This window comes from Juglans regia, chromosome 4 (genome assembly GCF_001411555.2).
Source record: "Juglans regia cultivar Chandler chromosome 4, Walnut 2.0, whole genome shotgun sequence".
NCBI classification, from domain to species: domain Eukaryota; kingdom Viridiplantae; phylum Streptophyta; class Magnoliopsida; order Fagales; family Juglandaceae; genus Juglans; species Juglans regia.
Window position 1 is genome coordinate 6,530,582 of NC_049904.1, and position 72,089 is coordinate 6,602,670.

At 35.2% G+C, this 72,089-nt stretch overlaps 2 protein-coding genes across 2 annotated transcripts; one reads left to right on the plus strand and one right to left on the minus strand.

Annotated features, from left to right (window-relative positions):
• Positions 1-4,854: 4,854 nt before the first annotated feature.
• Positions 4,855-6,632, plus strand: LOC118348148. Its single transcript, XM_035689139.1, has 4 exons — positions 4,855-5,110; positions 5,249-5,786; positions 6,391-6,501; positions 6,557-6,632. The coding sequence occupies exons 1-4, from the start codon at positions 4,855-4,857 to the stop codon at positions 6,630-6,632; spliced, it is 981 nt and encodes a 326-aa protein (XP_035545032.1).
• Positions 6,633-25,863: 19,231 nt separating this feature from the next.
• On the minus strand, positions 25,864-30,325 carry LOC109004303 (auxin response factor 18-like). Its single transcript, XM_018982821.2, has 4 exons — positions 29,586-30,325; positions 28,223-29,441; positions 26,216-27,132; positions 25,864-26,127 (listed from the first exon to the last, which is right to left on the minus strand). Exons 2-4 carry the CDS (start codon positions 29,345-29,347, stop codon positions 26,058-26,060), a joined length of 2,112 nt encoding a protein of 703 aa, XP_018838366.1. The 5' UTR covers positions 29,348-29,441; positions 29,586-30,325; the 3' UTR covers positions 25,864-26,057.
• Between the last annotated feature and the right edge of the window lie 41,764 nt (positions 30,326-72,089).

Below are 72,089 nucleotides of genomic sequence, written 5' to 3' on the forward strand. Positions count from 1 at the left end.
TTGACGATGTGGTGGTGGAGAATGTGTTAGTAGGGCCTTCACAGGATGCTCCGGATGTTGGAGACCCGATACAAGCAGGTGTGGTTTCTTTGAGAGTGGAAGGAAAGGATGATTGTGGGTCTGACCCAGAAAAAGAGTGTGGGAAACATCTTGGTAAAAACAAAGACTATCTTTCGGATAGCGATACCAATAATTAGGTTTGTAATTTTGAACCGGAAAACTGGTCTGGACCGGACCGGACCGGTTTTACCGGTTTTGAACCGGTCCGGTCCGGGACCGATTCTTATAATGTAAAAACTGGCCGGATTCGGTTTTGAGATTTTTTGGCCTGGACTGGACCGGTTTATTAAAAATATATAAAAAAATAATAATATTTATATTATTATATATATATAAGATTTATATATTATGTATAATTATAAATTTTTATGTGAAATTTTTATATATAATATATATAATTAATAATTATATATATGAAATAATATCATATATGAAATAATTTCTTATTATAATTTATAAATTATTACATAAAATGTTAATACTAAATCACTAAAAGTTTATAACTAATACTAATAGTCTAATATAGACTAATGGCTATAGTTATACTTATAATTAATACTACAAGTTTTTACTAAAAGTTTATAACTAATACTAATATATAACTTATAACTTATAACTATACCAATAGTCTAATATATAAGTCTATAACTAATAGTTCTAGACTATTTAACTATTTAACTAATACTAATAGACTAATAGTCTAATATAAACTATAGATTATAGTTATACTTATAATTAATACTAAAAGTTTTTACTAAAAGTTTATAACTAATACTAATATATAACTATACTAATAGACTAATATTAATATTATTATTATATAGTCTAATATATTATATAGCTATACTAATATACAAGTCTATAACTATTTAACTAATAGTCTAATACTAATAGTTTAATACAAACTATAGACTATAGTTATACTTATACTAATATAGTTATACTAAATCACTATAACTAGTACTAATATATAACTATACTAATATGCTAATATTAATATTATTATATAGTCTAATATATTAGATAGCTATACTAATATATAGATTATAGTTATAGTTATACTAATATAGTTATACTAAATGACCATAACTAGTACTAATATATAACTATACTAGTAGGCTAATATTAATACTAATAGAATAGTCTAATATATTATATAGCTATACTAATATATAAGTCTATAAATATTTAACTAATTTAATAGTTTAATATAGACTATAGTTATAGTTATACTAATATAGTTCTACTAAATCACCTTAACTAATACTAATATATAACTATGCTAGTAGGCTAATATTAATACTATTAGACTAGTCTAATATATTATATAGCTATACTAATCTATAAGTATACTAATAGGCTAATATTAATACTATTAGACTATGGCATATTAAAATGTATACCTATGGCATATTAAATGTATACCAAATATATATATATATATATAGTCTAATATATAAAATATTTGACTATAGTATATTAAATGTATTACAAATATATATAGTTAATAGTTATATTAAATCACTATAGTCTATAGTCTATTAAATGTATTACAAATATATAAAAATTTTAATTATCATTTAAAAAAAACACATTGAAAAGATTCAAAGAATTAAACTTTAATTAAATAGTAAAGGGCCAAAGGCCAAACGGCGCCGTTTTAATTTATTTGAAAACCCTAAACTCTATATCATCTCTTTCCGTCTTTCGTGAACTTAGCAGTCAACGCCTTCGTCTCTCTCGTCTCAGTCACAGAGTTCTCACTTCTCACTCACTCTACTCTCGCCTTTCGCAGCAAGCTCTCTTCGTCTCTTGTGTCGTCGTGCAGCGTGCGCACTGCGCTCGGTGGCTCTCTCTCTCCGTCTCTCACTCTCTCATCTCTCACTCTCAAGTCTCAACTCTCCCGCCTCTCACTCTCTTGTCTCTCAACTCTTTCGTCTCTCACTCTCAACTCTCTTGTCACTCTCAATCTCTCTTCTCTCAACTCTCTCGGCCCCTGTCTCAATCTCTCTACCGATCTGCCCCCACGGTAAGTTTTTTTTTTTTTTTAAATTACATACTAGCAGTAGCCTACTATGATTTTTGTGATTGGATTTTGTGATATTAAGGTTTTTGTGATTAGGTTTTGGGATTTTGGAATTTTTGTGAATCTTGATTGCTGATTGGGTTTTGTGATATTACTTATTAGGGTATTTTTTTTTAATCCGAAATTTATTAGTGTTTGTTATTGCCGATTGGTTGTTGTTGGTTGTGGCCTAGGCTTTGTCATTGAATTGGTCTAATGCCCATTCTCCTGTAATGAAATGAACCATTCTACTCAAACCTTAATTAGGTTGATCACCTAAAACGCTGACCTTGTGGCCACTTGACCCAGTCATCTCATTCCAGACAGAAATCTAAGTTCTAGATTTATCACCAAAATATGGAATACATCCCTATCCCAAACAAAATCAAAACGAAACCTACTGCTTTTTCTTACTGTCATTACTCGAGATCCAAAATGTACAACAACAACAACAACCTCATAAACTGGAAAACCGGACCGGACCGGAAACCGGTAAAACCGGAAGTACCGGTTTATGAGGATAACCAATGCGTAATCGGTTTTGAAAAATACAAATCCGGTACATACTAGTTCGATCCTAGATTTTGTCCAAAACCGGACCGAACCGGACAGGTTACACCCCTACCTATAATGGAAAAAATTTGGCTGAAAGGGGAAGATTGCTCAAAAGTTTGTATGAATTTATGAATTGCACTCCTATGTTTTGGAATATCCAGGGCCTCATATCGTCTCGAAGAAGGTTGTGTAAGTTGGTTAGGAAATTAAAGTTGAATTTTATTATGTTAGCTAAGCCATTTGTAGATGATAATAGATTGGTTAGTTTGAAACATTTGCTGCATTTTGAGCATTTTTTTTCTAATCTCTGTGTTGGTGGTAAACTTTGGTTGTTATGGAAAGAAGAGTTGCAGATATCGGTCCTAAGCTACAGGGCCAAGCATGTGACTGTTTCTTTGTGTATGGATTCTCGGCAATTTGTTGTTTCTATGGTGTATGCTAAATGTAGCCACTTAGAAAGGAGAGAACTCTAGAGATTGTTACAGCTAGACGCGGTCCAAGATGCACCTTCGTTATGCCTGGGTGATTTTAATATTATTCGTGGGGAGGAGGAACATCGTGGTGCTAGCCCAAGATTGAGGATTACCATAGATGAGTTTAATGAGTTTATTGACAATTGTGGATTCATTGCCATGAAAGTTGTTGAGAGTAAATTCTCATGGTGTACTGGTCAAAGGGGTTTATCTAGAAGTTGGTCGAAATTAGATAAATGCTTCATGAATGTCATGGCTGCAGGTTTATTGCCAGATGCCTTTTGCAAGTACATGGCCAGATCAACTTCAGATCATGACCCATTGTCTTTTGTTTTCAAGACCGTGGATACTCGTTATGGTCCTTCCTCCTTTAAATTCCAGCAAATGTGGTTGTCCCATAGTAATTTTAAGGACGTGGTAAAAGGTTCCTGGAATGAATCGATTAATACTGTGGGGCTTCTCGGACTTGCTACTAAGTTAAAAAAATTGAAAGTGGTTTTGAAAGATTGGAACCGTCGAGTTTTTGGGCACACAAAAACAAACATTCATCCAAGCTTGATGAATGTCATGGCCATAGGTTTATTGCTAGATGCCTTTTGCAAGTATATGGCCTGATTGACTTCAGATCATGCCCCATTGTCTTTTGTTTTCAAGATCGTGGATACTCGTTATGGTTCTTCCTCCTTTAAATTTCAGCAAATGGGGGCGTCCCATAGTAATTTTAAGGATGTGGTAAAAGGTTCCTGGAATGAATCGATTAATACTATGAGGCTTCTCAGCCTTGCTACTAAGTTAAAAAATTTGAAAGTGGTTTAGAAAGAATGGAACTGTCGAGTTTTTGGGCACACGGAAACAAACATCCAAGTTTTGAAAAATCAAATTGAATAGTTAGAAAGCCAACTCCAAGATGGGTTTTCAGAAGATACGGAGGGGGCTTTATTGGTGGCCAAGGAAGATCTTGCTATTTGGATGCAAAGAGAAGAAACTAGACTTTCACAACATGTGAAGCTTAGGTGGATGGAAAAAGGAAAGGCTTCCACTCAATTCTTTAAAACTTTTGTTTCTTTAACTAAGCCTATAGTGCACGAAATGAGGTGTACAGATGGTAGTTGTTTAGCTACCCTGGAAGCTATTCATTTAGATACTGTGGATTATTTCAGTTCTTTTCTTCGAGCTAGAGCTTGTCGAAAGCTCCCAGGTTTGTCGACATTGGTGCATAATTCTATTCTTGAGGAGGAAAATGCCAAACTCCTTCAACTCCCTTCGATCCAAGAGGTTAAAGAGGCTATGTTTTCTATACCGGTGGAGAGTAGCCCGAGCCCAGATGGGTTTGGTTCTGGTTTCTATACAACGCGCTGGGATATTGTTGAAGCTAATGTGGTGGCAGCTGTTCGGGAGTTTTTTCTTGGAACCCTGATGCCTAGATTTTACTCAGCTTCTTATATTGTTCTCATTCCAAAAATGCAGAAGCCTACTAGTTTTCATAAGTTTCGCCCTATAAGTTTATGCTCAGTGGTGTATAAGATTTTTTCTAAAATCTTGGTTCATAGATTATCACCCATCTTAAACAAACTTGTTTCTCCAGAATAAGGTGCTTTTCTTCCTGGGCGAAGTATTTTTGAAAATATTTATTTGGCCCAAGAAATGATACACATGCTTAATAAGAAGGTTAGGGGTGGTAACATCGTCACTAAAGTTGACATGGCTAAGGCATATGATAGCATTGACTGTGACTTCTTAATTCATGTTATGGCTTCATTTGGGTTTTCTATGATACTCTGTGATTTGATCAGAAATTGTATCTCGACTCCTTGGTTCTCTGTGGTTATGAATGGTTCGGCAAAAGGGTTTTTCTCAAGTGGACATGGCCTGCGTCAAGGTGATCATCTGTCACCATACTTGTTTATTCTCGTCAAAGAGGTGCTCTCCAGATTGTTAAAGCAGAAGTTTGCTGATGGTAATATTGTTCCTTTCTCCCATCCCTGAGGTACCCCTCTTGTTTCTCACTTATCATATGCTAATGATATTGTGTTGTTTGCTAATGGAGGAAGATCTTTGCTTCAAGAAATCTGAGATGCTTTTGCATTTTATGAAGAGTGGTCTGGTCAGGTGGTGAGCAATGGAAAATCCTATATTTTCTTTTCTAAACATGTGACTGCTGCTCGGAAAAGGAATCCTCTACTGTTGACTTCTTGCTCTGAAGGTTTTTTTCGGGTTAAATACTTGGGTGTGCCTCTTAAGGTAGGCCGGCTAAAAATTTCGCATTTTGATGATTTATTGAATTGCATTCGACGGAAATTGGACAGATGGCAGAATCGGTTTTTATCTTCTGGTACTCGCCTTCTTTTATTGAGACATGTTTTTGCTAGTATACCAATTCATTTGTTCCCTATGTTGCATGCTCCTAAGGCTGTTATGGCAGCTGTAAATTGCTCGATGAGTAATTTGTTTTTGGGATCCTGGAATAGAAAACAAAAGTGCAAGTGGGTTGCTTGGCACAAAGTTTGCGCACCGACTCAGGAAAGGGGTTTGGGTCTTCGAAAATCAGAGGAAGTTCAAGATTCTCTATTTATGAAGCTTGCTTGGAACTTACAGACAGGCGATGCTATATGGGCTAATTTCTTCAAGCATAAGTATGTAAAGATCAGCATGTGACTTTGGTAGATCAATGGAAAGGAACTTTATTTTGGAAACATATTGTGGGCATGGTTCCGAAGATCTTAGGAAATTCTAGGTGGTAAGTTCAGGATGGACATGTCTCTTTTTGGAGAGATCCTTGGCTGAAATCGGGAGTCCTCTTAAATTTGTGCGAGATATCTGATCGTCCTCTTCTTAAAGTAAAGGAGTGTAGGCTTCATAATGGTTGGGATGTGGACTTGCCACATCACTTGGTGGGGGAATCCAAAATGGAAGAAATTCTGAATTGCCTAGGTGAACAAAAAAATGGTGAAGACTTGTTGATTTGGAAGCCAAATCTGAATGGGGAATTTTCATCGAAGTCAGCTTGGGACTGTGTTCGTGTTCGCGCACCAAAATCTGAATGGGCTTCTTGGATTTGGCATTTAGCACTACCAAAAAAATATTTGGTTACCATTTGAAAGGCTTTTAATTTTAGCCTTACTGTTGATAGTCGAATCCGTTCTCTGGGCGTTCCTTTGGCTTCAAGATGTGAATATTGTACCCAGGGGTGTGTGGAAGATAAAGATTATGTCCTTGCCAACGGGATGGTTGCTGTAGATATTTGGAGGCGTGTCTCTTGACAGCTGGGGATGCCGTATCACCTGAAGAGATCATGGAGAGCGCCTATGGAATTATGGTTTCGGTGAGCTGCTTATTCGACTCAAAAAGGTACATTGCTTGCTCTTATTCCTATTATTGTGACTTGGTCTCTTTGGGTTTGGAGATGTAAAGCTTGTATGGAAGGTGAAAGAATTTCTTTGGGCTTGTTATGGGGTTCGATTAAGGCTGTTATTGCATGAGTGGGAATTCGCTTGCATGCTAGTAAAAAGATGAATGATGGAGATGAAAAAGTGTTGAAGTTTTTCTCTATTCCTATTAAACCTGTGAAGAGATAGAGATATTCTCTTGTGAAATGGATGACACCGATCCTGGGCTGGTCTAAATTAAACGTGGATGGGAGTTCTTTGGGAAATCCAGGTCGTATGGGTGCAGGGGGTTTAATTAGAGATAAGTAGGGGAATCTTATTTGGGCTTTTGCTAAAGAACTAGGGCATGGCTCTAATAATAAAGCGGAGGTCATTGCACTTTACTATGGTATTCAATATTGTAAGGACTTAGCTATTCGAAGAGCGGAGATTGAATTAGACTCTTTGCTAGTGGTTCATTGGATAGAAAAAGGGAGATGTTGGATATGGTATCTAGAAGATTATTCGGAAAAGATACAAACTACTCTTCCTACCTTGGAAGTTAAGGTACGACATACTTATAGAGAATGAAATGCAGGAGCAGATTTTTTGGCACGTTGGGCTTCAAATCAGAAAAATGGTACGTGGAATAATTACAATGAAGTGCCTCATTTGCTCAAAGGGATTCTGAAAGTTGAGAAAGTTGGTCTTCAGGATATTCGATTATAGGCGATAATAAGGTGCTTATGGATAGAATAAGAGTGTCAGATTTTTTTCAGGTTGGTTGGTTTTTCGAATTTTGCTGGTTGGTTTGCTTTAGGCCTATTAGTATTTATTTGTTGATTTTTTGGTCTTCTTGGCATGTTTTGACACTTGGTTTTGGGTTGGTTTATAGCGTTTACCTCGTAAACCCCCAAGTGTAATGTTTGTTTCCACAATATTCATCCGTCATAAGTGAGATTTTTTTTTAAATAAATTTGGAACGGGGCCGCTATATGTGTGGCTACCGGCTTCTCTTAAAAAAAAATACACTAAATGCAAATAAATTGGTTAAGACCCATTTTGGGAGGCTGATTTTGTGTTACTTACATTTTTTTATTTGATTGTAAAATAAAAATAAAAAGATATGAAATCACAGAGAATACGTGAATAATGAAATCACAGAGATTTTTTTTTAAAGGGAAATCACATAGATGTTTAATTTGAAAACTAGTGTTTCGATGGTGGAAAATTTTATACACCACACTATCATCTCACTCTTATCTTGTCATATAAGATGTGGCATATTTATCACTTTTGGATGATCCCGTAGTGATAAATGTGACAAATCTTATATGGTGGGATGAAAATAGGATGGAAGTATTGAGGATAACATTACTCTTCATACTCCTTTATCTATAAGGAAAATGATGCATCCACTGATGATGCATCCCGACAAAAGCTACCAATTCTTTCTTCTTTTTTGTACTTTTTTTTTTTTACTTAATTGTTAAGAAAATGTTTTTAAATGAATTTATGAATTTTTTATCTTTTTTTTAAATGTTTAAAAGGGTTTAAAAAATGCTTGAAAAAAAAAAACACAAAATAAAAAATTACATTTTATACTTCTCAATAGAAATTATCGGTTTCCACTCTCGGCGGCCCTAGCATCGCCCTATCTATAACTACAGGTGGTTCTCTCCTACTGCCAGTAAATTACAGTACATCTAAAATCGTCAATATCTTTGTAATTTGGTGTAAACTCATCGCTACATCCATCCATATGGTAAAATTTGGTTTGTAATTTGGTATCATTTGAAAACCTTTTTACCACACATCATCTAATATTTACAACCAATCAAACAAGGATGGTAGCAATCAATTTATTAGGCTCAAATTTTTATTTTTTATTTTAATTGCTATATCTTTGATGTAATATGTTTGTTTATCGCAATGGTTTGGTTGCAGGGATCCCTGCTCCTTTCTTTTTATGCAGATACATTTCATTAAGTGAAAGGAATACAACCATCAAGGGTGGTGTTCACTAGTCTTTTCTTCGGCACTTCATGTCTAATTTTCAGCAAGTAGAATGTTATTGTGGTGGCCTCCGGTTGTCTACTCGTTTGGTTACACAGTTTAAATGAAATGAGATGAGATATTTTTTTTTTAAATTGAATAAAATATTATTATAATAGAATTTGTTAATATTATTTTTGTTTTGATATTTAAAAAAGTTAAATTGATTATTATATTATATGACATGAGATGAGCTAGTTTGATTTTGTGTAACCAAACCAGCCCGTCTTACCATGTTCCCATTTCCCACTAATAGACTATTTGTATAGGAAAATTATACTTGGCCAATGATTTTGCCCTCCTCAAAGTTATTCCGATATTTTAATATTTTTTTAATGATTAAGAAAATGACGAGCAGTGAAGTGATTTATTTTTTAAAAAATATTTAAAGATTTTAAAAAAAAAACATTTAAAAGAAAAAAAAAGTACAGTTGCACCAGTGATAAATTTGACGGAGCAAATTCATGGGATTGAGTAGTAGTACCCTTTTGTATATTTCTTATTCTTGAACTATTTATTGGAAAAAAAATATATTATAACTGTAATTTAAGTGTTACAAAAAATGTCATGTATCTAAACATCAACAACTTGTTGCGAATTACAACTTTCCTTCCCAAACATCTTATTTCCTCCTAAATATTAGGGGATGTTTGGAAATAATTTTCATCACATCTCATTTCATTCTCAAACATCACTTAAATATAAACATTTTCAAACTAATCATTATAATTTTTTCAAACTATCAAACAAAAATTATATTAAAAATTTATATTTTAACAATATTTTAATTTTATTATATTTTTTTCTTTCTCCTTTTACAAAACTCAAAAAATACTTATTAATTCAAACTATTTTCCTATTATTTATAAATTATTTTATGATTATTCACGAAATTTATTGCTAAGCATCTCTTGACTTGAACAAGAAGTTGAACTTCGTAATGGAATCAAAGACATGTGTTTAAAAAAATAAAAAAATATTAAAAAAACAGTGTAGATGCAGGTGTTCTTTAATTTAGAGAGAAAAGACTGTTGTAATATTAATATATTTGAAAATTATATATAGAGGAGGAAAAAGCTTTTTGGAAGATCTAAATTTAGCGGCAATAATGACCATTTAATGCATTGCCTCATTTGGTATTTTAAAGAATACCAAATTACGTTGACTAACTCGATGAACTATAATTTATTAAACACTTCAATTAAGATTGCGAAAATTGATGCCAAAAGAAAATTCAGGAAAAGTTTTGGTTGTCAGAAAATAATAAGAACTTTGTTTGAGAGTAATTTTTTTTTTAATAGTTAAGAAAGTAATTTTTAATATATTGATATATTTTTTTATTTTTTTTAAATATTTAAATATGTTTAAAAAATATAAAATTTATACTAAAAGGCAAGTCCAGCTGTCAACACTAGCACCACTCTATTTAATATAATATTTTAAATAGTTTCATAAGATACTTTATCACTATTTAAATGGCAGTCACTTAAATTATATTCTTAAATTTAAATATTTTAAGAATATATATATATATATATATATAATAATAATATAATCAAAACTGTGCGACGTGTGTAGAAGATTCGAGCTTGAATTTATACTGAATAACTGAATCCCTTTAGATAAGGAGTTTATTTTCGAGTGTAAAAGTTTAAAAAATACTTCTAACGGTCTAAAAGCTTTTTTTATAAAAAAGATTATATGCATGATAAATTTATAAAAAGTGTTTTGAGCACATAAAAAAAAAAAACTAAAAATCTAATTTCTTAGAAACACCGAATTAAAATTCTTAATGAAAAGTTTATGTAAATAGCATAAATTAAACCAACAATTATAAGATCTACAATAAAAAGTTTATTACCTATTAATTATAAAGATCACTTTTTTATTTTCTTTTTCTCGTCAAATTCTCTTAGCCTACAAAAGTATCATGTTAGTGTAAAAATAATACGTGGACTCCCATATTGGATTGAAGTAATATTGGTATTGTTGGAAAACTAACTAAATTATCTACAAATTCATATTTCACAAGGATCTTCAAATTTAAACATTTACAGGATTAAAAACTGGACATAAAGTTCATTCAACAGTCTGCTAAAAATTTCTAGAATAATTTTTTCATTAGGTTTTGGACGGTTTTCTCAAATCCTAAGTATATATAATGTATGACTTCTAGAGTATGTAAAGAAGCTACAACTTCCATATTCATTATATTCCGGAAAGAAAATCCTAAAGATATCCATTATGCATTGAATATCGATTATCTCCTAATCCTAATAAACAGACTTCAATCATATTGTGCTTGTGTTCGAGTACTATTGGCTCATTGGCCAGAAAGATTTTGGAAACTGCTTGGTTGTAGAGATCGAGTTGGTGCCTCGTAGTGAAATTATAGAAAGACCGATAATCCAGAGCTACCAGGGTGTAGAGATCGAATGAGATACTCGTGATGTTGTAAGTCAGGTTTTATTACTTCAAGGGTCTTGTAAGTATTTCTAAATTAGTTTAACAAACTAAATTTCTATAATGAATTTTAGATGGTGACTAGCTTACACCTTGAGTGATTTAAGATTTTCAAGACGTTATTCAAATGAATTTTCACATCATTATCAAAATTGACGTGTAAATTTTGTCGATTGGCTGATTGATTATTAATTTAAACAACACAATAAATACAATAACTATATTTAGGATCCAAACCCAAAATTTTGATCTTGTTTAAAGGGCGCACGGATCAAAATTTTGAAAGTGGTAACAGAAGAAATGTTAAAAAAACAAAAGAAAATGGATAAAAATGGAGCAGACAATTGTAACAATTTAACCACAAGCATTCAATGGGGATGACGAACCTGTCCCGACTTGCCGTGCCTCTTTTTCCGTGACTTGGATCTCTCAAACATACAACTTTCAATATTTAACATTTTCTCTGCGTGAGCTGAGATTTTGTTGACCTAATTTTCAAGCCAAAAGTTAAACCGATGGGCAAGACACCTATAAAGTATTGTTGGATGTGCATGTTTGATTCATTAATGTTCTAGGTAGAAACCATGCCATATTTGGTGGGGATTGGGAACTGAAACCAGAGTAAATCAACATAAAACAATGCTTTGGGAATGGTTTTTGTCTCCCCCCAATTTATACGTGTGTATAGGGGTGTAAATTTAAATCGAAAAATTGAAAAATCAGACCAGACCGAACCGCTACAGACACAAAAAAATTACATAAAAATAATCTTCTAAATTAATGTGACTTCATATGATCTGTTAGATCAATTTATGGGATAACTTTTGTGTAATTTTTTTGTGACAAAAATATTTTTCTTTGAAGATTCCAAGGATTGACTATCCTTTATATTGTAAATAATAAAGTTTGAGGAGATCGGTTATTTAGACACTCATAAACTGAAAGACGTCGGTTTACTACTAAGTAGTCCATCCATTATTTGCTATTTTTCTATGTAAAACTAGAAGTTAATTTCCAAAATTTAACCTTTTATTCTTATCTTTATTTTTTTAGGAATTTTTTTCCACCATTTGTAGCAAAGGCTCCAATTACTTTAAAAAGATTTGTTTAAGTTATTACCCGAATTTAAGAGTAGTATCAATTACTTGAAAAAAAGTTCTTATCCGATGTCGAAGATCTCTGTTAGGAAAGAGATTGATACATGAACTGTAAGAATTTTAATTCTATAAGGTATCACACACACTCGATGTGACCAACCCCTCTTTTTTTTTCTTAATTGGTCACAAGGTCTATACCTTTTAAATCTTCAATCTTTGTTTTTTTTTTTAAATCTAGTGGATGATTTTTAAATTGAGCCAAGTGTTTTAAAATCTTTTAAATATTTTTACGAGTCCAAAATTATTTTAATGGGGATATTTCAATGTTATTGAATCAAACCTAATTTTAAAGCTAGCCTCTTTATTTTGGAGCCCTTGAAATGATATAACTTTAGAAAATTATTTTATTTAAATAACTTTCTTTCTTTAAGAATATTATGTAATATTCATCATTTTATTTTATGTTAAAAACTCAACATATTTAGATGATTTTATTTCTCCTGAGAAATATTTATTAAAACTCATCACTTTATTTTGTGATGAAAAATACTATTTGTGTCAAGAAAACAAAGTTGAGTTTTCTATTTAGCATATTTCCCTTCCCTTTCTATTTTCTCTATTTCTTTCTCTCTTATTTCTCCATGTTTAATATCTACCATTGGATTAAAGTTAGGCATAAATGTAGAGCTAGGATCTAATTTCCCAAAAACCCAAATTTCTATTCTCTTTCCTCTCTTCTCTTCCCCCCTGCTGCTAGGGATGTAAATTTAAACCGAAAAATCGGTCCGGTCCCGGTTCTTGAATTATGCAAACCGGTCGAAACCAGTTCGGTTCCGACTCTACGATTTTCGAAACCAGACCGGACCGGTTTGGGGAAAAAATATAAAAATTAATATTTTATATATAAGTTTCATATATAATATATAATTATATGTGAAATTTTGATATATAATATAATTATATATCATATATCATATAATATATGAAATAATTTCATATTATAATTTCTAAATTATAACATAAAATGTTAATCTTAAATATGAACATTTGTAATTTGTTTGATCATATGTTATTAATATAATTATATATAAAATAATGTTATTATAATTTATAAAATAAAAATTTAATCTCGAAGATGAAAATTTAATTGATCATAGGCTTTAAACATAAAATATATATTAAATTATATTATATATAGTCTAATATATTATATAGCTATACTAATATATAAGTTTATGACTAATACTAATATATAACTATACTAATAGTATAATATTAATACTATTATATAGTCTAATATATTATATAGCTATGCTAATATATAAGTTTATAACTAATATTAATTTTTTTATTAAAACAGATTTTTTTAGTAGTGCAGATTTGTAATAGGAACAAATTTTTAAAACAAATTTTTTGAAGCAGCTTTTTTTATTAATAGATTTTTATTTTTTAATGACAAACTTACATTTTAAAAAACCAGAAAACTGGACTGGACTGGACCGGAAACCAGTAAAACTGGAGATACCGATTTAATAAGATAACCAGTGCGTAATCAATTTTGGAAAATACAAAACCGGTACATACCGGTTTGATCCTAAATTTTGTCCAAAACTTGACCGGACCAGACCGGTTACACCCCTACCTGCCGCCCACTGAAGCCTAGCTCAGTCGCACCCTCACCACCTCTCTACCTCACTGGCTTGTTTCTGCCAGGTCACAAGAAATCGAAAACCACCACAACACTGTCGAGACCAACCCATAGAATCAATGTGAATCCCCCTCCAATCGAGCACCAAAGCATCGCCACGAGTCATTACTTCACGCCGTGACGCAAACGCTGCCCATAGCCAACACCTCCTACTATTGTACACCCCAACACTTGTCTCCCTCTTTGGTCCCCTTCCGATCTCCTTAGCCACAGCAACTTCGCCCATCCCTTACTCTCCTCCACTCCATGCACGGTCAAATCACCAAACTCACCTCCGTATGCCACTCACAACCCCTATTTTAGCAATCCGAAGACAAAGCCGTCTGTTAACTGTTGTGCACCATGCCCTTGCAACCCCCTCTACCAAGGATGAGCATCCACCGTACCTACATCATACAAGCCACAACAACTATCCTTCTAGTCCAAGGTAGCAGAGCCATCGTAAGCCACCACCACCGTGAGTCTCCTAACCATAGCAAACATTGCCTCCACCCCCACCTCACTTTGGGAACCACCCAACCCCACTGTCACAGCAGCCATGAAGCTCAGCACTTTTTACAGAACAACAAGTGACAAGCAGCGATTTCAAACCCTAAATTTTGGGTATAAACTCCTATCGCTTTATCTTGACAAATGTTATGTTTGTAAAGTGAAATGATGTTATGAAAGGTGTTCTGTTCATGATTATTGTGAATTGTGAAAAGTGCTCTGTGCTGTGCATTGTGAATTGTGAATGGTGTGGCTGTGTGTAGTGTGAAGTGATGGAATTAAATGTGAAGTTTTTGAAATGGTTGTGCTATGTGAAGTGATGAGGTGATTGTGTAGTTTGTGAAGTGATCAGATGCCATGTGAAGTGATGGGATTATTGTGTAGTTTGGAATGTGGTTGTAAACTATGTGAAGTGATGGGATACTTGTGTAGTTTGTGAAGTGTTGGGATTGTTGTTGGTGCATATAAAGCTTATAAAGCTTTTGTGATTGTGTTTGGATTGGTGTAAATGAAATCGGCAGATTTTATATGATTGCATAGTGTAGTGTTGGACTTCATGGATCAAGTAAGGCCATGGTGGAGATTGTGAAGTTAAGTGAATGTGATGTGTTAGTTGTGATAGACTAAGGAGAACTGGGGTGTGGTTTGTGATGTAATTGTGATGTGGTTGTATATTGTGTGAAACGATGAGATTATTGTACAGTTCTGATGTGGTAATATGTTGTGTGAAGCGTTAGGGTTAACTGAAGACATATTTTTATATGAAGATTACGTGAGATGTCATGGGCTTTAATGATGTATGCTGAAGTTGAGTATATCAAGATTTAGGCCCCGTTTGGGTATAAAAACGATTACATTTCATCTCATCTCATCTCATCATTACAACTTTCTCAAATTTCTACACAAAATATAATAAACAATTCAACATTTTTAAATACCAAAACAATAATAATATTAAAAATTAATATTCTAACAATATTTAATTCAACTTTCATCTAAAACTATATCATCTCATCGCACTATCCAAACAGGGCCTTAGTGAACTATATGTTAATCTTAGGTGATAAAAGGGACAGGGAATATGTGTAAGTTTTGTTGGATGCATGTATCAGACAGATTTACCATATGTAATGTATAGTTTATCTTAAGCATGAGTACACAATGTTTAAGATTCATAGTTGACTTAAAATTGTGTGTTATGCTTGGTTTGGATTAGGATAAAATGTGGGTTATTATATATGAATGGAGGAATGGATGTATGTATTGACTAAGATTGAGTTTATAACTTGATTGGTTCAAGTTAGAATGTAATAATGTGTCTTAACCATTAAAGTAAATCAAGAAGATTCACTTTAAAGGATAAGAACATGAAGTGAAATACTATGTGTTGGGAAGGCGGCCACAAGTGGGCCACAAGCTACAACTTTGAGAAATTAGAAAAATGGTGATAAAGGAATGTATGGAGGATAGATTTGGTAATTTAATGGGTCTAAGTGAAGGAAGCTTAAGTCAATGGTAGTTTTATGTATTTTCTAAGTTAAGTTGCTTATGCACTTGAGAAAATAAATGATGTAAAGTTATGTACGAATGTAGGTTGCCATCTGACACGCATATGAATGAACTGTAAGAAATGAAAATAGCATAAAGTCCAAGTAAGTATTATGTTCATACTCTTCTAGAGTTTTTTTGAATGATTTAAAATGAAAAATAAATGTTTCTCTTTATATGAATCTATGCTAGCACATTAGTGTTTAAAGTATAAAGTATATGTGTGTAATGACCTTCTTTGTCAGCTCCTTTTCACGCACCTTAAGATTAGTTGTGTGTTTGATGCTACGATGACCTTTAAATAACCCTATGAAATGATATTTAAATAAGGTTATGAAATGATGTTTAGATGAGGTTATGAAATAAGGTTTAAATGATGCTATCAAATTGTTTTTATTGATTATGTTTATACTTATGCTATGAAATGATGTTTATGAAATGAAATTCACTGATGAAGGATATAAATGAAAATGAAAGATTTGAAAAGAATGACTGGAAGGAAATGAATATTTAAATGTATAAAGTTACGTAATGGCCATGATTAAATGAATGATGGTACCAATGAACTATGTAGATTGTAATGCTGAATAAGTAATACTAGTAGTACACCTAGTGCTGCCCCTGACTGAAATGGATTCTCAACTTTTGGCCACGGGCGGAATCCGGGTCCAAAAGACCACTAACCCCAACACACGAGATGTAACTGTGATAACCCGAGCTTGCCTAAGCATGGCCCATAGAATTTATTCTTAGTAGCCAAAGCATTTTAAGAGCCCTAGTTATTTTTTTGAAGGCCTTAGAATCTTTGATTTAGTAACTTGAGCTCAAATGGGGAGTAGCCCTAGAATGTCTTGTAATTTTCAACTCTATTTAGAAACCCAGGTCCAATGGCTTTAGGTCTATGACCCAAACCCTAATTGACTAGTGCCATGTGTCATGCATGTGTTGCACTATGAATCTGGACTTGATAGTGGACTAAGGGGGAGAGAGAAGTGTAGGGAAACACCAAAAGGTGGCTTGCACACCTACCCTAGAGGACTTTCCACTTTTCAACATGCTTGAAACCTTCTAGCAGAATCAAGAGGCAAAATGAACCTGGGAAGACTAAAGGATTTTCGGCCAATCCATTGTCCACACTCCTAAACCACTGTTTTGGTCTGATTTCGAGTTCCAATGTAGATTTTCTTGGAAAGGGAGGCCTAGGGAAGATGAATGAAGTTTTCTAGAAAAGATACAAGGGAAACCGAAGGGGGCACATGGGATTTCAAATTTTGTCAAAGTTTTCCCAAGTGTCAAACATTCATTAAGCTTCTAGAAGTTTAGATGAAATGACTCTTGTATCAAAGAAAAAATATGCCCCTAGAATTTCGGCTACCACACTTCCAATGCACCTCTTCACTTGCCACTTGTCACTTAAGTTACCTTTACAGCTATGGCACATAAGGAGTCACCTAGGGAAGGAGCATTAGGAGATGAAGCATCAACTTTGAAAGTGGTAAAGAGAGTGGACGGCTAGGGCATGACACACGCCTATTCCATGTGTTACTCATGCAAAGTGAATTTTGGAAAAAAGAAGAGACATGGAGTTGTTTTACCTCTTTGTCCTAATGTACAATGCACTTAGTTGAGAATTGGAATGGGCATAGATGGAAGAGGAGGATTCCGGCTAAGGGAAGGACCCACATGCCACCCAAACCTTTTACCTTCCCAATGCAATCCAAAGGTGGGGCTCACCAAGGGTTATTTTCGGCTAAAGAGAAGAAGGAAGAAGGAAGAAGGAAAAGTCACTTGTCTTACAGGCAATGGACTTCAAACAATCAATGAGGGATTGACAAAAGTTTTATAAAAAGGAAAGAGAGACACACGCCTAAGACTTTCTTCTTGATTATTTTTCAAGTTTTGCATATGTTCTCATATTCTCCACATTCTTCTTACACCTTCACTTGAAGATTCTTACATTTTCTCACACTTTCTTTCCAACCAAAAAAGGAGGATTCCTTTTCAAGAGAGGATTTTTCCACCATCAAGAATAGACAAGGTAAGGATCGGTTTTCTCTAGTCTTACACACACAAGTCATCTTTTCAACTCAAAATGAGATCCAAATCTCATAGGAATTCAAGAATGGTGAAATACACACACTTCTACCCATTTTTCTAGAAAAAGGTTTTAGGATTTTCAAGGAGCCCTTGAAGCCAATGGTGGGGGTGTATATCCTCCATGTTTTCGATCACCACATGTGTACTTATCTTGTTTAAAGTTTTGTTTTACAAAATGAGTGAAATGAATGAGTTTTTGACCTAAAAATCCTAAAAGCCAATTGGTTCAAGATCAAGTGATGTCCTAGAAACCCTCACACACTCAAGAACACGAAATAAGGTTTTTAGACACTTTCTAACGAAGCACATTCGGATTTACAGTTTGCTAGTATTTCCTTAGGTGGATTTTTGTAAGTATACACTCAACGTACTATTGGTTAATTATAACGCTCCAATGGAAGGTCCAAACCACATGGCTTATACTCCAAAATGACTAGTCAATGATGCAATTGGAGCCCCATTGGAACATTATAAAGAGCAAAAACTTCTCCTTCTCAAGTAGTGTGGGATCCCATACACCACATACCTTATCCAAAAGGAGAAGTTCTTTCTCTTTATAAGGTTTCAATGGGGCTCCAATTGTATCATTGACTAGTCCTTTTAGAATATAGACCATGTGATTTGAGCCTACCATTGGGGCGTTACACTAATACTTGTATATATTTGTGTAAATCATTTTCATTGTTATGTTTGCTATCTCTTGTTTTTTTGTTTAAATATGCTTATGTGATCTTGGAATATGAATATTACATGAATGGTATGATTCGGTTTAGGATGAAAATGGTAAGAATGTTCTTAGCATGTTCAGTTCTAAGGAAAACATTGTGATTGAATTGTGTACCATGTCTTCGAAGTTTCGAATCTTGGCCAATTACCATGAATTTTTGTTTCATTTCTTTATGCTATGATTTCTAAGCAAATATGTTTGAAGAAGAAGCATGGTTCCATGTATGTGTTTTCATATCTCATGTGATTTATTTTACCATGCCAATTGAACATGTTGTGCTTGGTTATTTTATGCATGGCATTTCATGCGTCATATGTCAAGTGTAAGTACGTATGTATTAAGTTTCATGTCACATGCATTTGGGAAAAAATATTTCCAAAAGTGTTTTCAAAGAAAAGAGTTTATAAATTTTATCACAACCTCAAGTGTTAAGGCGGGGGAATGTCCTAGTGGAACTCATCTGTCCACATTAGAGTGCTTAAGAATAGAGTGGTAACCCCTAGATCAACAAAGTAATGTCGACGAGCCTCGAATGGATTCTTTTCAAACAATGACAGAGCGAGGAAGCATCTAACGCTAGTGGGTGCATAAGGCATATAACCCGACGAAGTAAGGTCGAGTTAATATGAATATTTGCTTATGACGTATTCATCACGGTGCACAGACCGTTGATGGTGCGGTAACTAGTAGGAACATGCGGTGCTAAGGGGAACCGTAATGTGTCCACCCTCTGAACAAGGATAAGAGCTCATAAAATAAGGATCACTTGATGAAAATCTCATGATATGATCAGGATCACTCAATGCAAATCTTGTGATATATTCTAATAAGGCAAGTTCTGATTAAGATCAACGTGAATAACAAACTTAAGAAGTTTTTCTGAAAAGCGAAAGTCTTTGTTATAAGTCTTTTTGAAAATGGTCAAGTCAAAATTCAAGTACATGTCCATGCACGAATTTCATGATATACATCTTGTATGTTTGTACTAACTATTGTATGTTGTGTGATTACCTGCTGAGATTTCTTGAAATCTCATTGTGGTAGTTTCCACTACAATTCCCCAGCCGAAATAATAGAAGTTGTTACAAGTACCCTGGACTCCCAAGAAACATGAACTTAGACGGTTCCTTGATAGAGGATGAGTATACTGTTCAGGCTCGTCATGACTATATTGCTGATGCATTAAAACACACGGCTAAGCTTATCAGGGAGATCCTAACTAGTATTAGTGAGACTGAAATCGATGCTACGATCTATCAACTATCCAAGAATTTGAAATTTTGGTGGAATATGGACCAGTTGTCTACTTGTCTGGAGCGAGCCTCGAAGACCTCAGCTGACGCAAAGGCAATGGCAAAAGACTTAGGTTTGATACCGCTAGAGCTTCAACAATCCCATGGGATCTTCTGCAGTCTATCTCCTGATGAGACAGTAGTGATGAAGAAAATGGGAATCTAAGTTGTTTTGTGGAAAAGAAAAGAAAAAGAAAAGAAAAAAAGAACCTATTGTTTATATCTCAACTTTTGAGTAATAATGTTTTGAAAAGGTCCCGTGTTTTGGGAGATTTAAACTATACTCTATGCTTTTAGGATGCTATATCTTTATGATACAGGTTTTTGGACAATGTTGAGATATTATGTTAGTACAGTGTCATGTGCTTTGCAATTGCTTATCGCATTGCTTAAATTGCCGGCTTTTACTATTTTTTCGTTGCTATGTTATTACATATTGCTAGTGTACTTATGTGCATAACATATTATTTGTCATGTACGAAGGGCATGTAGTCTTGTGTCACATGTCCCAACATTTCAGTCACCTTTCAATCCCAAGCAGGGGCTAAGGGAGCCACAGAGCATGGTATCAGAGCAATTACATCTCTGGGTAAACCAACACATTGTCGTAGAAATGCATGGTACCTTTAACTAGGTTTGAGATATGTACTTGTAGGCTTGGATCTTATAGCTGTAGGCTTGAATCTAGAGGAAAGAACAAGATACGCCCGTAAGATCACAAGTTCAAGAGAAGAAAGGTTATCCGTCTCTAAGGAAGAGAATGACCCATGCTGATTTTGTGCATTTTCAAGAGAAGGAAATCATGGTTCAAAACCGACGCGAGAACACTTCTCTCTAAGAGGTGGGGATCAGGAAATTGGGAATCCTCCACTGGAAGGGGGACATGTTATCACATAAGCCATTCACTAGATGACTGAGGTGGTACGTAATCAGATGGAGCAAGGATAGAATGCTAGACAAGTACCTCCAAAGGGGAATAAGGATGTACTTACGAGAAGTTCATGGTGTATACATATCCGAATTTCATTGGAACGGAAGGACATATAAGGGCTAACAAATGGCTTACGAATCTAGAAAGAACTTTCGATGTTAGTGGATGCTCGGAAGAGCAAAAGGTCCAGTACGCGGGTCACATGCTTCAAGGAGAAGCTGGAATCTGGTGGGACACCAAACGACAACTTTTGGCCCAAGAATTGGAAAATTTGACTGCACTCACTTGGGATCGATTTAAGACGAAGTTTGATAATCGTTTCTTTCCAGAAACGGCCAAGCAGTAAAAAGCTTTGGAGTTTGCAAGTTTGACCCAAGGGAATATGACGGTCGATCATTATGCTGCTCGTTTTATGGAGATGGGGAGGTTCGCACCTCATTTGACTAGTACTGAGAGAATGCAAGCAAGGAAGTTCCAATACAGTTTGCAACCTCATATCCGAAACCAAGTAGCATGTCTACTGATAGAAGATTTTCAAGAATTGGTCAATGTAGCTTCGATAGTAGAGGCAGAGCCACAAAAACTAATTGCACCGACTCAAGTGGATAGGAAAAGAGGATTTCCTTACACACCAGGAGGTAGTACAGGCTCCACCAGGCGTATATTGTTCAAGCTCGTTATGACTACATTGCTGACGCATTAAAACACACGGCTAAGTTTCTCAGGGGGATCCTAACTAGTATTAGTAAAACCGAGATCGATGCTTCGATCTATCAACCATCCAAGAATCTGAAATTTTGGTGGAATATGAACCAGCTGTCTACTTATCTAGAGCGAGCCTCAAAGGCCTTGGCTAACGCAAAGGCAATGGCAAAGGACTTAGGTTTGACACCGCCCAAGCCTCAGCAATCCCATAGGATCTTCTGGTGTCTGTCTCTTGATGGGACGGTAGTGATGAAGAAAACGGGAACCTAAGTTGTTTCGTGGAAAAGGAAAAAAAAAAATCCTATGGTTTAGATCTCAAATTCTAAGGAATAATGTTTTGAGGAGGTCTCGTGTTTTGGGAGATTTAAACTATACTCTATGCTTTTTGGATGCTATATCTTTGATACTTGTTTATGGTTTTTGGACAATGTTGGGATATTATGTTAGTACAGTGCCATGTGCTTTGCAATTGTTTATCGCATTGTTTAGATTACCTGACTTTTACTATTTTTTCGTTGATATGTTATTGCATATTGCTAGTGTACTTAGGTACATAGCATATTATTTGTCATGTACAAAGAGTGTGTAGCCTTGTGTTACATGTCCCGGCATTTCAGTCACCGTCCAATCTCAAGCGGGAAGCTAAGGGTACTATAGTAACAATATGTACCAGCCAAAGGAAAGTGATAAGAGTTAATTGAATGTATGAAATATTTTTTTCTCTTTATGAAGGAATGTACAAGGTGTAAGAAATATTTTATGAGAAATGAAAACTTTTTAAAGAAAAACCCCCACCTTGTAATATTTTCAAAAGAAAACAAATGTTTTATGTAAAATATGTAGATGAATGATGAATGCATGAATAAAAACTTATGTTAGTATATTTTTACATTATGAAGTAATATTTATTGAGTATTCGACTCATTTTATTTTTATGTATGCCTCTCCCTCTCCAAAGAACAAAATGAGGTCGAAGTGTCAGGACATACATGACTCCAGGGAAAGGTGACAGAAGTCTATGCATGTTTATGTAATGTATGAAAGAATATTTTGTAAAAGGACTGTATATTTTAATTAAGTGAGCTCCATTGCAAACTCTCTTTTAAATTTAAAAGACATGCCTATCAAAAAACAAAATTATAAAACATATTTTAATTGTAGAATCTTTTATATCCTGTAGAGGAAAGGAAAAAGTTCTAAAAAATTCAGTGATTCACGTCTTATTTTCTAAAACTATTTATTAAAATTCCACCACAAGGACAGATGTTACACTCCATGCTTCTAATGAGTTTATACTAGCCCAAATTAAATCACTTAGTTAATGAGTTATAATAGAACACAAATACTTCTAGATTTCATGATGATGATCATAAAATCTACACAAGTCCTAAGTGGTCAAGGATTCTCACTTACAATATAATTGTACATCTAGCCATCATGAGGTACTCGAAAATAAAGTTGTTGGGATGATTATTCTCTCGTGATCAGATCAGTTCTTCGTCAAATTACTCGAAGAGATTTACGTTTTCTATTTCATGTTATTTCATTAAATCTGATATTGTAGAGCATAGATTCTCAAATATCCTTTTAGAAATCAAATTATATATTTTTCCTAAGTTGATTCAGGTAAATTTTATATTGGGGTAACCTTACAAACAATATTTTTAATTAAAAACTTGGGATATATTAAAAAAAAGGATTTGAGTCTAATTTATAATTAAAATTGACTTCGCTGGGTCGTGCCTGCGATGAATCTAATTTAATTCAATAAAAAGTGATCCAACATGATCGATCAAGAGATGCATTGATTTTAAGAAAATGTCAGTGGAATTTCTCAAAGTTATTGCTCAAAGTTACCGTTTAATTATTTTAATTTTTTAATTTTTAATTTAATGATTAAAGAAATGATTATTAATAAAATTATATATATTTTTTAATAATTAAAGATAATAAAAAACTATTGAAAAAAAAAATAGACTTGCAGTAGGCCCGCTACCACTGTCCTTGATTTTATTTGTGATAATTATTCACCAACTTAAAAACTTGTGTTGATGAAATAAAAAAAAATTACTCATCATTTTCTTATTATTTTATGATATGATGTTACATGATAAGTTCATTAATAAAATATAATAAATAATCTATAATTATCTAATAATACATCATAAAATGATGAGCAAATTATGAAAATTAGAATGATGAGCAGTATTATTCTAAGAAATAAACAAAAGATCCTGGTGTGACCGAAGTGGAAGTGGATTGGGCGTAGGGTTATCTTAGAAGTGGTTTGAATTCAGAGATGAGTTGAGATAAGTTGAGATGGTTTGTGAATAGTAGAATAAAAATTAAACTATTTATTATATTTTGTATGGAAATTTGAAAAAGTTAAATTATTTATTATATTTTATGTGAAAATTTAAAAAAATTATAATGATAAGTTGAGGTGAATCTTAGTCTAAACTTAAAAAGCAATGAGGTTGTACAAGAAAATTAATATATTATAGTATAATCATGCTAATGATAATATATATATATAGTAATAATAAATAAATCTACAAATAATTAAAATATATATTTTAATAAGAATTGATTCGTAAGATTTAATTTTTATTAAATTAAATTCTGAAATTATATTAGTAGCTCGAAATTACTTCTTTCGAACCTACTATATTTTATATAATTCAATTTTTTTAAATTAAAAAATAATATTTTATTTAACTTATTTTATTTCATATCAAAACATATAATTAGGCTTTATTTAATTTTTAAATTCAGTTCAACTCAATTCAATTTATAATTATAACTTTTTAAAAGTTTAAAATAATAATAATATTTTATCATCTTGCAATTTAAATATAATTTATGATTTTTGGATCGTCAAAACGCTGCAATTCATGCTGAACACAGACAACTTCTCTCTCTCACAACAAGCTGACGTTGGCCACACGTGAACCTATAATTCCCCGAGTCTACATCATGGAACCCACACCAAATGTGGGGCCCAATTTTTGTTCTCACGTAGATGAAAGGGACACAAGTGTGTCTGTTCCGCTTCACTAATGCCAACTCTCTTGCTTCCTTTCGCTCTGTTTTTCTAACTTTTGACTTTTTTTTACAATCCCAACGAGTACGATGGATTATTTTATTTTATTTTATTTTATTTTGATTTATCTGTAATCCCCCCACTTCGCAGATGTGACTCTTTTTTTTAATTAAATTTTGTCATAATTTCTTATATGATTGATGTGAACAGTGATATAATTTAAATAAATTTCTATTCAAATAATTAACATGCAAATATTTTAAAAATAGACTTACATTAATTAATAGAAAATCAAATGGCTTTTTTCGTGCAATTGGGAAAAAAATCTTTTCAACTTCTTCTTGTCCAGTGTTGAAGATTTAATCCTGTCACGTGTAGCTTTCACTGATAGTAAGGTATTTTTAAATATTTTATAAATAATAATAAAAAGTAATGATATATAATAATATTAAAAAATAAAAATATTTTATAAAGATATTCTTTATTTAAAATATAATTGTGTAAAATATTATAAAAAATATTTTTTTTTCCTGAAAATATCTATTCTGAATACCGCCGCATTTAAAGGCTAGTCTGCGAGTGCGAATTTCTCTCCAACAACTGTGTGATGCTGATTCGAAATCTCTGGAGGATGGTTGCTGCGTGAATCAGCTGATAATCTTAACAACCAATGAGATTTAAGTCAACTCGACCAATGTTTTTTTGCATAGGATTAGATGTTTAACAAACCCAGTTTTTGTTTGTTTAGAGTTTGTTTATATTTGGTCACGCAACGCACAAATTATAGTAAAATGACAAATTTATAACTGTTCTCTGAAGAAAGTTGCTTCTCTCTTCCAAGGATGACATCTTTGAAAACTCTCTTTCCCTTCCCCACACTCCAAAGAAAGATCAAAATACAACACCAAATCAAAACACAGGAAGTGAACATCCATGTCTGAAGAGTGTAATAAAGACTCTTCCTGGTCCAAGTCTGTCTTGTGCCTCCAAACTTAGATACATGCGTGAAATAAAGGAGCCTTTTAGGATATGTATAATGATTACAACCCAGTATAGTCTCTCGAACACACAAAATGTCCCACAAATGAAATCACTGGCACTTATGGTAGGACTTTTCAGCAAGAACAAAGACATTCAAAAAAAAAAAAAAAAACGAAGGGAAAGGAAAGAGAGATGCAAAGCAAACAATATCAACCAAAATTCTTAATGGACTGTGGGACTGAAAAATGGAAGCAAAACATGAATCAAGAACGCTCAAAGCTTGCATGCAACCCAAAAAAACAATGGATGTCAACTTCAACAATGGTAAAAGGTCAGCACATGAACAAAGGATTCTGATCAACCAGCAGTACTGTACAATTGAAATGAAGGTTTACTGCTTTCTCTACATTACTACATTGTCGCTGCTTGAATCCATAAGAATTGTTAACCTCCTTGCGGCTTTCGTGAAGTCACTGCAGGAAGAAATAGTAATTCATCGTGTAAGAAAAGTGTTAGTTATAGAAGGAGCTAATGCAAGAAAAACAGGCAAACGACTCCCACCTGAATGGCTGATCACCTATTTGTTTGGCTACCCCTGTATTATCTCGGTAAAGCACCTGGTTCAATGTCTCGGAATTTTCTATGCCAAACATGTCGGCTAGTTTTCTGTACAATTCATCGTACGATCCAAGTAACGTAAGGTCAAGACTGCGACCCACATCCTCTGATTCCATGAAGACTTTACAGTGACCAGTCTCCAAATCGTGCTCCGCTTCTTGACGGTTATCTTTATACCATTGAAGAGCTTCGCAGGATTTGCGTTCAAGTAAGCCTTGTTGATGAAGGGCACATCCAGAACCATCAGAAAAAATTGTCACTTTATCTCCATTTCCATCTGATGAACTATATCCAGTACGAACAGGTGAGACTGTATCAGCAGAGCAGCTCAAAGAGATCTGCTGCTCTGTAAGTATTGGTTGACCAAAGAGCACAAACTGTGGTGTCTTGACATCATCAAGTTTCTTTGGAGTCTGTGTAGAATGTGACATGGTTGGCAAGCAAGAAACATTCTCACTTATGCTAGGCTTTTGAAACATCAAGTTATTTGGGGCTCTAGCGGGTGTAGCAGTATGATCAAGTGGCGGGAAACCAGCCGGAAACAGACCTGACTGCAATTTATTGAGGTGGAGATCTGATAAGGATAGACCATAATGAGCATGCCTGGCTCCCTGCATGCCAGCAGGAGTGTTTTCGGGTAGACAACTAAAGGGACCGCCGGGCCCAAGGAGGTTGCCGGAAAATGTCGGCATTGGAAGTTGCCCGTCAAAGGGGAAATCTGGGTGTTGTGGCAGTCTCAGCTTCTTCCGTGGTGGTGAGAAGGGTGATAGATGCATGGCTGGCATGTTTGAAACCAATTCCACCAGCCATGGGCTTACACGTTTCACATTTTGGAGCAAGTCTGGTTCATCCCATGTAACCTACAATTTTGATTTCGGCAAATAAGAAGATTAAAGGAAAATGAAACTGACTTGAATATTGAATTTTGGGCAGAAACCAGAGAGCAACCGGTTACAAATGAAATTTTCTTTTTGTTCAGACAAAATACATGTTCATCCGTAAATAAAGTTTCACAAATCAGCCTCATCAAATCAAGTAAATCATAACTCCAGTTTTGAAGGTCTACTATTTAACACTCTGAATATCTGATGGCCAGCTCAAATATTTATCAAACTATCATTTTGGAAGAGTTGAACAGAGAATAACTACAGGAACATATATTTGTGAACGATCAATTAAGACAGCATGAAATCTCAGATGATTATGCACCAAACCATTGGAATGTCTATCAAAATTTTATGGGGATATATCTATATGGCAGTATAAATAACAGAGAGACTAGTTCTTTTGTAAATTGGTACTGATCAGCAAATTTCTCCAAATCCAAATTCATTGATCCACAATGCACATGGGAAGAAATGCTAGCATATCTGGTCAAGGAAACCTCTGATGTTCTCCCCCAAGAGCTGCATGCATATTTGATATCTGGGAAACTTGATAATGCCACGTGATCAATGAATCAAAGATTTAGTCGTTTACAACAAGTAATAGCCGAAGAACCAACAAAAGGGAATAATACTTAAAACAGTATGAAGTTGCAAAATTTTCAAGCAGATAGGTCTTCCAGATCGATATGCTCTGACAAACTGATATAAGTTGACGGAAGAACCATTTAGCAAAGCCAACAGAAAACTGAGGAGAAGAGGAAAACTGATTCTTCAGCGAAGCTGGAGCACAAAAAAAAAAAGATAAAGATAAAAATGGAGTATAAAATAATGGCCAAGGATATTGATTTTCACTCTTCTGCAGAGACTTTATATAGGGAGACCCGATTTTGTGCTAATAACAGCACATGGAAATGGAAACAGGGGCATAGTCACGAAGTTTTTTTCCGTACACATCAACAAGAACAACAACAACATCAGACGAGAAAACCACACACCACAGTAACCATTATTACAGGGTGTGCTTTATATTGAAAGAAATGCAGATTACGAGATGTGATACTACCTGGAGAAGCCTCCAAGGTGAATCGGGCCATCGCATGGGATCAGCAACCTGAACAGAAGAAATGGTTCCCATGAACCAACTTATCCGTGAGGAATCCTCAGTTTCAAAAGGCATCTTGAACCTCATTCCCGAACACCACCGGATCTGCAATGCTGCTTTCAGCAATGAAGCTTTCACACAGAACTCCGGCGTGCTCGCTCGAGGGTAGTAAACAACCTCAAATGACTTCCCATTGGCGGCAAGGGTTGCAGCTTCAATAACTGATTCGGGCCTCACTTTTCCCCGACCAATCAGATTCCCATTCGAGCTCGAACCGTTTCCATTACCATTTCCATTTCTCATTAGTTTGTTCTCATCATCCCTCAAGAATGCCGAAAACCCTCCATACGGCACCGCGCAATTCCCACCTGCTGGGTTCCACCCAGAAGCCGTCTCTGGCCCACCGCCAATTCCCCTCTTGGCTCGTCGAATGCCAACACAAAGATCGCCATTCTCTGCCCTCAAAAACACGATCGAATCCCCCGCAACAAGCTTCTTATGGTTCACAAAAGTACTCCAACCCGTGGTCAAAAGATGCCGCCGAGGCGTTCCCCTATAGATGTGCCTGAACTTCCACGTTTCGCCATGAACATCCTTAGCTAAAATGGTCTGAACAGGGGGATCCGCTGAATAATCCAACCGCGGAAATATCGTCTCCGCGCAGTACCGCGGAACAGAGAAACCCCCGCCATTGTTCGCATCCGACTGCGTCAGTGTCTTCGCGAAAGACGCCGGTTTTTCTTGCGCTTCAGAACCATTAATCCCTTCAATTCCTTCATCTTCAAAGTCCGGCTCATTAGCATTCACCGGAACCAGCTTTATCTTCGCGAAAACCTCATCGCTCTCAGGATCAGCCATGTATTTGACTGCATAAACTCTGCAGGCTATAAACGGCGCAACCCTTGGGCAGCTCCGGAAATCGACGTTGCCGCAGGCATGCTCGGCGTGGCCCTGAGGGAAGTAGAAGACCTTGGCTTTCACTGTAGGCATTTGAACCATTCCGCCGGCGCAGGCATGCCATAGCTGAGGATCTAAGCACTTGTCCACCTCCTTTAGTTTCTCTTTCGAATCCATAAATGTTATCATTTCAGTTCAGGGATTTTAACGATAAGCAGTTACTTAACTGATTCTCAGTGCATGAAAACCCCTCTTCTTGTCGATGATGAACTCTTTGTAAATTCTGCAACCACGAATAAACCTCCATAATTTGGTCAAGTCCGTCATAAAATTTGGAAAACAACAAAGAAAATTAAAAGAATAAACGAAGAAAAACAGAATTAATGACTTTAATCATTGAAGTGCTAATTTTGGGCAATTAATTTACCTCACAGAGCTTGGAATCTGCGTGTGCCACTTGGCCACAGTAAACCAGATAAAAGCCCCAGAATCTCCTTCGTAAAACCCCTAAGATTCATACGCAGGATTCGAACGGAACCCAAAACTGAAAGACGTAATTCCACGGAATCTCAACATTGCTGAAGCTTCATTTCCCTGAATTCAGTGATGGAGTTGTAAGTAACCTCGCGCCCCCTTCCCTCGGCTATCAGCAAACTCGAGCATCGAAATCTAACTTTACAGAAATCGAAAACCCCTCCACTTCTTGTCGTAAGCTATCGTTTGGACTCGAACGCAAGATACACACTGTTTTTCACAACCTGCTTCCAATTCATCGAATCTCAGAGCAGAAAATCCCACACAATCTTTGGTTCTAGCTTCAAAAGAGCAAGATCTCCCCCCGAGCGCACACTCACACAATTGCTGTTCTCTTACACCTTCCGATCAAAAAGAAAATAATATATTTTTTTCTCTCTCTCTTAAAGAAAAGAAATCCCGAAACAGACTACAGAAAAATCTCTGCAACGAAAACTGCTCCTACCTCTCCGCAAAATCTCTCACCTACCAAACTACACCTCCAAGTAGTCGTCTTTCTTCTTTTTCTTCTTTCTCAAAGCTTCTATGGAAGAGTCGATGGCCGACACAGGCGCAGATAAACATCCATAGAAAGCAGCAGCAACTTTTGGATCATGGAAACGACGAGACGCGCACACAGAAAAACTAATAACAGAAACAAAGGTCGTTTTAAAACTTTTAACAAATTTCAAGTATTGGTCGTGGTAACTAATAGTGATACTGTTTGTTTGTCTTCTTCTCTCTCTCTCCTTTTCTTTTTTTTCTTTTTTTTAACAATAAAAAAATAAAAATAAAAACCTAATTTTTTAGATTCCTTACCTTTTTCTTCGGATCTGAATTTAATTCTTTCGTATCTTCATGTGCCAACAAAAACAACCTAACCTATCGCTTGTCAATTTTACTTCACTTAGTTCCATTTCGGATAGTTAAAAATTAAATAATATATTATTTTTATTATTATTATTTTTTTTAAATTTAAAAAATTTAAATTATTTATTATATTTTATGTGATAATTTAAAAAAATTATAATAAAAAGATGAGATGAAATCATTTCTATATCCAAACTGAACCTTAATGTTGGTAGTGGAATAGGGAGTTTGTTGTATTGTTTAATGAGTAATGTTACATATAATCGTGGAATACGTAAACGCCGTACAGTCGCTTTAAAAAAGAATGAGGTTTATTATTAAAAAATTAATTTCTTTTCATGTGAGTCTTATATTTATTTACTTTTTTCAAAATGACTATACAACGCTTGTACATTCACGACTGCAAGTATCATTTCTCTTGTTTCATAGTCTTGATGATTTAATTTTAAAAATATATATATATATTTTTGAGCCAAGAGTAAATAGTAAAGTACTTATTTGGTATAATTTGATTGAAAAAATAAATTTTAAAATTGAATCTTATAAATCAAACCTTACTATTTAAGTAATTTGATGATGTACTCTATATATCAAGAATAAAATCTCTTTAAAAAAATATACAATATATAATATAACATTAGTGTTTTCTGTGCAATGTTTTCTAATAGGTTAAAGATTTTCTTTATTTTTCTTTAGTTCAAACACCTTCGATCGCATGCCGGTTTTGCATTTAATAGAGCATCAATTCAATTCGAAAGATTTTAATTGCATTTGAATAATGTGAAATTGAAATGCTGATTTGATGACGTTGGGTTTTACTTTTGAATTTTTTTTATTACTTTTCACCTTGATGAATTATACTAATGCGATAAATTTCAAATATTTTTTTATATCAAATTATCAATCACTTAAATAGAAAATTATTAAAAATTTATTACATATATAAGTTTAAAATTTATCATTTATCATTTAAATCAAATTATACTACGTAAACCAGCTTATAAATAAAATATTTTCAATATAAATGGACATAATAAATTTAGGATCTATTTGGAGTTGCGATAGGAGTCTTAAAAATTATTTAAATAGTCTTAAAAAAATTTTAATGAAAAAATTAGATTGTTTGGATGTTACATATTAAGATATTTTTAAATCTCAAATTAACTAAAAAATACGTTTGAGGAAAAATATTATTTTGATATTTTTCCTCAAATGTGCTTTTCCAAATAATCTGGAACGTAGTTCAAGTTTTAAAAATTCTATCAATAGGCGAAAATATTTATACAACTTTTAGATAATTAGAACTTTCAAACTTCTATCTCAGAAAACACTTTTTCAATTTATTTCTAAATAAATATAACTTGTTTGAAAGTACTTTAAATATAAAATTATCAAACAATAAATAATTTTTTCATAATAAAACTTATTATTTAAACTATAAATTATAAGTCTTAAAATTAAAAATTATATTTTTCATCGCAATTCCAAACATATAGTTGAGCAAAAACTATGTCACGAAGCTTTTTGCTCTTTGAATTGAGAATTGAGTTCCAAGTGGAACCGACAATCAGAGAACATATGGATACAAAAGATCAAATATGTTTAAGGATGCTATCATCCAAACTTTGCCACTTGTTTGTTGTTTCTCTAATATTTTATTACTTCACAATGAATAATTATTTTTTATTTATTCTATTCCCATTAATCTATTAGATTTGATTAATTTTAATATTTATTTCTGAAGCTACGAGATTTTGAAGGTAATCGCGAGTGATCGAGAATGGGATGAAGCACTTCTTTGGCAATTGGACGGACGAGTGTTGCGGCTTTCTAAAGCGAGGCAGTCGTTAACCAGACAAACTAACCGTAGTTAAATATTAGGCCGTCTAAATCAACCAGAGTTAGTTCTACCCCGGGTTAGGTTTTAAGGGTAACACTGGTATTTGGTCGGGGAGAGAATGGTTCTTAGAGAGTTTACTCTCCTTTGTGGCGAGGGAAGAGCACGCATCAAATCATTTTACACTTTAACAGAGTATTATTATTCAACAGTATTGATAAAATATTTAATGAGATTTAGCCATATTTGGTTACTAAAAATGTTGAACATATGGGATAATTTTGAGAATTTATTTGAGATTAGTTTTGGGAAAAGAGAGAAGATTTCAACTGGTTTGGAGGCAAAAGATAAAATATAAAATTCTCATTTCATTTTATCTCATCATTACATATTTTTCAAATCCACATATAAAATATTATATACAATTCAATTTTTTCAAATCTCAATTCAACTTTTTTAAATTTCAAAACAATAATAATATTAAAACATAATATTTTAAATTTTTAAACAAAATACAAAATTCTCATCTAACCCTCAAACCTGCTTTAAAGTAAGTATTGTACAAGAATTTGTGAAAGTAGATAAATAAAATTGAAAAGTTGTTTGAATATGTTAAAATTATTTTTTGTTTTGAAGTTTGTAAAAATTATATTAATTTTTGTGTCGAATAATGATCAGATAATGATTTGATGAAAAATTGAAAGTTTGAAATAGATTTTCTTTTTTTTTTTAGATTTTTGATTGGAATTATTTATATAGCTTTTTATTAGGATGGATTTGGATAGACAAACATATCTCATCTCATTTCATCATTATAATTTTTTCAAATTTTCATACAAAATATAATAAACAATTCAATTTTTTCAAGCTTTAAAATAAAAATAATACTAAAAAATTATATTTAATAATATTTTATTCAATTTTCAACAAAACATTTTACCTTATTTCATCTAAATTTTCTATCTAAAATCACACTAATGATGTGATCAAATAAAAAACTTAGTTATAATAAAACGCATCTTCCCGTGTCCCATTTTATGATTAAGTTGTTGGCAAAGATGATAAAATAAGAAGTAATCATAAATGTATAATTATTTAAAGGAAAATACTGGTGGAGCCTCTAAGACTTACTGCTTAATATTACCGTTCATGTATTTTAATTTTAATTTGTTTACTTAATAGTTAATGAAGTGATTATTAATAAAATTATATATATTTTTTATTTTTTTTCTTATTCATTAAGAGTGTCAAAAAAAAATATTTAAAAGAAAATCAAAAGAATAAGAATAAAAAATTTATAATCAGTTGTATGCCTAACAGTAAACGGTGGACGGTCCGCTAGCATGATCTTTATTTAAAATATTAATTTATATATGATTGATAAGAATAAACATTTCATCATGCATACCCTCTTTTTTAAAGATTATCAGCTTCTTTTTATTGTTGCGAGGGAATGAATTATAGATATGTATGAGAGAAAAGCTTTGAACACAAAAAGATATTATAAAAGTAAGAAAAATGATATTTGTAGTTTTAGGATATACAAATTTTATGTACCTCCTTTACAAAAAGTTGGTTAATTGAGAATACATGAAAAAAATTATTTTTGTAACATTGGACTCCAATTTTTTTTAAAATATGCACGAGATTTGTATACTCTATAACTGTATTTAATATTATTAAAAAAATAAATCTATAAACTAACGTGATTTGATATAATACGTTAGATTGTAAAAATATATTTTAACGGATACTCAAGTATAATAAACTTTGGAGTGGATATAAACTATCACATGCCCACTCGGTAATAAAACCCTATTTAAGAAAGACTAATAACCAATTCGCTATTATTATTCTATATAGAAATTATTTTGAAGAGACTAATGTTATAATATAATATTATCTCACTTTTATGTAATTTTATAAATATTACGCTTTTCAATACATTTTAATCATCTCCCGTTTCTTTTTTTTTCTTTTTTTTTTTAAATACTTCAAGTTACACTATCATCCTACACTTGTCACGTAAGGATGGAATGATATTATCCATCAAGAATATTTTTTTTTTTAAATTTATTCTTAAAAAAAGTAAAGATGATCTAAAAGTGTAGTTTATAGATTATTCAATTGTCCAACACAATCAATTATGAATCACTGTTACACACACATACATACATTTATATTGAAGTCTATAATTTATTTTTGAATTTTAGATATATTGCAACAAATACAATAATTTTATATCAGTAATATTAAGTAATCAAGGAGATATTACGTTAACTACAAAGAAAATTGATAGCGATCCTTTTTACGACTCTTTATATAATTAAGTTCTAAATAAAACTTTAAATAAAATGTATTTATAAAAATAATTGTGTGAATCATTGCTCAACAAAATAAGATACGCAGAAGGGCAGTGATAGGGACATCGAGAAGTATCCTGACATTGTCCACCGATAAATACATTTTGCACTTTTTAATTTTATGTGATTTTTTTAAAATTATTTTAAAAAAAATTATAAATTTATTAAAAAATACTTCATTCATAAACGAGAGAATTCATATGTGGCTTTAGCTTTTTTCTTTGTATGAATTTGAGAGCCTAGCCAAATTTTTTGGCTAAGTAGTTTAAGGGTATGTTTGAAAATTGGGAAGAGATATAAAATTTTTATCTTATCTCATCTCATCATTACATTTTTTTCAAATCTCTATACAAAATATAATAAATAATTCAATTTTTTTAAATTCCAATTCAACTTTTTCAAATTCTAATACAATAATAATACTAAAACATAATATTTTAAATACTAAAATAAAACATAAAATTTTCATCTCACCTCCCAAACCTGCCCTTAAAGTGGTCTGTATTGAAGTAGTTAAAACTCTACTTTTAAGCTATAATAAATTTATCAATTTCTCTAAATTTGACAAACTACTATTCATCTCTAAAACCATATTTATTCTAAAATTATTCCTAATGATCGGTATTGAATAATTAGGTTGAAGAAAAAAATAGTTAAAAAATAATAATTTAAAGTAAAAAATTAAATTATTAATTAATATATAAAATATATTTACAAAATATATAAAAAATATTATTAAAATATTTAATATTATATTATTATTTTAACTTTTACATAAATAATCTAATATAAATTAGTCTCTCTTATATTAAAATCTCAACTTTTAATTAAATTTTAAACTTGATAATGACTAGATTATTACTCTAAGAAGTGAGGCGCGTGGGAATCAGAATGGGGGGATCCTGCCACATTTTGGTCGGGGTTAAGGAAAGCCGGACACCCGTGACGAGCTTTTCTGCAATTTTACGTACGTTCAGCGAGCGAGCCAGTCTTTTGATTGTCCACTCTGTCTTCAGCCACCCATTCCTTCTCAAGCAGCAGCCATCTTTACTTTTGGTACATAAGTAAACATTCCTCTACGCCGCGCTCTACTGTAACAAATTAAAGCCTCCTCCTGGCCCTCGGATAAATAATAAATGGTATGTCATAAGCACGTCATGTACTCCTTCACTTCATTTAATTTGGAAAACACTCTGTTAAACAGTTATCATGCATGCTATCAAAACAACATGTCAGACATAATATTAGCTTATTATAAGACATTGGCTTGGGTCATTATACATCCTGTTCGGTCACACAAGTACATCAAAGACCGGAGATGGATTAATCTCTTTTTGGTTTTTTCCTGCCCTCAAAACAACCAAACACATCCACTTTAATATTTATTACTTCTAGTACTGAGAGACACATCACGTACTATATATATATATAGAACAAGAGAACCCATGAAATAAGTTGACTTCACTACCCCCGTGATCCATCTTTCCCGTGCTCTTGGCCATGGCTGTCTCACTTGTGTGATGCAATATTTAAGGAGAAATTAAATTTTAAAAAGTAAAAAATAAAACTTATAAATAATATGATTTCATACATTAAAAAGTTACCGTGTATCAATTTATAATAGTTATTCTCATCAGTCACTATTTATTATTTCAGTGGCGGAAACAGAAATTTGTTATGGGGGGCCGAGTAAAACTAAAATTATAATAAAATATTTTTTATTCTATTTTTGAGTCAAAATAATTTATAAGATCAAAATAATTTTGTAGAGGAGGTTAAGATAAAGTTTTAGAGAGAAAATCAACACAATATGAGATAATATAATCCTATTAAATCATAAAAATACTAATACAAATTTTTTTTTTCAAACTTTGGGGGGGGCCATGGCCCCCCTATCCCTGTGTAGGTCCGCCACTGCATTATTCCACACCCCACATCTTAAAAAAAATAAAAATAAAACTACTTTGCCTCTCCATTTTGATCACTCCATTTGACAACTAGTAAAAAAAAAATTTTTTTACTTAATAATTAAGGAAGTGATATTAAGTATATTGGTATATTTTTTTATTTTTTAAAAATATTTAAATGTATTAAAAAAATGTGAAAAGAAAAAAAATCACTGAACGGTATGCCCAGTATTAAGAGTAGGGCGACAGAGTAGCTCTACTAAAAAAAATTATCAAGTATAAAATGAAAAATAAATAATAGTTGATATAGAGTAAAATCTGTCAATTTATTATTTATCTTTATAAAATTTGAAATAATATTTGTCGTATTTAAATCGTTGGGCCATGAGGCATCATGCATCCATCACCACCTACTTTGCTAGCCCGGAGTTGGGGTACTTGTCTGTCTAACCTGATTTACAGCCCCCCCAAAGCCATACCCAAAGAAACCAAGCTAGCTAGTAGCCTAGGACCATCCCCAAACCTACACACATTATTATGTTATGGTATTCACTTTTTTGCTTTTCATTATGACACAAGTCCCGCCCACATGAATACAACCATCCAGCGCTCTAGCTCATGCAAGCCCCACAGAAAGAGACCTCTTAACTAAGAACAATACTAGTCTTTCCGCCGCCGGCTACTGTTGAGATTTTTGTTTTTGTTATTAAAGAAATATTTTTTACTAATATTATGTATTTTTTTAATTTTTAAAAACATTTAAAAGTATTAAAAATATATATATATATAAATAAAATACATAAAATACTCTAACGAGAGCTCCCACTGAGCGCATGCTCTAGTATTACTCTTTAACTAAAGACATTAGCTGAATGCATGGGACCTAACCAATGATGGGATGTTAAGTATTCGGAGCAACATCAATTACACTTTATTAGGTTAAACACTAGTGTGATTATTGGAACATTCATTAGAAGCAATTTCCCCCTTTTTCTCGTTGACATATTACTAGTTTGATTTACTGGTTTCACTGTTTTTATGTGCTTTCAGTTTGGAAATGTCTTTTGACTGAGGTGAAAAATTTTGAATCTAAACATGGTCTTAATAGGAGGGAAATGTTGGAGCCTGGTTCAACCGAGACATATAGGTCTCGTTTAGATGTTAAGAGTATTTCAAATTATCTATAAATAATAGTAAAATAATTTATGAATAATAATAAAATAGTAGTAAATAATTTGTAAATAGTAATAAACTATTTGTGAAAAATAATCATGAAGTAGTCTAAGAACAGATGTGTTCCAAAACAAAACCTTGTTGTGTCAAGTTCCAACAAACAAACCCTTATTTTCATGAATGCACAAACCCGATAAAAGTCGAAAAGTGACAATCTTATTGGGTCGAGAAGCTAACCTTTAGGCTGCGTTTGGTTTCAAGATTCAAATGAGCTTAGTCTAATTTTACACTGAGTCTAACATTCAAATACTCAACTCTCAAATTACTCAACTCATCTCAACTCAAAAGCTTCTTACACGTGGAACCTATAATATTTTTCAACTTAACACATTTTTATACGTGGGACCTAAAACCTTTTTCAACTTCCCTTAAAAAGTACTAAATTCATCTTAACATCCAAACACGCTTTAAATTCAGTTTAGATGGGTTCCATATAACTTCATCCACTACACAACTCACTACTATTCATAAAGAACTAAGCTATTCAACTCAACATTCAAACTCAGCCTAAATCGACCCATGTTTATTAAGCATCCCGCAATATCCCATAAGATTTTCTTGTTTCTTTTATGTTATGTCAAGAAACTATACCAGTTCCTCAGTCTTTATCGACTATATATAGTTGCGCAATATTGATTCAAGAAAGGAGATCGAGTGAACACCGAATGATCAAGTTTTGTTCGTTTAATTCAATATCTATTTGAGGGGGGATAAAGCTATCCGCCTTGGGCCCAATAGGGGATAAAGGGGGCAGGGAGGCATGTAGAGAGTAAGGGCTAGGGGACAACAAGGATGTGGGGCTGTTAGGAAGTAATGGGTTGTTAGGGAGGGCAGGGGGCGCGGTCAGAAGGCGTGGCCTTACCTGTAGAGGGGGCGCACGCGGGAAAAGGCATTCAGTATAAACAAAGGCTCTCTCTCATTCGTCTGGGGGTCTTCATCTTCTTCTCCTAGCTTCTTCTTCCCCATCGACAGCTCTTTCAAACAAGGGAGTTCCAGCGAATGCCTCTGCTCCAGTAAATTTATATGTAGCATCACTATTGTACAGTGAGATATGAGAGACTGTAAACAAGAATATTATAGTGGATTTCTCCTCCCCAAACGCCCGTGGACGTAGGCATTAAGCCAAATCACGTAAATCCATGTATTCATTTTTTTATTTCTATGTTTTCCATTCACCGCCAAAGATGTACGCACAGCCACTGTACAGCCACACCGGAACACTATCGGGGGCTCCAAACAATACCGAATGAGGCTCAAATCGCCCAGTGGGCTGTGAATGACTCTTTCTCCCATTCTGGCCTGTTAAGTGATTTTTACCGCATCAACAGTGGCACTGTCTGTGGGATCTAATTTCTTCTCTTTGTCGGAGGTGGGAGAAGGACGATTTTTGACACTATATAAATCACCGAATGGACAGATGACACACCCCCCCCCAGATGAGTATTCTAAATTTCTTATAAGATTTACATTTATGAAAAATGGGCGGACAGTGAAAAGCACACCGATCAGGTTGCCCATCTTCCAACTCTGGGAGTTTAATTTATGCACAACACCCGAGACACTGTACTCAAGGTGGGGACAGCCAGAGACGAGAATAGTACACGGTGGCACTATGCACTTAAGTGCACAATGTCAAGCACGTCTACCATGCGTGCACGCATAGTAGACCCGCAAGGGGCACGTACCGGCTGGGTGCATGCCGTGCACCTAGTGATGCTGCGGCCCGCCGTAGCACTGTGGGAGGTGGTGCCGGCGGCCACTAAACATACCGTCGGAGCCGTCTTAGCCAACTGGGGTGGTCGCCGACCACCCCACACCCACGGCGTGGTTCCACATGAACCACGCCTGCCACGCCCCCGATGGTGCCACGGCCTAGCCGTTGCACAACCTAGATACAGCGTCGGCAGCCACCATGACGACCTCCGGATGGTGGCCGCTAACGTCATCTGATTCTTCTGGACTGGTCTCCAACAGCCATCTCCCCACCCAGAAGTGGTCCCGAGCGAGCAACTTTTGTCGGGCTCGTGGGCTTTTGCGCAGCCCAACCGTGTAGCCTGTGGAGGGGACACTGGCGGAGACCCCGGTGGTCCGCCGGCGTCTTCTGGTTGCACCAGCTGTGTCTCCGACACCCGCGACATGCACATAGTGGACAACAACCGTGCCCCCATGCGGGCTGTGCCGTGCGCACGACAAGGTGTTCGCGACCTCCAGCTGCGAGCACGGGGCCAGGGGCAATGCCGGCAGAGTCCATGCGAACCGCCGGCGTCGTCTGTCCCCTTAGAGATGACCCATGGCAGCCTGTTCGTGGTGGAGGCTTTTTAGAACCACTGGCAGACGCACCTCGACTCAGGCACAGCTCCTCCAACTCTATTTCGGCTCGGGCACTACCCCCACGGGGTCCTCCACAGCTCCCCCACCTCTCCTTCGGCTTGGGCACTACCCCCACTGGGTCCTCCACAACTCCTCCACCCCTCGGCTCGGCAGCTGTCCCACATGGGCCCCTCGCCAAGTCACGGTCCACGGTAGTCCTTTGGCTTGGCAGACACCCCCACAGATCCTCCGAAGCTCATGGTTCTCCACATCGGCTCGGTAGCCATCCCACACGGGTCCCTCGCCAGCTCAAGGTCCATAACAGTCTTTTGGCTTAGCAGACACCCCCACAGATCCTCCGAAGCTCATGGTTCTCCACATCGGCTCGGCAGACATCCTGCACGGGTCCCTCTCTAGTTCATGATCCACAACAGTCCCTTAGCTCGGGCAAACTCATTGCACATGGTTGGTTCCGCTTGGAACAACATCTCCTCAGCCCGGACCCAACCCTTCAGCTCGGCAGCACACCCGTTCGGGAGTCCCCACCGCAACTCGTAGTCACGTAGCTTGGGAGTCACAACCCATACTTGCCCAGCTCCTAGGCCACCTAGTCCAAACTAGACCACTCATCGTATGGAAGCCAACATGCTTAGCCCATGACCGCTAACTCAGACCAGGCATGCGTAGAGGTCAGACTAGCTTAACATTCCTGTGTGTACTGGACTCAGTACCTCCTCCGGTTTCCAAGCATTTCTTGGTTACGTGGGACTTGGCAATTCGTCACTTGAACAGCTTGGAAAACACCTAGTCTACATAGGGCTCGGCACAATTCGGTTCAGACTAGCAAAAAGATTTGGCATGCTTCCAAAAAATAAAAAAAGAAAGAGAAAAAGAAGGGCAAAGCAACAGATAGCTAGGGGTGCTACCTGCCCTTAAGGGGCGTGGCACCCCTCACCAACCCCCGCATGGGCGGGGGTGTCCAAATCTTCCCAGTACCCCGCCCCCGCCCGTGCGGGGGTGGAGTACCCCGTCTGTTCGGCGGGGTGGACCCCCATTTGTCCACCCCCTACTTTACCTTCGATCAAGCTCATTTTTTTGGACCCTAAATGGCCCAAAATTTATTTTTGGGCCACTTTGGGCCCAGAATTTAACTAAAAAAATATATATATTTAAAAATTGAAAAAATATATACATATATATATAGATAAAACTATTAACTATATAGTAAATTTCAACTATTAACTAATTAAGTAATAATCATCACTAAGGCATTAAGCTATTACAAATTACAATTTATAATTATACAAATTAAGACTCTAAGAGAACTAATAAACTTAAACTATTACAATATTACAAACTCCTATAAAAATATTAAATATTACAAATTATACTATTAACTATTGTAGCAATATTGTACTTAATTGTAAATTAACAATTATAACTCTTAACTTTTCAATTTGATTAATTTGGGATGGCGTTGTGGCGGTGAGTTCACTGAGTGGTGAATTGTGTCAATTGTTGTGAGACTGAAAATAAAGATCATAAACGTTAATAAATTATAAAACCTGAAATATTAATAAGTTAAAAATAAAACAAATTAGAATTATAAAGTTAATTTAAAAAATTAAAATACAAAATATTAAAAGTACTAACCAAGATGAGATTGGGATTGGGCAATTGGAATTGGAATGAAGATGAGGCAGATGAGCATAGATTGGTAATTAGGATTTGGCATATGTATATTGAGAATATAAAAGCTAAAAAGCATACAAGCAAAATAATTAGATACTAAAATATGATATAAAATTATAAATGTAAAAAACAAATAAAGGACAAATTGTGCAAACCTTGGTAATGGTGGGTCCAATACAAAGTCATACTACATTGGAGGTAGCTGTAGACGTCGTCTCATATATCACTATAACAATAAAATTTGAAATGAAATTAATGAATACCAATTAAATAAAAATAAATTAATTAATAAGAAATTAGAATATGAAATTAAAATAAATATTAGATCCGGGCTGATCACTACCCTCTTCCTCGACATCGGCCTCCTCATACTCAAGAATATCCGGAACATGAATTGGAGTTCCCCTGATCTAATTCTGCGTACAAATCAAAGCCTCTACAGTGGTAGAAGCTAATGAACTCCGAAATGAATCCAATACATGCCTCTGGTGCTAAAGGTTGACTCTGAGGCTACGGTGCTAACAAGGATGGCCAAAAGACTGCAGGCTATCTCTCCAAGGATGTGATACTTCACGACATTCACCTTCCATCAACTTAATATTTCGAAATATCGTGAAAATGGTATTACCTCCGTTGCTAAGTATCTATCTATCTTTGACAGATCCTCTACATAACTCCACATTAAGGAGGTCTGCTCAAACCTCTCACCCCAGTCCAATCTATGTCTTTTTCCACTATCAACTTTTTGAACCAGTGGGGGGATAGGTGTAGGTACTGCAAAATATTACCACCCTGCATGACAGTAAACTCATCAAATAATCTACTAAGGGTTTCCCGAACCATCGCTGCAATAAGCTCTGTCCATGCTTGCCCGTACGCAAGGCCCAATCCAAATAACATGCCATCCACCTGAAACTTCAGGTCAAGGATGACAGCTACATATAACAAAATATTAGCTCTAGTAAAATCTCCCCAATACTTGTCGTATTTTGACTTCATAACCAATGCCATATCCCGCAGCCTAATGTGACCACTCGTGACCATGTCATCTAATTCTTCTTTTACCCTACATATTTGCTGATAGAATTGATCGGATGTAGGGTACAAAGTTCCAGATATCGTCGTTGTGACCTTATAAAAAAGCCTAAAAATCTCTACAAAACAGATACAATCTCTCAATCATCATCAACTGGTTTCCCTAATCCCCTGTGATCATCAAAATATTTAATATATAGGATGTCTTCATCACCCAATAGTGCAAATGCCAACCTATATTCTTAGGCCGCCTCCAACATAAAAAATGTTGAGTTCCATCATATAGGTATATCAGTACAAAGGCCCTTCTTGGATGTTAGGCCTGTAGACCTTGAAGCAATTTTGAATTTCTCCAACCTCGAAGGAGAAGATCTCACCCATCTCACAGCAGTCCTGACCTGAGCAATCGAGTCATGAAGATCCCTCAAACCATCAGTAACAATAAGATTTAGAATATGTGTCGCACATCTCACATGTAGACACTCACCATCCAAGATTGTCTTATTTGTCTCCTAAGATAGGTCTTCAGATGTCCCAATGTGACATTATTAGATGAGACATTATCAATTGTGATTGTAAGAACTCGAGTCAATCCTTACTCCTTTATTACGGCCTCTACGGCTTTTCCAATTGTCTCACCTTTATGATCAGTGATTTGACAAAATTTTATGATTTTCTTATGCAATGTCCAATTACAATCAACAAAATGTACTGTTAAAGACATATAATTAAAGTTTTAGATTGATGTCCAAGTATCAGTGATAAGACAAACAAATTGACTGGCAAATTCACCCCTCAACTTCTTTTTTTCTAACCAAAAATATTTTTTTACATCTTTTACCATCGTTTGGCGAGAAGGAATATTAAATCTTGGTTCTATGTAGCGAGCAAACGTTTGGAACCCTTTCCCATCAACAACTTGAAAAGGTAACTCGTCCATATGACCATACGAGCTAGGTGTCTTCAACACTCATCGGGATCATACTTAGTATACATCCTCAAAATTGCACCCCCACTAGTCTCATCCGCCATTTTTTTAAGTCCAATTTCTAACCTAGATTGGCTCTTCACTTGTAATGATCTTAATATTGGATTTGTTTTACATTGCTCTTCTAAGTGCACATTTTATTGTGAGGTGCCATGTTTCCTATAGTGGCATCTATAGATTTTTCCACAATGGTTACACTTGGCTTGGGGGTTATTGGGGTTACCACTCTCTAGTTTGGTGAAACGAACCCAAACTATAGAAGCAGATTTCTTGTTGGGCTTGGGGGTGAGGCAAGGTGTCTTAGGGGTAGGCGTTGGGTCAGGGGTAGGGGTAGGGGTAGGGGTAGGTGTAGGGGTAGGGGTGGGGATATGGGTACCTTGGGCATGGAAAATGGAGCTCGCACTAGAATCTGTTGGTATATCCATGAATTCAAGCAAACAAGAAATCTGAAATTAAAGCAAACATAACAAGATGCCAAACAATTAATATCCAAGCATTAACATATATATTGAAAGTTGGAAGATCAAACATCAAACATCAATGATCAAACATCAAACATAAAAAAAAAAAATACTTTCCTAACGTAAGTAACATGTAATCATCTCAAATATTAACAGATCATACAAAGATGTTTTTGGCAATTAAGCTACATTTTCTATCCTCCAACTACTATTAATTATTTTTATAATTTGAATACATACGTACTAAACTATCAAAGTTATCAACTTGCATCATAAATTAATTAACAAAATTTTGTGATTTTCATCCACCTGGTTTAAATTCTAACCCTTCATGTTCATAAAACAAAAAATAGGATGCGCTAATTAACGATATTAATGATCAGATCTTATCCCACATTAATGTAAATCCTCAAAATTTAATTAATAGCTTAAAGTATAAATTGATAATTTTGGTAAAAAACTAAGAAAGTATTGATAGTAATTGGAATGTATAATATATATATATATATATATTTTAACCTAAGATCAGTTTATTACCGTCAGTTTAATAGATCAAAATTTAGTATCGATAGTAATTGGAACCCTAATCCGAAACCCTAAAATAATATCAAAACCCTAAAATAATTTAGGGGTTTCAAGGATTGAAACCCCTAAATCAATTTAGAGTTTTGGATTGGAACCCTAAATTAGGGTTCCAATTCGAAACCCTAAATTATTTTAGGGTATTTCAAAAAAAAAATGAAAAACAATAAACCAATCACGGAGAGATTCACACACGAACACACTGTACACATTGTTCATCAACCATTCAAACCAGTGAACCACATGCACAATCAAGTCTCCACAGCACACAATTCACAAAATCTCATCCTCTATCTTCGATTAAACCCCATCATTCATCCAATCTCCATTCTAGAAAATAAATATCACAAAAAAGTGTAGTAGATTTAGGGTTTCTTACCTTCGGCAACGGAGATGAAGATGGAGTCACGGAAGGCTACTGCAACGGCTACGGTGAGGGAGAGAGAGAGAGAGAGAGATTATGGGTGAGTGGGGATTGGGAGGGTGATCTCACGCGGGCGGGGGAATTCTAAACAAAAAATGAAACGACGCCAGTTTTACATTATGAAACGGCGTCGTTTCGTTATGGGTATATTTAAAAAAAAAACCCAGGCATGCCTGGTTTTTTTTTTAATTTAATTTTATTATATATATATTTATATATATGGGGCGAGGTGGGGGATTTGTGGGGCGAGGGTTGCCCCTATCCCGCCCTTGTGGGGCAGCGAGGGAGGGGCCCAGCTGCCCACCTCTACAGATAGCTGCGAACAATTTTCAGCCAAGCAAGGACTGACTACAACAATTAGAAATTTCTCAGTATTATCTCACAAAATTTGTGTGAATTTATTTTTACTAATGAGAAGACGGGTCCTTACACTCTCAAGAAGACGGGTCCCTTAACTCGATAAAAGCCGAGTCTTTACACTTGCAAGAACATGGGTCCCTTGAGTCGAGCCACAACCACCTTGCCCAGGTAACCTTTGGGAACGAGTCGACGGGTTGAGCAACCACCTAACGTGGACCCAGGGGGTCGACTGGCCCTCTGACCACTTAGCGTCGGTTAACTCACACAAACTCCAGTGCCAACAACAAGATAAAGACCTCAAACAAACATACACTATACGAATAAACGACAAACATCCGAGCTCCATGCTCATACCATACGCGGTTGAGCCCATCTCCCGCCATCATCCAAGGTCTGCGCTCATACCATACGCAGTCGAGCCCATCTCCCGCATCATCTGAGCTCCACGCTTATACCATACGCAGTCGAGCCCATCTCTCGCATTAGCCAAGCTCCGCTCTCGCACCATACGCGGTCGAGTCAATCTCCCGCCCTATGCCCGCACAAGCTCCCTACCCAAACTCTACGTAATCGAGCTCATATCTAAAACTTGAATTCGAAAGTATTTACTGTTTGTGCCAGAGGAACAAATGAATGGGGATCGACCTCCGGAATTTACTTCCCCACATATCCAGGCAGATCAAGTCGGCAACATTTTTACCTTTGAAGATTCTCAAGATCTTCTTTTGGAAACAAATTGCCCTTAAGAATCGCGGAGCACTGTGAGGGATAAAACTATCCGCCTTGGGCCTAGTAAGAGGCAAGGGGGACAAGGGGTGCAGGGAGGCATGCAGAGAGTAAGGGCTAGGGGACAACAAGGACGTGGGGCTGTCAGGAAGTAATGGGCTGTTAGGGAGGGCAGAGGGTATGGTGGGTGTAGGGGCATGTCAAGGGGGCGCGGTCAGCAGGCGTGACCTTACCTGCAGAGGGGGCGCAAGCGGGAAAAGGCATTCAGTATAAATAGAGGCTCTCTCTCCTTCGTCTGGGAGTCTTCATCTTCTTCTCCTAGCTTCTTCTTCCTCGTCGACAGCTCTTTCAAACAAGGGAGCTCCAGCGAATGCTTCTTCTCCAGTAAATTTATATGCAGCATCACTATTATATAGTAAGATATGAGAGACTGTAAATAAGAATATTATAGTGGATTTATCCTCCCCAAACGCCCGTGGACGTAGGCATTGAGCCGAACCACGTAAATCCATGTGTTCATTTCTTTTATTTCTATGTTTTCTATTCACCACCATAGATGTACGCACCACCACCGTACAGTCGCACCGAAACACTGCCAGGACCTCCAAACAATACTGAACGAGGCCCAAATCACCCAGTGGGCTGTGAATGACTCTTTCTCCCATTCTGGCCAGTTGAACGATTTTTACCGCATCATCACTATCTGTCGAATATTACATCTAAAAACTGTCAAATTACCTAATGGTGAGACCGATTTAGTCAGTCACTAATGTTCTATATTCTTATCCAAGTATTGCTTTGTTCGATCAGGACTTCATCCAAAGGAGAATGATTGGAGTGGATAAAGAAAATGAGGTACTTTATGCACGCAACATAAACCAGATATGCAGTCTCGAGTTATACCTCTTTAATTATGTTTGTTGTCTTGCAACTTTTACATACTTCTTTACTTGATATATTATGGATTTTAAACCTTTTTATTCTATTAATAATGTTTGAGTTTCCATTCCAATTGATTCACTCTACTATTTAGGGGCCTTGTTCTACCCTGCCATTGGTTCTTACACATATTTTCTATCCATCATTGATGACTATAGCACACACAGTACTTGGGTCTCTTTGCTAGCTGAAAACAAAGACTAGCTGATGCTTCATCTTTTCTTCAATCTTTTTGTTTAATGATAGACACAATTTAACACCAAAGGTCATAAGGGCCAATAATGGCCTAGAGTTTAAGCTGAGTAATTTTTATGAATTATAAACCAGCATAGTCGTGTTCAAACCAATATTTTGAATACAAAGTTTTGAATTACAAACCAATAGTCGTGTTAGGACAAGATACTCTTATGTTAATTCTTTTTTTTTTTTTTTTTTGTTGCCTTCTCTACAGCAATTTCTCTCAGGGAGTAGAGAAAAAAAATGCTAAAGAAAATGGGCAAGAAGAAAAGTTTAGCTGCAAAGTTATGGAATTCAGTTCTTGAGAAGTAGGGCTCTTGAAAAAGAAAGTTTGAAAAACTCGTGAACCAGACCGAAACGGTGTGTTAGGTTCGGTGTAAAACCGTTTGGTCTGGTACTGGTTCCAATTTTTCAAATTAGTTCAAAATCAGTCTGGTTCTGGTTTTGCTTTTTATAACACTGGACCGAACTAATTCATATATATATATAATTTTTTTTATATTTTATATTATAGAGAAAATATTTTTTATATGATATTTTATATGATATATAATCTTTTATATTATATTATATATTATATGCTAAGTTGCTAATTAATATAACATCAAATTTTAAAATCTTATTATTCATGTCTAATAATCTACTAACATAAAATTAATTTTATAAATCTTAATATAAGTTATAACATTTGATATAACATATAAATTTTAGAACATAAAATGTTAAAATTAATATAACATATTAATTTTTGAACATAAAATATTAAAATTAATATAACATAAAATTTTAATCTTAAACACGAACATTAATATTAAGTTATTAATATAAACCTACTTTATATATTAATACAAAAAGCCATACTACATTCTTTGCATAAGAGAAATGGTTACACGTTCTTATAAAAAATAATAATATAAGGAAATAAATTCTTGTAAAAAAATAAAACATCAATACAATCATATATGATGAAATCATATGCTTCGCTATATAATTACCATAAGTAGTTGACGAGATTTGCTTGGAGTTGACAATGCATTTCCTTATCTATAAAAGCGTGATGACGTTGATTGAACTCACTAAATTCAGTTGTTGGACCATGTGACACTTGTTCATGTGGGCTTTCTACCAAATGTTAATATTCGAAGTTTTTAGATCCATTGTGAGCTCGTTCATCTTCCAAGATCATATTATGTAAAATTATGTATGTCATCATAATATCGTTGAGCGGTAAAATGTGAAAAAAATCATGTAGACTCACGAGCTATGCAATCGTACTTGAAGCACACTAAAAGCACGCTCCACATCCTTCATCGTTGACTCTTGGGCTGCAACAAAGTATTTTTTTTTTTTTTTTCTTGGGATCTAAGATGGTTTTAACAAATGTTTCCTATTGCAGATATATGTCATTAGCAAGATAGTACCCCATTGCATAGTTATGACCAATACTTGTGTAATTGACAGCTGGAGTATGTCCTTGAGCAAGGTCAAAAAATGTAAACGATCTATCAAACACATTTATATCGTTATAAAACCTAGGTAATCCAAAAATTCCTGCCAAATCCATAGATCCTAAGAAGCCAATGTTTCTAAAATAATTTTTAATTCGTGCACATGACCAGAGTACATACCATGCTAGGCAATTGGGCAGCTTTTACATTTCCAGTGCATAAAATCGATGCTCCCTAACATATTTGAAAAACCACGTTTCTCACTAACTGCGAGCAATCTAGTAATATTATAATTGTTGGGTTCCCTTAAGTACTCTTAAAAAAAAATTGAAACAACTGCTTTAACAAAAAAGTTTAGAGTTTTTAATTTGGTAGTCTCCCCAATCTTCAAGAGCATCTGTAATCTTTTAAAGGCAAGAAAAATCAAGCCTTCTAGAACCATATATTCTTTGAAAAAATAAAGTTAATGGGCTTCTATCGTAGCTTATATACGAAGAAAAAAAACGACTCATTCAAAATTATTTGTGAGGATAGATTGGCACATCGACAAAATAGTTGCAAAAAAGATTTTGGTGGGCTTGCAACTGATCATGTCTGATGAATTTGCGTGATTTTTTAGAACAACCACGTGAGCTTTATTCTTTTTCTTCCATAACAAGTTGTCTTGCTATCTCAAAATTTCTGTCAGAATCTGAATCGAGATGTACTATTTTCTAAAAAAGCAAACAATCCATTGGGAGAAAATGAAAAAATGATTTTACAAAGAAACTTGTCTTGAAGTGAATAAATTTTTTGAAAAAATGTACTATTTTGTAGTGAAAGAATATAATCGTCGAAAAAATATAGTAGTTAAAAGAATATATCCGTTGGAAGAAGAAAACCATTTAAAGAGTGTGACCATTTGAAAGATATGCCTGTTAAAAAATTATGTCCATTGGAATAATATGAACTTTAGGAAATTATATTCGTAACAAAATGTCGCTTTTAATATGCGATTTTTTAATAAGGAATAAATATTCCAATTACCATGGGAATTAAAAAAGTATAAATGAAAATGAGAAATATATATTTTAATGGAATAAATATAGATTTAGAGAGTTTATTATTTGAATTCAATAAAAAGTGGCTAGCTAAAGTGAAAGAAATGGATTCTCTAACTAAATTGTAGCCACTTTACTACTAATACTCTTAGAGCATTTATAACTTGGATGGATGTAGCAGATTTCTTAGGTATGTGTGTAATATCCACTTTTTGCATATTGTAGTAAAATAACATCTAAGAGTATAGTTGCCGATTTAAACAAATGTGAGAAATTGGATGGGAAGAACTACGTTATTTGGCATCGCAAGATCCAATGTGTCTTAGATGAGCAAGAGTTCTTGGAGGCCTTATCTCACTCACTTATTGCGCTCGGGGAAGGGACCTCGGAACAACACAATATAGATCAACTAGCCTATACTCAATGGGCTAAGAAAAGTCGGTGCACGCATAATAATGGTAAGCAGCATGCACAATGATCTAATGTATGAGTTCGCGATCTCTGACACTGCCCAAAGCATGTGGGACGCTTTGAAGTTGAAGTTTGGTGGAACTTCAGCCACTAGGTTGCGTGGATTAACCATGAGGTTTGACTCCTATAAGATGTGCTTTGACCACACAATGAAGCAGCATCTTAGGGCTATGTCAACCATGATCCGTGAACTTAAGTCGGCAGGAAACAACCTGACTGATGAACAACAAGTCTAGGCAGTGATAAGATCACTACTGAATTCTTGGCAGAATATGAAACCTGACGCATAACGAGAATATCAAAAACTTAGATGATGTCTCGCTTCACTTGGAATTGGAGGCTGAGTGCCTAGAGGTTGCTAAGCCCAATCATACGGCCTATGTGGCTGATTCTGGTTCGCGCAAGACATCAATGCCTAAGTGCATGAAGTCCAAGAATGGGATAGCTGCTAGACAAATTAAGAAGGTGTTAGGAACTTCTCAGCTCAGCAAGAGCAGCAAGTGTGGGAAGAACAAGTCAAAATTAGAGTACTTCAACTGCGGAAAGAATGGCCACTTCGCTCATGACTGCACTGAGCCGAAGAAGGTACACTTTGACTTTTCTCGTATTATTTTTGTAATTAGCCATGTGATGGTTACTCATTCCTATCCTGTGTGGACTGTTGATTCAGGAGCGACCGAACACATAGCGCAAGATAGACTCGAATTTGTGGAGTATCGCTGAATTCCAGCTAGGAGCCGTGATATCAAGGTGGGGAATGGAGCTAGCGTGGAGGTACTTGGACTTGGTACCTACAAGCTGGACTTGCGGGCTGGCCGCACTCTTTTCCTCCACAATGTGCTATATGCCCCCGAGATCCGACGAAACTTACTTTCTATAGTCACTCTATTAAGACTTGGTTTTCGAATTGTATTTGAAAATAATTTGGTTTTCTTTTATTTGGGCCATGTGTTTTATGGTAATACTTTTCTTCAAGACAGTTTTATGATATTGAATTTGGATTATTCAAATATAAATGAGTCTAATGTTTTTCTCTCTGCATCTGATAATTTGGATTCATATAAATGACATGCTAGGCTCGGCCATATAGGGTAAGATAGAATGGCTCGATTAGCTAGAGAAGGCTTGATAGGCAATCTTGCTAAGGTCATCTTGCCCACATGTGAACATTGTCTAATGGAAAAAGCTAATAGAAAACTGTTTGGAAAAGCCACTAAGGCATCTTTTATACTGCAATTAGTCCATTTAGACATCTGTGGTCTAATGAGTGTGAGGGCAAGACATGGAGGTGTCTACTTCATCACATTTATAGATGATTTTTCACGTTATGGTCATGTCTACTTAATCTCCCATAAATCTGAAGCATTGGAATGCTTTAGGCGATATCTAAGAATAGTTGAGAATCAGTTAGACAAGAGTTTAAAAACTCTAAGAACTGACCGGGGACGAGAATATCCCTCTGAGCAATTAAAAGGCTCTGTGATGAAAAAGGAATCAAAAGATAGTTGACGATGCCGAGTACGCCACAGCAAAATAGCGTGGCGGAAAGGAGAAATCAAACATTGCTTGAGATGGCGAGGTCAATGATAGTGCAAGCAAACCTACCAATTTCTTTTTAGAGGGATGCACTTTTGCCTGCTGCCTACATTCTTAACCGAGTGCTCTCCAAATCAGTAACTTCCACCCCATATGAACTACGGACCGGTGAGAAACTCAATTTGAGTAACTTGCGACCATGAGGTTCAACGGGTTTTGTTCACGATCTTTCTCATAAGTATGAGAAGTTAGGCCCCTAGAGGGAAGAAGTGTATCTTTATAAGGTACTCAGAACACTCTAAAGGGTATGTGTTAATAGGTGAACAGTCTTATGGAAGTGTGACTGAGATTGAGTCACGAGATGTGAATTTCATTGAAGATGAGTTTACAAGTAGATGTGAGGTTGATAGGAGTTTAGAACTTCATGCAATTGTGGAACAAGAAGAAAGTGCTCCAAGGAATTTAGTTGAGAATGATGAAGAAATTCTTCAAGCTACTACAAATTATAAAAAGAATTTGAATCCAAGTGGGAGCATACTACTTGTCAATCAATCACAACAACCTCAGCCGAGTAAAAGCACATGTATAAGTATTCCCCATCGTCGTTTTGAGATTGAAGGGGAAGCTTTTATGGTAGCTCCGCATGATGATGACGAGCCTAGAACAATTGATAAGGCTCTCTCATCTTCTACCAAAGATGAGTCGATGAAAGCTCTTAATGATGAGATTGAGTCTATGAAGACTAACCAGGTCTGAGATTTGGTTGATCTACAGACAGGGCGTAAGACTATTGGGAACAAATGGATTCTTAAGGTCAAGCACAAGTCGGATGGATAAATAGATAAGTACAAAACTCGCTTAGTGACAAAAGATATACCCAACATGAAGGTATAGACTATAAAGAAGCATTTTCACCAGTGGTGAGGTTTGCCTCAATTTGCCTAATTTTATCTGTAGTAGCAAACATGGATTTGGAACTCTACTAGATGGACATTAAGATAGCATTTGTCAATGGAGAACTAGATGAGGAGATCTATATGGATCAACCAACGGGTTTTGTGGTCAAAGGTCAAGAGCGTAAAGTGTGCAAGCTCAAACGATCTATATATGGCCTAAAGCAACCATCTAGACAATGGTAACTCAGATTCTATCGAGCCATTCTCTCGAATGGGTTTACGATGATCACAGAGGATCATTGTGTCTATGTCAAAAGGTCTAAGAAGTGTTTCATTATGTTGTTATTGTATGTTGACGACATACTACTAGCTGGAAATGGTAAAGGGTTGATAGTCGCCACAAAAGAGTGGTTATCCTTCAATTTTGAGATGAAGGATATGGGTGAGGCATAATACATTCTAGGAGTTAAAATCAACAGAGATCGCTCAAAGAGACTTTTGTCTTTGTCCCATCAAACTTACATAAAGAAAGTCCTCGAGCGCTTCCTAATGAGTGGATGTAAACCCATTAACACCCCTATTACAAGAAGCGAGAACTTATCTAAAAAGTTGTGTCCTAAGACTCAAAGAGAAAAGGAAAAGATGGCCCGTGTCCCTTATGCTAATGCTGTGGGTAGTCTGATGTATGCAATGATGTGTACTCGGCCTAACATATGCTATGCAGTTGGCTTAGTGAGTAGATTCCAATCTAACCCCAGACTAATTCACTGGAAAGCAGTCAAGAGGATTATATGGTATCTCAAGGGAATTGCGGACTATGTGCTGTGCTATCAGGGTTCAGATTTGCAGCTGAGAGGTTACAGTGATGCTGACTGGGGCAGTGACCTAGATGAGCGCAAATCAACTACTGGGTATGTCTTTATGCTCAACAAAGGCGCCATTACATGGAGGAGCAAGAAACAACCCTGTATAGCTTTATCCACCATGGAGGCAGAATACATAGCTTGTTCTGCAGCAGTTCAAGAAGTTGTTTGGTACGGAGGTTCCTCAAGCATTTAGACATTGGCACAGATACTTCAGACCCGGTGATGATATTCTGCGATAGTATGGCAGCTCTCGTATATGCTAAGGACTCAAAGTATCATGGAAGAATTAAACACAAAGATATCAGATATCACTACATCAGAGACATGGTAGCGCAAAAGGAAGTGGTTCTGAAATACCTTTCTACTAGTCGCATGGTTGCTAATCCCTTAACGAAGCCTATTGCAAGAGATGTCTTTGAGGCTCATGTTAGGAATTTAGAACTGCGTAGACTGTAAATGTAATTTGTGTTTCAAATGACATTGAGATGTAACATTTCCTTTGGGATATTAATACAATATGGTTAAGTTCTTGTCTTTATCGTATTGTTTTTCTAAATACACACACACAAGATATGTCAACAGGCTAAGATCGGCTCACTCACACGAGTAATCGCCCCTAGCATTTGAGTAGCGAGTAGAGATGAGACATTGTGTCCCTAGGTACTTGTCCAATGGGATAAGTTGGTTGGCACAAACATATGTCGCCTTAGTGGGAGTTAAGATGAGGTCCATTGAGATGACTATGCATGGGTTACCCACCATACATGTAGCATGTAATTAGCCAGATGCGAGATCCTCTTTGACGCCTTGGAGGCATACAAATAGAAGACCTCGGGTTAGATGCTTAAATAGTGGCTAGACTAAGATCTGTATGGTGTTGATATAGACGTATGCTCTTTGAGAAAGAGAAATCCACCGTAGCATGTGTTTCATACTATATGTGCTTATACGACCATATAAGTAAGTAAGTAAAAGGTTCACCTCTTTCTCACTATGTGAGTCTCATTTTTAAAATGTCCTTTAATTTTGACTATGTCACGAGATAAAGGTTGTGATGTCTGTTACTTTGGCATGCTATCTATGACCATGATTGATACGGTCTAAAGAGGCATTGCTGAGAAAGCGGTTCGATCAAAATTGAGTGATATAAGTGTAAATAGAAGACTCTTCAATATCGTATCTTTGATAGTGTTTGCTGATGTCAAACTATGACGCTACATCTTGGTAGCGGCTAAAGGTTGTGAACACATTGAAATGATTTAGAGGTGCATTGTTTTGAATTTTTTAACTCAAGAGGGTTCGAAAATGCTTGATCTTGATGCGATCGAATGAATCTAGGACATGACCAGACACTTTAAGGGTGTTACTATGCTGGTTTTCTTTGGGAGAGATTTGGTGTATGTACTCCCACCTTTCTACATATGTGCTTGGTGGTCGCACAACCAATTTACTTGTATAACAAGATTGAGAACATTAGAGAGATGCAAACCTGGGGTCATGCTCACTGTGTGCGAGTGAGAGATGTTAGATGGAGGGGCGCCCACATGGGGCTGACCCCCTCCTTTACTACAGTGTAACGCCATGCGTTACTGCCATTTAGTTTGGCAATTGAAGGTTGGCCTTTAAGGCAGCCGTGTGTAGATGGACTATATATAGTCCTCCTCAATTAGTTTTTGGAACCATCTAAAATACACAAAAGTTCTATCTTTTTTCCTTTTCTCTTGATAAGATAATTAGGCTGTGGATTTGTTAAGTGTTACTCTAGTTTTATATTACGTAGTACACTTTGCCACTAAGAGAAAACGCTTATAATTTGTCAATCTGGAGAAATTTGTAGAGCAATTTTATAGGTTGAGCTTGAGGTATTTTTTCTCTGTGCTTTCTTACAAGAAGCAACAAACGGTTTCTCAATCTTCTTCAAATTTATAATATCGCTCCACAGTTGTTGTTGTGTATGAAGTTGTTGTCATTGACCAAAGTCTGCAAGATCGAGCCTCCTCAAGCAGTATCACTCTATTGTGATAACCAAGCCGCAATCAAAATAGCAGCAAATCCATGTATTTCATGATTTAAAAGAAAGCATATTGAACTAGAATGCTATATTGTAAAAGATAAGTTTCAAGAGGGTGTCATTTGCACCTTCCATGTCAACTTGATGATTTGTTTACTAAGGCACTTAACTCCCAAAATCTTCATACTTTGTTGTGCAAGCTGGGTTTAATAACAGTCACTCTTCATCTTGAGGGGGAGTGTGAGCAATTGAAAATCTGATTTGTTTTATTTTGTTTTTTAATCTTATTTGGCTCTTCTATTTCCTGAATTTTAATGGGTTTGTTGTGTTGAAACATTGAAATCTAGGCTGATGATCGATGAAGCAATTGATTGACGAGTTTACTGATTTGTGTCAAGTGCTTGAATTATGTGATGGAAATGTTTGTCTTAACAGTTAGATGGACAAATATTATGTTCACCTACACCATCCTGCAAAGAAAGGATAACATATTGAGATACTTCATATTTTTTTAAAAGATTATAGATATCATGATGGGCTCTTTTTTTTTTTGTAATTCTTAGAAGAGGATGGTATCCGAATTTTATTAATTGCTCTCGCTTATAGCAAATGAATACCGTGGTAACAATCATGACACTTAAGATTTACAGATATTCAAAAAAACCATCCCATGGGCTTGTTTGGCATGATGAAGTGTATTTATTAATAGTGCTCTTTGAATGATTTGCAATACTATTTTTTTTTTTTTGTTATCTCATTTGAACACTTAGATATTTCGACTTAGTTAACTTATTCTTGTATATTTGACCTAATTACGCATTTTCCGTAAAGGTGCTCACAAAAAACTTACATATCTACCTTGTTTTCCACAATTTTTTCTACTTTTATATTTTGTTTTTTTTTTAATAAAAATAGTTACAGATGAGAAAGTCACGTGGACATGTAAATATTTTGTGAGTACAATTAGCATTGTTACCTAAACCTAAACCGTTTGTTTATTTATGCTTAACGTTATGTTTAGATGCTGAACTGAATTGAGTTAAATTGAAATAATAAAATATTATTAAAATATTATTTTTTAATATTATTATTATTATTTTAAGATTTAAAAAAATTAAATTATTTATTAAATTTTATATTAAAATTTTAAAAAATTATAATAATAAATTAAGATGAATTGAAATAAATTTATGAAACAAACGAAACCTGTCAAACAATAAGTGCACAATTAATCAGCTCAGTTTCAGATCGTATATTAATCCGATATATTCCATTGTGGATTTTGACTCTTAAGGTAATTGGGAGTAAAAAGAAAGTACCTACTTTTTAAAAAAAAGTACCTATGCTGTCGCAACGGTTTTGGGCATTTCGATTGTTTTCATCTCATTTTATTATTATAATTTTTTTAAATTTTTATATAAAATAAAATAAAAATTTAAATTTTTTAAATTTTAAAATAATAATAATATTAAAAAATATATTTTAATAATATTTTAATCAATTTCTAACTTTTATTTTAATTCATTTTATTTTATCTACAAAAATAAATAAGAACTTAGAGTCTAATACCAATAATTTGCACTAACTTTCCAGTTGAACTATTAAATATGATAAAATTGTAAGATTTTTTTTAGTTATTTTTCTATTTATAAATTATAATAATAAAATAATCAAAATAATTAAAAAAAATGGCCACCCCATAGGTGGACCGACCAGCCTCACCTAAGGGTTGGACCGATTTGGAACACATTAGGTATGATGGGTAGCCAGATTTGGGCCACCCAAAGGTTCCCTCGAGACCTAGCTAGCTCTCTCTCTCTCTCTCTCTCTCTCTCCCCCCTTTTTAATTTTATGAATTATTTCTATTTATTATTTTATTTTCAAATTACTGCACCTTTTTTTAATTAGAATTTTTATTCTTTTTGTTTGCCATCTCTGCTAGATCCCAGGCTGGTCTGCACGATCACTCCTTATAATTTTTCTTACAGGAGATGTGATGTTCTATTCTGACTTGGATTATGTGACACATTTAAAATTAACTGGATAACAAAAACTGAACGAGTAATGCATGCTTATAGACTTATAGTGTTTAAGTATTATGCAAGTCTTTTAAAAAAAAAAAAAAAAAAAAATGAAAAAAAGTAGACTTCCTATAAAAAAAAAAGTCATTTTTTTTATATGGATCTCACTTTATTTTAAAGGGTTTGTATAGGACTTGCACACTCTATGACTGTACAATTTATTTTCCTTATATTATTATATTACCATTTTCTTTTGTGTATTACAACGTATTGGTTTCTTTATAAAAAAACTCCATATGTGATATATTTCTACACGAGTAATACTACAATTCATACTTCTATCACATTTTCATCTTATTATGTAAAATGTGATATTTTTATCACTTTCGGATCATCATTTTCTTTTTAAAAGAAGAAAGCCAAATGTTGATAAATAATGTCACCTCATTATAGCGGGATGAAAGTGAGATAAGAGTTTGGTTTATAGAAGTTTTTTTTTTAAATGACTTCATACAAGTCATTATGTGTCCAAGGTCATAAAGAACTAGATTAGGAGCAAATACTTCATGTCAATGTTTTAAATATTGTACCATACTGGCCGGAATTTACCGTGCCAAAACAGTAACCAGCATGGGAGAGGTCTATGTTTTGTATCGAGTCAAATACCGGCCATTTTTGTGCATTTTAGTCAATACCAACCGGTTTCCAATGTTTCGCCATGTATGTAAATTTGGGTCCGGTATGTAAAATCCAATGGCATGGCAATTTTGTAATTAAAGTTACTAACAAGTGCTTTTTCGTAAAATTGAACACAAGGACTTTTTTGGTTTTTACTTTTTCATAACCTCACATTAGACTTGATAAAAAGCTTGTGTTGAGTCTTTTCACCTGCTTAAATTTTTCTGATAACTCAGTTGTACGTGTTGCTTTACTTCTGGTTTGGAGCTTTGGTTCAAATGGATGAGGAACTTTCAGAATTATGGAGTAAGTTTTCCTTAACTGAAGAGGAAAGGTATGAAATTGTAATCACTGACCATGACATCGAGAATAATATGAGGAGAGGGAGGTTGTGTCTAGTGGGAAAAGTAATAGCTGATAAAAAGATTAATAAGGATGCGTTCAAGAACATGATGTTAAAAGTGTGGAAATCCTGTGCTGGAGTGAAAATTCATGAGGTAGGAGACACTCTTTATGTGTTTGAATTCCAAACTGAGGAAGATTTGAATAAAATCTGGGGAGATTAGCCTTGGTTATTTGATACTAATCTGGTTTATATAAAAAAATTCGATGGTGTTACTCCACCAGTTGATTTGAATTTTAATTCCACTACCTTGTGGGTTCAACTTCATAATCTACCTCTCGGATGCATGAATAAGGAAATTGGAGGTAGGATTGAATCCATTGTTGGTAAATTTATCGAGGTGGAGGCTGATTATGATGGGAATTGCTGGGAAAAATGGATTAGAGTGCAAGTTGAGGTTGACTTAATTAAACCTTTAATAAGAGGGAAAATTATGGAGCTGATGGGACAGAAAAGTTTTATTCCTTTTAGATATGAAAGGCTGCCTAGGTTTTGTTTTAAACGTGGAGCTATTATGCATGGTGTGCAAGGATGTATAGGGAAACATAAACACACGGAAGACACAATGGATTACAATTTGCAACAATATGGATCATGGTTGCGTGCTTCAAGATCTGCTGTAGTTTCCAGCTATGGCAGCACCTCAGGTCCATCATTTCCTTCTTTTTTAAAGACAGGGTCATGTAATAAAGGGGAAAAACTAGCTCAAAAAGAAATTCAGTTGGATGAGGTGGAGTCAAGTCAAGAATTGTTGAAACATCATACAATAGAAGAGGATAAAGCAGAAAGTAATGTTGGCCAGCTTCAAAGTGAGGATTTACTTGTGCTCAACAGGGAGGCAAAACCAAAAGAATTAGTACTTGATAATTCAAAGCACTTACTGGAACAGTTAGCAGTTCAACCTCTATCGACTGTAGTGATGCCTAGTCAGCCTGCTCAATTAGAACACCTGTAAGATCAACAAAAGTTGGATCCAGTTGAGCATATTCCTGGGGTATGTATTACTAGATGGAAGAGAAGGGCAAGGGGACTGCAAATTAATGAAGATATGAAACCTGCTACTCATGCTCCTAGGAAGAGAAGAAATGATGATGAATCTGATATGATGACAAAGGAAAATCAGCAAGATAGTAGGGGTAAAAAACAAGCTTTATTATCGGGTTTTGATATATCGGCGGAGGCTGTTAGTCAACCCCGCAAGGAGAAATGAGGCTTCTAAGTTGGAACTGCCGAGGGCTTGGTAACCCTTGGATAGTTAGAGATCTTAGCCTGTTGGCTAAGATCCACAAGCCTAGCATTTTGTTTCTTATGGAAACAAAATTGCAAAAGATGAACTTAGATGCTTTGAAACTGAAATTGGGATTCAAGTGTTTATTTTTTGTTGATAGTGTGGGAAGAATTGGAGGTATGGTTCTGTTCTGGGCAGAGGATGTACACATCAATATAAGCACCTACTCACAAAGACATATAAATATGTGGGTTGTTCAACCATCAGTTGAGTGGATGCTCACTTATTTTTATGGAAATCCTGAAACAGAAAAGAGATATGAAGGGTGGGGTATCTTGAGACATCTAAATCATCTTCAGCCTAAAAGATGGTTATGTCTAGGTGATTTTAATGAAATTCTATATCATTGTGAAAAGTATGGAGGGGCTAGAAGGGATGAAAAACAGATGGCAGACTTTAGATGTGTTTTGCAAGATTGCTAGTTGAAGGATTTGGGCTGTATTCAAGGAAAGTATACTTGGTCTAACTTAAGAGAGGATCATCATTTTACAAAGGAAAGGCTTGATAGAGTCACTGCCAACTCTAAGTGGTGTGCAGCTTTTGGTGGGGGTGAGGTTAAAGTGTTAGCATCACACTCTTCAGATCATTGTCCTCTTTTGATGACAGTTGGGCAACAGAATGTTTGGAATAGGCAACCAGCTCATCTTTGTAGATATGAGGATAGTTGGTCTTTGTTCTCTGATTGTGAGGAGGTTATTACTCATGCTTGGCATATACATGGCAGCAACAAAGAAGGTCTTTCAAAGATAAATACAAAACTTGAAGGCTGTTTATAGATACTGAGACAATGGAGTTACCAAAAAGAATGGGATTCTAGAGCCAGTGTCAAACAGAAAAGGAAATCCCTTCAGGCTCTGCAACAATCTGTTACAGCAACATTAGTTCAACAACTTAAAGATTTGAAAAAAGAAATTGATCACCAGATGAAAAGAGAGAGCATGTGAAATGGAAACAAATGGCAAAAGAGATCTGGCTGCAGAAAGGAGAAAGAAATACCAGATTTTATTACCTTTGTGCAACTCAGAAAAAGAAAAGAAATAGTATATCCAAGATTATTGACGAGAATGGAAGGACAATTTCAGATTCCAAGCACATTGGATGTAACAGCCCGCTAGAAATTCATTGGTGGAATTTCTATTGACTTTAGGAATCTTTTGAAAAACCCATAAGTTTTTACGAATCGACCAATCGCTCAGGTTTTAGTCTGTCGTCATAATCAATGTTATCACTCACTATGGTGCTAGATTTGTGAGTTTAATTATTTGAGATAGTTAGAAGTTTCAGAATGCGTTATGGTCTGTGCCATTAGACTCAGTGGATTATTTAGGATTTTATGGCGTAATAACCATCTTTCATAATTCCAGACGAAACGTCTATTGAAAATTGTGAAATTATTTTTAGGGGCACTTCAGGGTTGAATTTCGATAAGCGATTTTCACTATAGGTTAATATGAATATTTAGAATTTTTCAGTACTAAGTTTATTATGCATTTTTTTGGGGTGAATAGTAATCTCGATAAACGCACCCAGTGCAGTGTTTTCAAAATCACAGTGTGAAATATACAAATTAGGTTGGAGGAGTTTTATTTGGACACTTGGCAATATCTTAGCCACACATAGTGAATAATATTAGAGACTTGGTACAAAGGGGAACCATTAGGTGGATTTGTGAAGGAAGTCAAGGTGTGAGATCATGTCGCCTAAGCAAAGCTTTGTTTCATCTGATCAACTAAATTGTGCCAGACCAAAGAGGATTTCAACCCTAGCAAAATCCTAAATGGTTGGAATCCAATTGGAACCCCAAAAGCTTGGCTGAAACCGAAATCCTAAACGGTTTCCCCAAACCCTAAAGTTGGTCTCCAAACCCTTTTTAACCCAATTTCTAGCATTGTGTTTAATCATTTGATTAAATCACTTTCACATGCTATTAATTAATCAAATCCTTGTTATGACATCATTATCCAATATTTTAAACCTTGAAAATTTTATTGGGCCAAGAAAAATTGGTTTTGGACTTGATAGCATCTCAAACCCTAACCCAACCCCTTTTAAACCCCAAGTTGAAGCCCACTTGGTGGGGCCCACCAAGGCCCACGAAATTGGCCACCTTGGCAAAACTTCTTGGAGAAGTTCCTCCCCCACATGGCAGACCATCCACTGCCATTGACTGCACCCAATAGTGCCTTGATGTGAAGTAGAAATCCACTCCATCAACCTCCATCTTTCACAGCTGCTGCAGCCGTCTTTGCCCCTCACTATTCTCCACTTTATGTCACACAGCCACCTCTAATAAAGGGTCATTCCAGCCCACAACTTCCAAGCAAGGCATTTTTCATTCCATTTTATCACTTCTTTCCCCCGTTCTTAGAGAGAAACCCAAAAGAGCTCTCTCGGGCAGATTTCTGGGTATTTTTCCGTAGCCATTTTGGATTCTTTGTAAGTATTATCTCACAATGATTCCTTCATAAAAGTTGTTCGTATTGAGTCTAGTTTCCGTGGATATCTTATTAGTCTCATTCTATACTCATTTAATTGGTCAAAAGTATTTTTAACCATGGAAAGGTTATTCCGGGCGTGAAACTAGAGAGTTTGTTATGTTTTGGAAGTTTTGACCAAGCTAATGGAAATATCTTGGTCGGAAAATTTTATGGAGGATTGTTAACATGTGTTTGTGAATTTTCATTGAGGTTTTGTTGCATGAATAAAGCTTTTGATGTTAGATTTTCTTAGAGTTAGAAACTTGAAAACTGGAAGTGGAAAAACAGTTTCTGTTTTGTGAAAGTTGGAATATTTCGTGGTTTGATCTTATTCCAAAGGCTTTGATATTTTTATATGATGATCCTAAGCCTCTTATATACATGTTAGGATGTTATTTCGAAGATATTTAGTATTAGTTTTAAATATATGATTTTCTATGCAAGAGGATTTTGGTTAGGCCTAAAATTTGATGTTTTTGAGTTAGATCCGTTTTTTATTAAATTTTAGCCATGTGATTTTAAGTTTGATGGTTGGATATTCTTTAGAACACATTTTTAAACCATGTGATGTGTTAGTTTGAAGATGACAAGTCTTTAAGCCATGGATGATCAAAGTTAGTTGGGAAAAACAGTTTCTGTTTTGGACTAAGTTTAAAACCAAAAACTCCAAGTGTTGTTTTGTGATTTTCGGTGAGTTTTGTTTGATGATTTAAAACATGGTTGATCTTAGGATGATGTTATGAATATGTTAGAAGCAAGATTTGATTTTTTGGGATTCTTGGAGATATTTTTATTAAGGTCAACTTGTGATTTAAGGGTTTACTTTTTGTTAAAAAGTTTGGATCTTTTTACAAAAAGTTTGGTGTTGATGATTAGCTTTTCTTAATGGATATTTTAAGTGTATTTTTAAACTTAGGATAGGAAGATCCTTGTTACAAAATTTTGATTTAATCATGGGTTTTGAATATGAAAGAAATTGCAACCAAAATCAAGAAAAATGGTCTATGTAAGTTTCAGCCATAGTGAGTTTTTCATAGTTGTGATTGGCTTTAAATTTTTCTGAGTTGATATTTGAGTTTCGGACAAAATTTACATTAGGAATGTTAATTTTGGTAATTTTTGGAATTAGGATGTCAAATCCTTAAGTTAGAGGTAAAATGGTCATTTGCCCACATATAGAGGGTAAAATTGTAATTTTACTCTAAGTTATCTCTTTTCACATTTCTAATTGTTAGTAATTAATTTCTAACTTTTAGAATACCCTCTTAAAGTTCCTCGTGTTTCGCGCTTTATTCTAGTAGAACGCGACGATTGAGGTAAGTTAGATTTTAACTTACTATCAGTTTAATGTGTATGAGTGATAAGTAAGGGAACTAAATTGTATGTATGCATGTTATCATATGTGCCATGTCAAGTCATTACATATTTATCTATTATACAGAATTTATTCTGTCATGAATTATTCATATGTTACACAAGATATTCTGTCACGTATTCCTATACATTGCAAGTATGTCATGTTAAGTTTAGTATGTCATATGTTACATGTATTTCATGTCACGTAATATTTACTGTCACATGTTACACCATGTTAAGAAATGTTGTCTGTTATATGGTATGTCATGTTACGAAATGTTGCATGTTATATGTATGTCGTGTTATGAAATGTACTCTGTTACATTTATGTCTTGAAGTATGTTATGTCTGTCATCTTACGTTCATGTCACGTTATGCTACGTCATGACTTTTGTCTTTTATGTCACGTTCATATTACGTCACGTTACGAAATGTCATGTATGCCAGTTAAGTTATTCATGTCAATCACGACCCTAAGCGCTAGGATGGGATAATATCCTAGTGGAACTCCTTTGTTCACGTTGGAGTGTCTAAAGGGGTGTGAAATTTCCCGAGTTGACGAAGTACAGTCAACAGGTTGCGAATGAGGCCTAATTAGCTGGTCACCGGAGCGCGCCAGGCACTAACGCCGATGGTGCCACACATTATGTTACGTGTGTCCACAGCAAGTGTGGCACAAACAAATAAGTCATGGGGCCACAACAACTGTGGTGCATGAAGTATGGTGCCACAACAACTGTGGAGCATACACTACGTGAGACACAGCAATTGTGACACGTAGAATACGTGGGGCCACAATAACTATGGAGTACGTATTAACGCACTCACAGCTGGTATAGAAACTTGTGACGTGATGCGGTAATCGGCAGGGACACACGGCTCAAGGGGACCTGTGTAGCACCCATATGGTCACTTTAATGATTAAGTCTATTGAATAAGATTTCAAGTTCATGTATTTCACGTTCAAGTCCATGTTATGTTTCAAGTCACGTACATGCTAAGCTTCAGTTTCAGTTTAAGTTATGCCAGTTATGTTGTATGTCAAGTTATGCTATGATTACTTATGATTTGATTATGCATTCATGCTTTTACTGCCATGCATGCATCATTAACCTGTGTGGAAGTTTTCTATTAACTTGCTGAGATTTGTAATCAAGTCTTACTGTGGTAGTCCTAACTACCATTCCCCCCGAATGATAGATTTTGTTATAGGATCTGAAGGAGAACCGGGAATCGACCAACTGGAAACGGTTGACTAAGCGATGGTGCGACGTAGATGGTAGTACAGTAGTTACCTCAAATTACTACTTGTATTTGTGGAGTTCAATCTCCAACACTCTTTTGATCACAACCATATGGACTATTGTTGTGATCTTAGTTATTTAACATGTCATTAAGTATGAAGTATATTTTAAGTATTTGGGATATTTCAATTTGGTGCATAGTATTGCTAAAGAAAGAAAGAAATTTATTATCCGCTGCGAATATTGCATAATGCTATATGCATGTTAGGAACATTGCATCTTATATGTCATGAATGGAGGTAAGTAACCTTGTGTTGCATGTCCCGACGCTTCAGATGTTCGTCCGATCCTAAGCGGAATCTGGGGGCGTCACATTGGAGAAGCTTTTACTCAGTATTTCAAAGAGCTTTTTGCAACCTCCAATCCCACAAACATGGAAAATTCGATGCAGGCAATTTAAAGGAAAGTTAGTAAACAGATGAATGAAGCACTTTTGGCACCTTTTAGAAAAGAGGAAATTGAGGATGCTGTTTTTCAAATGGGACCACACAAAGCACCAAGACCAGATGGGTATGGAGCTTGTTTTTACCAGAAATACTGGTCTGTGATAGGGGAAGAGGTCAGTGAAGCTATTCTCAATTTTTTAAATTCTGAGCATGGTATGGAAGAAATCAATTATACCTATTTAGTGATGATTCCCAAATGCAGAAACCCTATACACATGACCGATTATAGATCCATTAGCCTTTGTAATGTTCTTTACAAAATCATGACTAAATTGCTAGCCAATAGACTCAAGCAGATTCTGCCTTTTATAATCTCTCACACATGACCGATTATAGATCCATTAGCCTTTGTAATGTTCTTTACAAAATCATGACTAAATTGCTAGCCAATAGACTCAAGCAGATTCTGCCTTTTATAATCTCTCAAAACCAATGTGCCTTTTTACCTAGTAGGCTAATATCAGACAATATTTTGGCTGCCTATAAAATTTTGCTTTCCATGAGGACTAAGATGAAGGGTTAGAAGGGATATATGGCTTTGAAACTAGACATGAGTAAAGCCTACGATAGGATAGAGTGGAATTTTCTAAAAACAGCTATGTTGAAGATGGGATTTGATTTGAGGTGGATTGAGCTTATTTTGAGGTGTATTTCCTCTTCCTCTTTTTCTATGTTGATTAATGGTGTCCCTCAAGAATGTTTTAAACCCACTAGGGGACTACGACAAGGCTGTCCTTTGTCTCCTTTCTTGTTTATCATATGTGCTGAAGTGCTAACAGATCAGTTAAGTGAAGCAAAACAGAAATGGCATATTACTGGGGTACTTATGGCCAGAGGACAGATCAAGATGACTCACTTATTTTTTGCTGATGATAGTATGCTATTCTGTCGAGCTACCATTCAAGAGTGGGTTAATTTGAATCAGATTTTATACAACTATGAGCAGGCCTTAGGACAAAGGCTCAATAGAAACAAGACTTCTTTATACTTCAACAACAACACTAAGCAAGCAACAAAGAATCATTTGTTACAAGTTGCTGGTTTGTGAGCCTCATCAAACATGGAGAAATATTTGGGGTTGCCATCTGTCATTGGAAGATCAAAATCAGCTGCATTTCAAGGAATAATTGAAAAAGTGAGTAAAAGAATGGAGAATTGGAAGGTTAAGTTCCTCTCAAAAGCTAGAAAAGATATTCTAATCAAGGCTGTTATCCAGACTATACCTACTTATAGTATGAGTGTGTTTCTTCTTCCGAAAACTTTGTGTACTAAGTTGAATTCATTGATTTCTACATTCTGGTGGGGCACTTAGGACAAAGGAGCAAAAATTCATTGGAAAGGTTGGAACTGTTTGAGTAAAAATAAAGCAAGTGGGGGACTTGGTTTTAGGGACTTGATGGCTTTTAATTTAGCTCTACTGGCCAAACAAGTTTGGAGAATTCTTAATAACCCAACAACTTTAGCAGCAAGAATTCTTAAAGCTGTATATTTCCCACACAAATCTATTCTGGAGGCAACAGTTGGGTTTAGACCTTCTTATACATGGAGAAGCCTCAGTTCAGCAATTAATCTTGTTAAAGATGGCATGATTTGGAGAATTGCTAATGGGGAAGATGTAATGATATGGCAAGACAAGTGGATTCCTACTACTGAATCTGGTAATTTAAGGTCTCCAGTGAACTCTTTGTCAACAAATGCAAAAGTGTCTGAGCTCATTGATCCAGTTACAAAGTGGAGGAATTTACAAATGCTCAAGAATATTTTCTGGGAAGAGGATGTGCAACAGATTGTAAGGATTCCTGTAGCACAGACTACCATTTCAAGAGATAAAAGGGTGTGGAAGCATACAAGAAATGGTTGTCTTACAGTTAGAAGTGCCTATCATCTTTGTAAACTGAGGAAAGATCAGAAAAAGGAGAAAGTTCAACACAAGGAGTGCACAAAGAATTATGGAAGCAAATCTGGCAAATGAACACAAAAAATGTTGTAAAAATGTTTATGTGGCGTGCTTGTAATGATGCTCTACCCACAAAGCAAAATCTGTGCAAGAAGAAAGTGATAAATGAACCTTTTTGTCCAATCTGTCAGCAGGTAGAAGAAACTCCAGCTCATGTTCTGTGGGATTGCCCTTCTTCACATGATGTGTGGATGTTAGGAAGTAAGAAGTTTTAGAAAGCTGCATTTACTCATCAAGAGTTTGGAGAAATTTTTATGCACATGTTTCAGAGACTAGGTAATTCAGAAATCTCCTTATTTGCAGAAATAACTAGAATGTTATGGATGAGAAGGAACAAGTTGATTTTTGAAGATAGCTTTACAACCCCTTCCATTCTGATGATGAGAGCAACACAAGAGTACAATGATTTTCAGCAGCTATGTACTAAACAACTCAACTCCAGAAACCATGGTAGAATGACCCAAACAGATTTTGTTTATTGGCAACCTCCAGAGATAGATTGCATAAAAATAAATTGGGATGTTGCTGTCAGAGAAAGAGGAAACAGACTTGGAGTTGGGATTGTAGTTAGAGACTCGGAGGGAGATATACTGGCTTCATGCATGCAACCACTACATTTTTGCCCACAAGCTGAAATAGCAGAAGCCAGAGGGTTAACTTCAGCTGTCAAGTTGTGTAATGAGTTGAGTCTGCAAAGAGTAGTCTTTGAAGGGGATTCACTGCAGGTTGTCAATGCTATGAAACAGAATAATTAGAGTTATGGTATGATGCAAATCAAGTGGCTCATTTGCTAGCACAGAAAGTACTTATGCAGAGTTGTGAGCTTATTGATGTAGATTGTATAAACCCTAATATCACTAATCTGGTTATGGCTGAGAAGCATAGAGTAGCTTTTGGTACAAGTGGGATAGCAGTAGCACAGTCGCATGTCAATGTTATAAACTCTTGTCATGCATTTGGAGTTCCTGATATCTTGCCTTTTGGATCCATGTTGTAAATTATGGTAGTTGAGTGTATGCTCCTGGCCTTTTCAATGTAATGGTTGAGGGCCATAGTGTTAGTTGAATGAAATTTTGTTGGTGTTTTTTCAAAAAAAAAAAAAAAAAGCATGCACAAAATATTATATATATATAACATTATTTTTAAAATATTATATATATATAACAGTATTTGATACCTTATAGCGATCGAGGCTGAGGCCCTCAGGGACTTTCCTTTTAATTTTAATAATATATATAATTAATTTATTCATATATAAACTACTTCGAAATGGTATACCGAAATAGTACCGATATTAAAATATTTCGTTCCAGTGTCTCGAACCAAAATAACCACCGGAATGGTATTCAAAACTTTGCATCACGTGCATAACTAAAAATATTGTTCTGGACAATAATAGGTACGGTATATAATAAGAAAACAATAAAAGATAAAATTAAGCCCATGCTTTCTATATGTTGCAACAACATCTTTACCGGGAGTCTTTTTTTCATGGGATCGACAATCATAAAGGATGCACTCATATGTTGTATGAGACTTCTTGTATCTTAATTCTCTCTGATAGTAAGATACTTTCTATCAATATGTCTACTTTTGCCTCCACTTTTGTTATTTTTAGAAAAGAAAATTATGTCCAAATTATCACAATAAATCTTTAGTGGCTTGAATATCGAATCCACCTTGAAGTCATGTGATAAACTTTACAAACTATTTTTCTTGTGTAATTGCTTCAAAGCAAGCTATAAAGTCCACGTCAATAGTAGACAATACAATGATTGTCTATTTGGTACTCTACCATGATATGACACATCTTACCAAGATGAAGGCATAACTTTTTTTTTTTTTTTAAGAGTTAGGGCCACATGTCTAATAGTGACCCATCCAAAGTATTATTAATAAATCCTCACTTTTGGCGAAGGAATACTGTAGAATACAAATAAACTCACTACTTTTCCAATATATTTACAAACTATGAAAGAAAAAAAAAATTAACTCCTATAAATACGAGGATTATGCACCTCTATAATAGGAATCTGGCAACGTTGAAGAATATCAACATGTGCAATAGTTAGTCTTTTCTTTCTCCTCATTTTAATAGATATGTTCCTGAACCAAAACAAAATCTACTCCCAACATGCTTGGATCGACATCTTTCTATCCTCCATACGTAACCTACATCAACGAGTCCAAAGAATCCATACAATAAAAACCGGCGTGATGCCTCTTAGATGATCAAGCTGCGAAGATTGTCTTCCTTTAGAAATCCAATTCCGCAACCTTTCTCTCCAACTTTGCTACTGTTCAAATTCAACCTCCAACATATTCGAAGCCTTTCACCACATCTACAACGCAAATTCCCCCTCCCAATACATGATCCATCGTTTCTATCTTAGGCTGGTCACAACATACACACGCCTAGCATAATGAGATGCCCAGACGTTGAATATTGGTATCTACACTCAAAGCCCCTTGTAATCCTTTCCAACATATAAAAGAAATTCTAAGAGGAATACCAGGATCTAAAACAACATTTGCCCACCTAACTTTCTAATTTTTTGTTCTGCATATCTCCCATCCAGCTTTAACCGTGACATTTGAACTATTTGAAGGCTTCCAATATACCTTATCTTCCAAATCCAGCCTGCACAACTTAACCTTCAAACAAATATATCGAGCCTTCTCTGTACCTATCATCTCCGTGAGTCATTCTTCATGCCACTCTGTTCCTAAAAACATCTCCCACACTATCAATTTTGGTTGATCTACAACTCCTACCTGCTTGCCCAGAATACCAAGACTAGACCAATTCTCCCACCAAAATGGAATACATGCCTCATTTATATGCCACCTTGAATGTTCCATGACATCCACAAAACATGATGCAATCGACTTCCATAAACGAGAGGAATTCCACTTAACCACTTCTTGGACAGGGTGATGTTTTTTACAATACTTTTCCCTCATGAATTTCGCCCATAAAGAGTTACCATAGAGTACATTCCAAGCTAATTTCCATCAGATAGCCTTCTGCACCTCCTGTAAATCCCAAATGCCTAATCCTCCCTCTTGTGTTGGTTTAGTGATTATTTTCCAAGACACCCAATGTTTTTTACGATGCTCTTCAGTGCCCCCCAAAAGAAAACCAGCAAAAATTGAATTAAGTTTTCTAATAACCATTTTTGGCACATCCATTACTGACATAAGGTGAATAGGTAAACTAGAGAGTACATGTCGTATCATCACAATATGTCCCCACACAGAGAAGAGAATCCCTTTCCACCCATCACGCTTTGCCCGCACTTTATTAACAATATTCTCAAAACAATGCTTGCCAATCACAGATAAGGCTATAGGAATACCCAGGTATGTACAAGGAAATTTCCCAAGTCCATATCCGGTGATTCTTTGTATTCCTTTTTTCCTCGCATACGAAATGCGAGAGGAAAAATAAATGACAGACTTATCCGTATTCACCTTTTTTCCCGACCATATAGAGTAAGTATCTATAACTTCCATTAGCCCTTTCATAGATTTTTTATCCCCATTTAAGAAAAATATAACATCATCAGCATAAAGTAAATGGGATACCTATGTTTTCACTCTTGGAATTGAGAAAGGCTTGATTTTCTGATGATCAACTGCTTGTGAACACTTCCTCTACTAGAATAAACAAAAATGGCGAAAGCATATCTCCCTGCCAAATACCTCTGGATGATTGAAAATATCCTCTATATGTTCCATTAAGCATCACCGAGAAATTACAATTTTGTACACAATTTTTTAGAAGAGACACAAACTGATCTAAAAAACCATAAGCATTTAAGGCCTCCCATAGAAAGTTCCATTCCAACCTATCATTTGCCTTCATCATATCTAATTTCAGAATTGTATTCCCTCCCCTCGTCTTCCTGTTTAGATTACGCAGTACTTCTTGTGCTAACTATGCATTCTCAAAAATACTACGCCCCTTAATAAACGCACCTTGTTCTTTCGATATAATTCTAGATAATAACAACCTCATTCTTCCAACTATAATTTTTGAAAAGCACTTATAAATTACAAAACATAGGCTAATCGGCCGGAATTTAGCAAAACTATCCTGTTTGTTTGTTTTAGGAATAAGGACTAAAAAAGTTGAAGTATAATATGGATCCAACGGAATGCCTGATAAAAAATCCTTGGCTGCATTAAGAACATCCTCACCAACAATATCCCAACACGAGATAAAAAAAACTAGACCCAAACCCATCAGGCCC

Excerpts from the sequence above, each read along its gene's own strand:
- LOC118348148 (XM_035689139.1), top strand. The coding sequence starts at position 4,855 with ATGGCTAAGGCATATGATAGCATTGACTGTGACTTCTTAATTCATGTT. Across the intron at positions 5,111-5,248 it reads AAAGCAGAAGTTTGCTGATG|AGTGGTCTGGTCAGGTGGTG; the intron begins GTAATATTGTTC and ends CATTTTATGAAG. Across the intron at positions 6,502-6,556 it reads TGCTTATTCGACTCAAAAAG|ATGTAAAGCTTGTATGGAAG; the intron begins GTACATTGCTTG and ends TTGGGTTTGGAG.
- LOC109004303 (XM_018982821.2), bottom strand. The coding sequence starts at position 29,347 with ATGATAACATTTATGGATTCGAAAGAGAAACTAAAGGAGGTGGACAAG. Across the intron at positions 27,133-28,222 it reads CACCTTGGAGGCTTCTCCAG|GTTACATGGGATGAACCAGA; the intron begins GTAGTATCACAT and ends TCAAAATTGTAG. Across the intron at positions 26,128-26,215 it reads ATAGGTGATCAGCCATTCAG|TGACTTCACGAAAGCCGCAA; the intron begins GTGGGAGTCGTT and ends TTCTTCCTGCAG.